Below are 72,089 nucleotides of genomic sequence, written 5' to 3'. Positions count from 1 at the left end.
GACAAACAGATGTGAGAACTTCTTATAGGAGTTGAAGCAACGATTGATTACAACTCTAGTACTAGTTTTCCATCAGATCAGGAAAAGTTCGTGGTTTACTGTGATGCTTCAAGGCAAGGTTTAGGCTATGTTCTTATGCTGGTAGAGAAGGTGATTGCTTATGCATCCCGACAGTTGAAAGAATATGAACAGCGGTACCCTACATATGATCTGGAGTTAGCATCAGTGGTCTTTACATTGAAGGTGTAGCGTCCCAAATTTGCTAATAAGGCTTAGGCCTTGATTAGCGTGCCTTGAGGGCAATAAGTGATTTATTATGTTAATATGTGAATTTGATGAGTATGTGATTTGAAATGCATGTTTAGGTGAATTAAATATGCATGTGGGCCCCATTTGGTTATTAGGGGCATGTTTGTAATTTTATCCCGTTGAGGGCATAAATGCAATATTTTTGTATATTGTGATCTTTACCATGTGTGAGTGGTGATATATTTGTGATGCACGATTCGAGACAGTCCTAAGGAGCGGTTTAGCTAGGAAGTCACAACGGGACCTGATACCTGACTCGGGGCGAGTCAAGGGGTATTCTGGGCAATAGACATTTTATTGGGTTATCGGGTTATGAAAATAAATAATTGGAGATATATTTGAAGTTAGAGAGTCTAGAAGGGAATGTTCAGAAAATTTACCATTTTTCCCTCGTGGACGTTTTTGGTACCCCGAGCCTTGGGATTATCTTAAGGGACTTAAGTTAGATAAGATAAAATATAGAAACACTTAGAACCCTACCCAAAATTGACCCTATCTTCTTTCTCTCTCACTCTTGTTTTCTCTAGACCTTTCCAAGGGAACTGTTGAGGCTAAAAAAAGGAATTGGAGTTGTAGACTTGAAGATTAGCTCAATATTAGCTTGTGGATTCAAACAGAGATTGAGGTTTTCAGCGAGGCTCGGACTAGGGGACTGTGCTCAGGATATCGATGCTTGGGACACACGTAAGAAAACTATTGTACCCGTAGAGCAAGACGTGGCCCTATAATTTGTATTGCAGGGCACGACCCTATGTGATTGTATTGCAGGGCGTAGCTCTATTATTTATGTTTTGTATTTATGTAAGTATTTCTTGATTATATGCTATGAATTGCATACTTGTGAATGCACGACGAAGGCCGAGAATGGCAGAAAGCTGAGTACTACAAGGGGCCGGGAATGACGTTAAGCACGTGGAGTGCAAGGCCGAGCACGGCAAAGGGCCGGAAGCGGATTTGAGCACGCGGAGTGCAAGCTGTTAGGGTGAGACCCTTCTTGGATGCTTGAGTCATCCTCACGGTGTAGACTGCGAACCCAGGGCCTGGTAAAGTGCCTGGGACGACATGGCCGCTAAGTGTTTAGCTTGTTGGCTACTTTATTATATGCTGACTGATAGATATGCATATGTTGATTATTTGTGTTGACTTTTCTTGTTGGGCTTCGGCTCACGGGTGCTCTATGGTGCAGGTAAAGGCAAGGGAAATGTCGACCAACCATGAGTACGGAGAGCGTGAAAAGATGTGTACATGTTCGGCCTGCCTGGCTGCCACAGCCAGGGGTATTTTTGGGAGATGTTATGTATTAATCTAAATTTTGTCATTTAGTCGACCTTAATCGTATTTTTGAGTTGTAAATATTTCTAAACAGTATTTTGGGATCCCAAATGTATAACGCTTTATAATTCCAATGAATGACTACATTTTAAAATTTATATGACTTTTATTACAGTTTAGCCACACTTTTAACCTAAAACCTTGATTAGCGAGTTAATTGCATGTTTTAAACTCACTTAGTAACAACTTTAAGGAAGTAGGGCGTTACAACTTGGTGTCAGAGTGAGCCAAGGTTTATGGTTCCTGGAGATTGACCGAACATGTACGCTTGCTGAAAGTGACAAGCTCGACTTAGGGTTGATTGGTAATGATTGAATTATATGCTTGATTATGTGCTTAAGTGCCCTGTTTGCCTGATTATTTTATATAGATCATGATGAATGTCTTAACATATGCATAATGCTAGGGCATGGCCCCCTTGAGTGTTGTATGTTATTTGTGTATTATGGACTGCTGTTTATGATTTGTTGATGTGATTTGGGAGGTGGTTTTGGATGTTGTTATCATGCCTAATGAGCGACGTCGTTGATTGCAGACATATTGTTGAGATGCCTCGACGATCAATCAGACTCCGTGGCAATAGGGTCGAGGATGACAACCAGGGTCAGGACCCTCCACCTGAACCACAGAATTGGCAACAGTTGTTTGCCAAAATGGAAGCTAGACTGCACCGAACAAAAGAAGAGCTTCGACAGCTGAGGCAACAGGCCTCTCCTTAGGGCATTGGGTTCGCAGGTTCAGCAGGTTGTGGTGTCAGTGCCAATTCAGCCTGTTATGGAGAATAGGTGGGAACCTTTGTATGAGAGGTTCAGGAAGTAGCATCCTCCCACCTTTGAGGGTGGACTAGACCCCCTGCGGGTAGAGCAGTGGATGAATATGATTACTTCCATTCTGGACTTCATGAGGGTGGAAGGGAACAAGAGGGTAGCTTGTGCCAGCTACATGTTCAAAGAGGATGCCCACATCAGGTGGGATGTGGTAACTCAGAGAAAAAATGTTGCAGCTATGACCTGGGAAGAATTCAGAAACATTTTCAATGAAAAGTATTATAGTGTTGCAATTCTAGCTGCGAAGGTTGACGAGTTTACCAACCTGAATCAGAACCGGATGACAGTTACTGAGTATGCCTTGAGATTTGACCGGTTGGTGAAGTTTACACCGGATTTGGTGCCGACTGATGTGGCACGAAGGGATAGATTTGTGCAGGGACTGAATGTTATGATCGCCCGTGATGTTAAGATAACCTTGGATTCGAGGACTACTACGTATGCTCAGGAAGTGGATAAGGCCCTTACAACTGAGGGGGTCGAGGATCAGATATGGAGAGTAGGAGCTGCTAGGCGCAATACGATGAGGATGGCGCCTCCTTTTACTAGAGCTAGTCGGGGTAGTGGCCCCAGAGAGAAGAAGAGAAAGGCCCTAGATTCTTTCGTCCCTCCTAGCTCGGATAGGAGGGCACGAGGTGTTTTTAGTGGCTGTCAGGGCGGGGGTGACAACTGGAGGAGTTTCCCAATGTGTCCTTGATGCAGACGATGACATCAGGGAGAGTGCAGGATCATGCCCTGTTTTATTTGTGGGAGTGCCAACCATTGGAAGAAGGACTACCCACAATCTAGGAAAGAGGAGCCGAAGCAGAGCGACAGCCTCGCTCCTACCAGAGTATTCACCTTGACCCAGACTGAGGCTAAGGCTAGCCCCTCAGTCGTGACAGATCAGATTTCTAGTGCTGGTTCTTCTTTTACTACATTGATTGATTCGGGGGCTACTCACTCATTTGTGTCTGCTAGAGTGATAAATCAGCTGTGTAGACCTAGTGATTTGTATGCTAGGGGATTTCAGACTTTATTGCTAACTGTGGAACTGGTAGTCTCTAGGAGATGGGTTAGAGTGTTGCCAGTAGAGATAGACAGTAGGGAGTTGTCTGTTGGTCTAATTGAGTTGGCGATGGATGACTTTGATATGATCTTGGGAATGGATTGGTTATCGAAGTATGGGGCGACGATTGACTGCAAGCTCAGGATGGTAACTTTTAAACTAGAAGGGGAGGTACCCTTTGTATTTGTGGGGACAGTTAGTTGACTGCAAGTACCTATGATCTCGACACTGAAGGCTAGAGACCTGATGCAGGAAGGTTGCATAGGATTCCTAGCGAACATTGTGGGTACCTCTAGAGTTGTGTCGGTTGGACCGAGTGAGACCAGATTGGTATGTGAGTTTTTAGATTTATTTCCAGCAGACTTGCCAGGGTTGCCACCACAGCGGGAGATCGAATTTGTAATAGAGTTGGCACTAAGGGCGGAGCCAGTATCTAGGACACCTTATAGAATGGCTCCAACAGAGTTGGAGGAATTGAAGATTAAGTTGCAGAAGTTACTAGATTTGAGGTTCATCAGACTGTGTTTCTCGCCATGGAGTGCTCCATTCTTGTTCGTCAAGAAGAAGGATGGATCTTTTAGGATGTGTATTGATTACAGGGAGCTGAACAAGTTGACCATTAAGAAAAAGTACCCACTACCTAGGATCGATGACTTGTTTGACCAGTTACAGGGGAAGACAGTGTTCTCTAAGATTGATCTTCAGTCAGGCTACCACCAGTTAAGGATTAAAGAGGAGGACATACCAAAGACCGCTTTTCGCACACGATATGTCATTTGGATTAACCAACGCCCCCTCAACTTTCATGGATTTGATGAATAGGGTCTTCAAGGACTATTTGGACAAGTTTGTGATAGTGTTCATTGATGACATATTGGTGTACTCAAAATCAGAGACAGAGCATGAGCAGCATTTACGCCTGGTATTACAGCAGTTGAGAGAGCATAGGTTATATGCTAAGTTCAGCAAGTGCGAGTTTTGGCTACTGCAAGTCATGTTTCTGGGAAATATTGTCAGTAAGGAGGGGATTCTCCCAAGTAAGATTAAGGCAGTGAGAGATTGTCCTACACCGAGCAGTGTACCAGAAGTTATGAGCTTTCTAGGATTGGTAGGGTATTATCGACGGTTCGTTGAGGGGTTCTCTAGAATAGCCACACCGTTGACTGAATTGACGCAAAAGAAGACTAAGTATGTGTGGACAGACAGGTGTGAGAACAGTTTCAAGGAATTGAAGTGGCGACTGATCACCGCTCCAATATTGAGTCTGTCATCAGACAATGAGAAGTTTGTGGTTTATTGTGATGCTTCCAGACAGGGTTTAAGGTGTGTGTTAATGCAAGTCGGAAAGGTGATAGCCTATGCATCGAGACAACTAAAGGAGTATGAGCAGAGATACCCACACATGATCTAGAGTTGACAGCGGTGATATTTGCACTTAAGGTTTGGAGACATTATCTATATGGTGAGAAGTGCGAAATATACACCGAGCATAAGAGTTTGAAGTACTTCTTTACCCAGAGGGATCTGAATATGGGCCAGAGATGATGGCTGGAACTGGTAAAGGATTATGATTGTGATATCCTATACCATCCTGGGAAGGACAACGTAGTGGCCGATGCATTGAGTCGGAAGGGCCCATGACAATTGTTCAGTTCGAGGCAGATATCTGATAAGTTAGTTGAGGAGATGACTAGAGCAGGTATAGAGTTGGTGGCTGGTCGGTTAGCCAACATCACTTTTCTGTATAAACTCCGTGAGAGGATCAAGGAAGTGCAGGGGGAGGATCCCCAGTTGAGAGGGCACAGTGAGAGTGTCTTAGTCGGAGCGGCTAGGGACTTCTCTATTTTATAGTTGGGGTTACTGAAGTACAAGGGTCGGATTTGTGTTCCGATGGATTCTGATATCCGGTGAGAGATCATAGATGAATCTCATACCAATCCCTATTATTTACATCCAGGTACGATGAAGATGTACCAAGATTTGAGAACCTTATATTGGTGGTCGGGAATGAAGAGGAAGGTGGTGGACTATGTGGCCAAGTGCTTAACTTGTCAGCACGAAAAGGTTGAACATCAGAGGCCAGCAGGGTTATTGCAGCCTCTAGGGATTCCAGAGTGGAAGTGGGAGGATATCACCATGGAATTTGTGGTTGGTTTGCCGAAGACCGTGGGGAAACATGATTCAGTGTGGGTGATTGTGGATAGGTATACTAAGTCCGCCCACTTTTTGCCTGTTAGGACGACTTATATTGTGGAGCAGTATGATGAGTTGTATGTGAAGGAAATTGTTCGACTCCATGGGGCTCTAAGGTCGATAGTATCTGACAGGGAGCCCGCCTTCACCTCCAAGTTTTGGGAGAGCCTGCAGAAGGCTATGGGCACACAGTTGCGGTTTAGTACTACTTATCTTCCTCAGACGGATGGACAGTCTGAGAGGACGATTCAGATATTGGAAGATATGCTACGAGCCTGTGTGCTGGATTTTGGGAGATCTTGGAGTAAGTATCTCCCTTTGATTGAGTTTTTCGTACAACAACAGTTATCAGGCGACTATCGGAGTGGATTCGTATGAGATGTTATATGGGAGGAAGTGCAGATCACCTATCCATTGGGATGAGACGGGTGAGAGGAGATACTTGGGTCCTGAGAAGGTTCAGAGGACCAATGAGGCGATTGAAAAGATTAGAGCTCGAATGCTCGCCTCCCAGAGTTTCCAGAAGAGTTACTCGGACTTGAAACACAGAAGCGTAGAGTTTCAAGTCGGTGATCATATGTTTCTCAGGTTTCTCCTTTGAGAGTTGTGAAATGGTTTGGTGTTTGGGGCAAGCTGAGCCCTAGGTTTGTTGGCCCCTTTGAGATTCTGGAACGGGTTAGAGAAGAAGCTTACAGATTGGCGATGCCTCCAACTCAATCAGGGGTTCATGATGTACGTATCAGAAGTACGTATCAGATTCTACGCATGTACTGAGTTATGAGAACTTGGAACTGGACCAGGATTTATCTTATGAGGAGAAGCCGGTTCATATTCTCAACTGGAAGGATAAAGTCTTGTGGAGCAAGACCATCGCCTTGGTGAAAATGCTGTGGAGGAACAACAAGGTTGAGGAGGCGACGTGGGAACTTGAGTCATATATGCGGGAGCGGTATCTTGAGTTATTCAGGTAATTTCAAGGACATAATTTCTGTAAGGAGGGGATAGTTGTAGCGTCCCAAATTTGCTAATAAGGCTTAGGCCTTGATTAGCGTGCCTGGAGGGCAATAAGTGATTTATTATGTTAATATGTGAATTTGATGAGTATGTGTTGACGGTGAGAACTCGTCAACTAAGTTAAGTTATCAAAATAGTAACGTAGAGATTATCAAAAGAAATGCTTTAGAAATCGAAGTTGAAACTCCAAGAATAATTGCAGAAGAAAAATGGTGAACTCAGTTTGTATTGATTATGGTGCATTGCTACAGTAATTTTTCCAACCCCTTTCAATGTTGAAGAGAGGTTCCCTTTATAGGGGGCTCTAATGGCCCCAGATACATGGTGGTCCAGGGGACCAGATGGTACATGAGTACCCCAGCAGGTGAGTAGCTTCAGATGCAGTGGTGTCGACCCCCGTACATGATCAGGGTTGGTGGGAGAACTTCCACTTTGGTACCTGATCGTACCTCCACTACTTGCCCAGTACGGGTGTCAGAAGAAGTGGCACCAGACGTAGTAGTGCAGGTGGTTGTGGTGTTGACCCTGACACATGGCTACCAATGTGCATGCAGTACCTTTGCCATTGTTACGAACTTGTACCACCAACACCTGTCTAGTACGGTCCTTAGAATCACGTCCTTGCACTCCCCCTGTCGTACGACCCGCTCCCATACACATGCTTCGTATTTGAAAGTCTCTCTTGTGTGTTCAAGATATGCCCTTTCTCCAACCTCTTTTCACTTCCCGAAATATAAGTGCACTTGTAGCCTTGAGTATGCTAAGTAGAGGGGTGTTGTACCCAGCTGGTGACACCTTCCTAAGAAAGTAAAGAAGGGGCTCATCAGCGGGGCCTATGCTTGTGTTGGAGCGGGGACACAGCTAAGGCGAGGCGAGGCATCACGGACGACCTCGCAGAGGGGCCTCACTGAAGGCCTCGTGGGCGCGAGGTGCACGAGGCGCGAGGCCGCCTAGGCGCACGGGCGCGAGGTGTGGGGCGCGCACAGGTACGAGCCCGCAAAAGGCGCGTGGGCGCGAGGGCGCACGGGCGCGAGGCACGGGGCTACATGGACGCGCGGGCGCGAGGAGCGGGGCCGCATGGGCGCGCGGGCGCGGGCTTGATGTGCGGGGCGCGCGGGGTCTGGACTCGTGAAGGACCGTTAACGCGAGGTGCCTTGGGGCGTCGAGGGGGTCCACGAGGTGCTTGCCTCTTTTTGGCACAGACCCATGCATGCGAGGTGATGGTGTAGTGGCCTCGCGAGGAGGAGGTGACCCGAGGGCCTCGTGGAGGCATACGCATATGAGGGCCTCGCATGGTACATGTATGTACTTAGGCATCTCTGGGACCTTAGCATGTATTTCGGGCCTGCCACAAGCGTGGACATTTGAGCATCCACAGTATGTGTTTAGGTGAATTAAATATGCATGTGGGTCCCATTTTGTTATTAGGGGCATGTTTGTAATTTTAGCCCGATGAGGGCATAAATGCAATATTTGTGTATATTGTGATCTTTATCACGTGTGAGTGGTGATATATTTGTGATGCACGATCTGAGACAGTCCTAGGGAGTGGTTTAGCTAGGAAGTCACAACGGGACCCGATACCCGACTCGGGGCGAGTCAAGGGGTATTTTGGGAAATAGACATTTAATTGGGTTATCAGGTTATGAAAATAAATAATTGGAGATATATTTGAAGTTCGAGAGTCTAGGAGGGAATGTTCGGAAGATTTACCATTTTTCCCTCGAGGACGTTTTTGGTACCCCGAGCCTTGGGATTAACTTAAGTGACTTAAGTTGGATAAGATAAAATATAGAAACACTTAGAACTCTGCCCAAAACTGAACCTATCTTCCTTCTCTCTCACTCTTATTTTCTCTAGACCTTTCCAAGGGAACCGTTGAGGCTAAAACAAGGAATTGGAGTTGTAGACTTGAAAATTAGCTCAATATTAGCTTGTGGATTCAAACAGATATTGAGGTTTTCAGCGAGGCTCAGACTAAGGGACTGTGTTTAGGATATCGGTTCTTGGGAAGCTTAGGACACAGGTAAGAAAACTGTTGTACTTGTAGAGCAGGGTGTGGTCCTATAATTTGTATTGCAGGGCACGACCCTATGTGATTGTTTTGCAGGGCGTAGCTTTATTATTTATGTTTTGTATTTCTTTAAGTATTTCTTGATTATATGCTATGAATTGCATACTTATGAATGAATGGCGAAGGCCGGGAACGGCGAAGGCTGAGAACGGTGAAGGCCAAGAACGGCAGAAAGTCGAGTACGGCAAGGGGCCGGGAACGGCGTTAAGCATGTGGAGTGCAAGGCCGAGTACGGTAAAGGGCCGGAAGTGGTGTTGAGCACGCGGAGTGCAAACCATTAGGGTTAGACCCTTCTTGGATGCTTGAGTCATCCTCATGGTGTAGACCGCGAACCCAGGGCCTGATAAAGTGCTTGAGACGGCATGGCCTCTAAGTATTTAGCCTGTTGGCTGCTTTATTATATGCTGACTGATAGATATGCATATGTTGATTATTTGTCTCGAGTTTTCTTGCTTGGCTTCGGCTCACGGGTGCGCTATGGTGTAGGTAAGGGCAAGGGAAAGGTTGACCAACCATGAGTACGGAGAGCGTGAAGTGACATGTACATGTTCGGCCTGCCTGGCTGCCACGACCAGGGGTATTGTTGGGAGGTTTTGTGTATTAATCTAAATTTTGTCCTTTAGTCGACGTTAATCGTATTTTTGAGTTGTAAATATTTCTAAATATTATTTGGGGATCCCAAATGTATAACGCTTTATAATTCCAATGAATGACTACATTTTCAAATTTATGTGACTTTTATTACAGTTTGGCCACACTTAGCGAGTTCATTGCACGTTTTAAACTCAGTTAGTAACGACTCTAAAGAAGTAGGGTGTTACAGAAGGTATGGAAATACCTATATGGAGAGAAATGTTAGAAATACACTCACCACAAGAGCTTAAAGTATTTCTTTACCCAAAAGGATCTAAACATGAGACAGAGGCGTTGGTTGGAGTTGGTGAAAGATTATGACTGTGAGATTCTTTACCACCAAGGGAAAGCCAACGTGGTGGCAGATGCCTTGAGTCGGGGAGGCCCTCGACAATTATTCAGTTTGAAGCAGATATCGAAGGAGTTGGAAGAGGATATGACTAGAGCAGGGATAGAGTTGGTGGTGGATCAACTTGTCAACATTGGCTTGTAATATACTATTTTGGAGAGGATAAAGGAAGGTCAATTGAATGATCTTCAGTTGATGAGGCATAGAGGGGACGTCCTAGCTGGAGTGGCTAAGGACTATACTATTTCGGTGATGGGCCGAGGTACAAGGAATTGATTTGTGTTATGATGGATTCTACTATTAGACGAGAGATTCTAGATGAATCTCACACTACACAATATTCATTGCATCCAGGCACCATGAAGATGTACCAAGATCTGAAAACCCTATATTGGTGGCCTGAGATAAAGAAAGATGTGATTTAATACATGGCGAAGTGCCTCACATGTCAACAAGTCAAGGCTGAACACCAGAGACCAGCATGGTTACTACAGCCTCTAGGTATCCCATAATGGAAATGGGAGGTCGTCACTATGGACTTTGTGGTTGGGTTTCCCAGGACTGTGGGTCAGCATGATTCAGTGTGAGTGATTGTGGATTGGTATACCAAATCATCCCACTTCTTGCCAATAAGGACAAACTGTACAGTGGATCAGTATGCTGATTTTTTTGTGAAATAGATAGTACGCCTCCATGGGGCTCCTAGGTCTATTGTGTCAAATCAGGACCCCATCTTCACTTCCAAGTTTTGGGGAAGTCTATAGAAAGCTATGGGTACATAGTTGAAATTTAGTACAACTTTCCATCCTCAGACAGACGATCAGTGTGAGAGGACGATTCAAACACTGGAAGACATGCTTCGGGCATGTGTTTTGGACTTTGAAGGGTCATGGAGTATATATTTTCCTCTGATAGAGTTTTCCTACAACAACATCTATCAGGCGACCACTGGGTATATTTAAAGGTATAGTTATAAGAGTTACTCTTATAACATCCCAAATTTGCTAATAAGACTTAGTGCCTTGATTACTGTGTCAGGAGGGCATAATTGGATGTTTATGTGTTAATATGATTTAATTGTGATTATATATGTGAACTAAATGAGTTATATTATGATATGACTGTTTATGCATGTTTAAGTGTATTAAATGTGCTTATATGTCTGTTTATGTTAAAAAGGGCATTTTTGTCATTTTGACCCACTAAGGGTACATTTGTAATTATATATGCTTTATGAGTGGGACCACATTATCATGTGGATATATTTGAGATATTTGACACGAGACGATCCTAGGGAGCAATTTGACGTAAAAGTCACAACGGGGATAAATACTCGGCTTGGGGTAAGCCTAGGGGTATTTTAATAATTTGGTGAATCATAAAGGATTATTGGAGTATGAGTTGTAGTGGGGGAAAATAAATGTATTTGGAGGATTAGTGGATTCAATTGGGATTTTAAGTGTAGGCAAGGGTATTATAGTCTTTTACCAGGGGCATAGTTCTAGACTTAGTCAATCAGAAGAATCCTCACTCTCACGTTTCTCTCATACTCTGCCTCTCCTCTAGTTCCCTCAAGTTTGAGCTTGCCCAAAGCTAGAGAAGTGAGGATTTAAATGAGAATTGAACGACAAGGAGAAGGATTAGGAGGCAGTTAAGGCTAGCAACTCAGTTGGGGATTCGAATTCAAGAAGGTAAGTCCCAATTCTTGAATTTCTTTTAGGTATTTTTAAGGTGTTTTGAAAATTTCTGGCTGTTGGAGTTTTGTTAGGTTTTGGTGTATTTTATTGTCATTTTTATAGTGTTTATAGGTGGCAAGACTGATTGTGGTTGGATTTAGGAATGAACAGGTTGAAATTGGGTTTTGGGGGTTAGTTTGGGTTGGTTTGCGATTTCTAAAATTGCAGAATTTTTGAGTTCGCGGGGCCGCGCCACGACCTGCATGAACTTAGCGAGGCAAGAGGTACCTCAAACCGACTTAGCGCCACAACGCTTGGCGGGTTGTGTTGCGGCGCGTGTGCATTGATTTTTAGGCGTGTGGCTCTCTACCTAGTTGGGCATCGCGACCCTTTGTTGGGGCGCTAAGGCTTGAAATGCAAGTTTTTCCTAGGGCCCGCTCGGTCCATTGTGGAGCCGTGGCGCTACTAGGGGGTGTTGCGGTGCTAAAGCGACTTTTAGGGTATCTCGGTTTCGTGCTTTAGGAATCCATAGTAGAGGGCTTGGGAGTGGTTCCACTACTTGATTTAGTGGGTTTGAAGTCTCGATGGCTAGGGTTTCTTGGAACCCTTTTATTGGTTTAGTTCTTAATGGATATTCCTTAATATGTTGTGACTAAGTGTACCGCAAGGCTCAGGAGGAAAGAATCGTGCTCGCCGTTGTTTTACCTTATCGCTCAAGACTTGAGGTAAGAAAACTGACACTTGCACCGAGTATAGGGCGTGCACCCTAATTGTAGGACACGGGGATGACCGTGCCATGAATCTATTTAAGTTAATGTCTACTTTGCATGAACCTATGTTGTTATAATTGTTTATATTGAGTAATTGTGATCATGGTCGCTCAGTCGTGAGACTGTTATTGGCATTACATGCATAATGTATGCCGTAGTGGCGGGGCCATAACTAGAATGTGATATCTGCCATAGTGGCGGGGCATTGTGAGGATGTGATATCCATCTACTTAGTATGAGTCATTTACTGATCTGAAAATCTATGTGAACCTGAGTGGTTATAGAGTATGTCGTATATGTTAATGTCTATTTTATTTGTTTGGGTTTTGTTGCTGAGCCTTGGCTCACGGGTGCTTCATGGTGGAGGTAAAGGCAAAGGAAATATGGACCAACCATGTATTGGAGAGCTTTAGGTGCTTCATGGTGGCGTGTACGTACTCAGCCTACTAGGCTGCCATGGTTGAGATATTTTGAGGAGTAGGGGTCATTAGGTGAAATTTTTCGCTTAGTTCAGCTAAGTTTGTAATTATGATAAACTTGTATTTTATTGAGAAACTGTTGGTATCCCTTGTAATTATTCAACCCTTTTTAATGAAAAGTTCAACTTATTGACCAAACATTTAATACTTAAACTATCGTTTAACCTAAATCTTACTTTTTAAGTCCAAATGACTCGCTTAATGAGTTAAGCACTATTTTTAACACATGGTGTAACAATCCTATATTAGTAGGGCATTACAAAGCATATACTACACCTTACTCATTACATCGAGTGAATACAAAAATGTATCAAGATTTGAAAATGTTATATTTGTTGACTTGTGAAATTGGCCAACAATCCTATGTACAATACACGACACCTTTTGAACGAGATAAATATAAACATATGACAGTGCTCAAATATCTAAACAAAACACACAGAAATTTATAGTGGTTTAGCCCTGTTCTGATGAACAACGATAACCTAATCCACTCAGTCTTTAGTATTGAATAACTCAATTGACAATTACAAAGATGAACTAAAGAGTTCACTCGTCATAGATTTGCCCAAAAGTTAATTAAATGATTGATCTCTAAGTCTTTCCAAAAATATCCACCCCCCTTAAATGAAGCCCAAGGTCCTTTATTTATAGTACCCAGGGGCTGTTACATGATCAACAAGACTGGGGATCATGGTTTGCTACACAATCATTGTGAGTGGAGATACGTGTCCACCTCTCCATGATTATGAGATTGTGGGTCTTCTCGTCGTTTCTCTAGATCATGGTTGACGATGCACAATTGAAACCTTTGGAAAAACGCTAAGTCTTGGTTGGTCTATGAGACTTAAGGGCTAGGCATAATGACCCTTTAGAGCTTGGGTGCTAGGCTTGTTGATTTTAGCTTGAACGAGTGTGAACTTTATCCAGCAAAGTGTATTTGGGAGTTTAGGCCAACCACCCTATGAACAGTAGGGTGGGCTGACCACCTCATGTAGCTTTTAAGCATGCTAGGCCGACCACCCCTAGGGGGTTAGGGCCAGGCTGACCACCCCTAGGGAATTTAGGCCTGGTCGACTTCCCTATAGGTCTTGGACCTCTCTATCTTTGTTCATCGGTCTTTTTCAATACTTTGTGATGACACGTGTCGCTTTCTCATTCACCACGTCATCTCTTGATTTTTGAGGGATAACATTTGCCCCCCAAGTTTATCGTATTGTGTTCAACATTACTGTAAACTTGATCTGGCCCAAGAAACATATCATAGCAGTACTCTAATAGCAAAATCCCTTGGGACATTATGTAGTACTTCTATCAACTATCGATAGTTTTCTCAACACATATTTTTCAAGGAATGTGATCCTAAAAATAGCTACATTTTTCAAAGAATTCGACTTCTAAAAACATAATCCGTTTTTCAAGAAATTTTTTTAATTCTTAAAAATGATAGTATTTTTCAAGGAAAATTGTAATTCCTAAAAATAATTTTATTTTTCAAAGAAAATTAATTTCATAAAAATATAACATATTTTTCAAGGAATTTTGAATTCCTAAAAATATAATATATTTTTCAAGGATATCAATCCCTAAAAATATAAGATATTTTTTTCAAGGAATTTGAATTCCTAAAAATACAAGATATTTTTCAAGGAATTTGGATTCCTAAAAATATGGTTACCCTGAGAGGCTATAAGTAGGGACTCACTCATCAGATCCCTGACCCATGTGCTTCCTTCAGGGGAATTCTGAGTTGTGAAATTCTTTAATTCTTCACCAACTCTGCATATCTTCTCTTGGGTAAGTATTCACTCCCAAAGAGAATGGTGCATGGCTTGTTGCTGTTCGAGCCGTTGTTTGATGTGACCATAGGACCTCCGGAAGTATTTCTGGCCAGACTCCTTTGGCTTGTTCAAGGCATTTCTTCAGAGTGTCTTTGATTGTCTTGTTCACTGCTTCTACTTGACCATTGGCTTGGGGGTGTGCCACTGGGGAAAAGCTCTTTGTGATTCCATGCCTCGTACAAAAGTGGGTGAACATATCACTGTCGAATTGAGTCCCATTGTCCAAGACTATCTTCTTTAGTAGACCAAATCTACATATGATATTCTTCACCATAAAGTCAAAGAATTTATTCGAGGTGATGGCGGCAAGCGGTTCTGCTTCAGTCCATTTGGTGAAGTAGTCTACAGCTACAACAACAAATTGGACTCCTCCCCTTCCCGTGGGTATCTTCCCGATCAGGTCGATTCCCCATACATCGAAGGGCCAATGGCTTTGCATTTGTGTTAATTCATTAGGTTCCACCAATGGTATCTTGGAGAACATCTGACACTTGTGGTATCTTCTGACATACTCCATCGAGTCTTCGTTCATCGTCGGCCAGAAGTATCCTTGCCTTAGGATTTTATTTTATAGGCTTTGCTCCCAGCGTGATCTCCATGAAACCCCTCGTGTACCTCGATCATTAACAACTTTAACTGGTCTGGTGTAACACACCTTAGCAGTGGTAGGGAGTACCCTCATCGGTATAGGACCCCTTTGACTATCATATATCGTGTAGCTTGCCTCACCAATTTCCTTGCTTTGTTATGATAACTGGGTATTACTTCTTAATTGAGATAGTTAATAATAAGGGCCATCCATGTATATCCTAACTCAACAGGTAGTGCCTCTTGCTCGGTTATGCTTCTTTCTGCCAAGTATTCGACTGGAACGACATTCAGGATGTATGCGTCTTTGGCACTGGCAAGATTAGCTAAGGCATCAACATTCGAATTCTACTCCCTCAAGACTTGTGTAGTCGAGTATCTCTTGAACTGTACCAACAAGTCCTTCACCTTGTTTAGGTATTGCACCATCCTAAGTCCCTTGGCTTGATATTCCCTCGGTATCTGGTACACTACTAGTTAGAATCACTAAATATCTCTAGGGATTGTGCGTGAACATACCGAGATAAGCGTAATCTTGCTAGCAATGCCTTGTGAGAGCGCAGTGGATTTGATGATTCTCTAGAGTGATCAGTATGATTCCTGCACCTGAGTTATGCTCATTGGATGCTCCATCAACATATAGCTTCCATAAGGGAGTATCTTCTTCTTTCTTGGTATCTCCATTCTCCGATTGGTAGGAAGGGTCTTCAAGGTTGGTGCCTTCGGCTATGAAGTTCGCCAATGCTTGTCCTTTTATCACCATCATCGAAAGATAAGTGATATCAAACTGTCCTAACTCCACTGCCCATTTGAGTAACTGTCCCGAGGCCTCTGGCTTCTGAAGAACTTATCATAGTGGTTGATCGGTTAAGACTCGGATTGAGTGGGCTTGGAAGCATGGACGCAGCTTCCAAGAGGTGATTACAAAACAATAGGCTAGATTTTCAAGAGGGGATACCTAGACTCCGCACCTACTAGCCTTTGACTGATATAGTACACTGGGTGTTGTACCCTGTTCTCTTCGCTAGGATGGGAGGTTGAGCGAGATGTTCCTTCAAGTCTTCGAAAGATTTCTCACATTCCTCGATCCATTGGATCTTCTTTTTGCCCCTTAGTAAGTTAAAGAAGGGGACACACTTGTCCGTAGACTTTGATATGAACCTATTGAGGGCAGCTACTCTCCCTATTAAGCTTTGCACTTCTTTGATTGTGGTAGGTGACTTCATGTCGATCAATGCTTTGATCTTCTTGGGGTTAGCATCGATTCCATGCAAATTGACTATGTATCTACGAAACTTACCAGAATCAACTCCAAACGAGCACTTGAGAGGATTTAACTCCACACAATACTTTCTAAGTATTGCAAAGCATTCCACTAAGTCTTGAACATGCCCTCCAGCTTTTTTGGACTTGACCAACATGTCATTGACATATACCTCCATATTTTTGCCGATCAAGTCTCAGAACATGCCATTCACTAAACACTGGTAGGGGGCTCCTGTGTTCTTCAAGCCGAATGGAATTACCTTATAATAGTACAATCCCTTGTCTGTCTGGAAGCTAGTATGTTCCTCGTCGGGAGGGAGCATACTTATATTATTATACTCAGAATATGCATCCATGAATGAGAGTATTTCACCACTTGTAGTTGCATTGACCAATTGGTCTATTATGGGTAGTGGGAAGCAGTCTTTGGGACAGGCCTTGTTCAGATTTGTGAATTCCACGCATGTCCTCCACTTACTGTTTGATTTTGGGGCTAACACGGGGTTTGATACCCAGTCTGGGTAGTATGCCTCCCTTATAAAATCATTTTCCTTGAGCTGCTCAACCTCCTCCTTCACGTCTTGAGATTGGTCTTTTTCAAGCAGTCTCCTCTTTTGTTTCACGGTGGGTAGTTTTTGTCCACATTGAGGACATGGCTTATCACAGATGGAGAAATTCAAACCATGTCCTTATGTGACTAGGCAAAGACATTCTGGTTCTTCTTCAAATATTCTACTAACTATGCCTTAATTTCCACCTTTAGTTCCTTCCCGACTTTGATTACTCTAGTCGGATCCTCCTCGCCTAGTAGGATTTCATCAAGATCTTTGACTGGTCCTACCCCCATGACGTCATCCCCAAACCGAGGATCGAACAAATCTTCGTTAAAAGGAGTCCCCGACTCCAGTAGAGTGTTTCCTTCAATGCAACTTCCAAGTTGAAAACCTCATCGATTCCTTCATTCCCTTCGCAACAGGTCACCACCATGTTGTTTACGCATGCTCCTTTCTTTGCTTTGAATACTGACCCATTACAGCATTCCAGTGCCTCCCTTTGGTTATCCTATATGCATCCTTGCCCTATGCATGTGGGGAACTTAAAAGACAAATGCCATATAAAAATTGCTGCATTTAATGCCATTAGGAAGGGTCTCCTGATCCCTATGTTATAAGCCGATGAGCATTCTACCCCCAGGAACTTTGTCATCACAGTCTCGTGCCTAGGGGCATCCCCCACAATGACTGGTAGTTTGATAGTTTGTGTTGGTGCTAGGCATTCTCATGTGAACCCTTACATCACTTGGGAACAAGGTGTCAGGTCCTTGACCGTGAGCTTCATCTTCTCGAGGGATGATTTATGGATGATATCTACTGAGCTTCCCATATCCACCAAGCATCTCTTCACTCGGGCATTGGCGATTTGAATTGTAAGGATCAGAGGGTCATCGTGGGGGTACCTCACATGCTTGGCGTCTTCCTCTGTAAAAGTGAGTTTCACTTTCATACTTCAGATTTTTTGGAGACCGTTCCTCGACTGCCATGCACTAGGAAGACTCCCGTACCTCATGTCTTAGGGTTCTTGCATATTGTTCACGAGCGTTGTTACTATTTCTTGCTATGTGGAGCCCCCCATATATGGTGTCGAATGTGAAGTCCACGGCCGCTGGCTCCAGTGGCAGACTCCTTTGCCTTCGAAACTCTGGATTCTTGCTTGGGGTTTTAGTCTTGACTCGACACCTCAAGAGTTTTCCTGATTGGAGGAAAAACTATATCTCATCCTTCATCTATTTTCACTTGTTTGTAATGTTCCCATAATCATTATGGAACAGAAAAAACTTGTTCTTGTCCCTCTTTCCTTCTGAGCGCAAGGTTAGTGGCTTTCTATATGTTACCTCCTGGTATGTTGCCAAGTAAATATCAGCCCTTGTTACAGTTAGGATAGTATAGTTGGTGAACCTGGGATGGTAGGGCTGGTGCTTAGGCTGTTTGTCGGTTGGTGATGACTTAGCCTTCTTTTCTCCATCTGTTCGGCCCCTGAGGTACTCCTCTTCTTATTGTTGCCCCCATTGCTGCCCTGAGGGTTTGCACCGTTCTTGCTTGCCTTGATAGTGGTCGGATGGTTTATGCATTTTTCTTCCTTCATGATAGCGTCATCTAGCTTCATGTATTTTTCTGCTCGGTCCAGGAACTCCTGCAAGGGGTTGATGGGTTTCCTGTGGATGTTATCCCACAAGGGACTATGATAAATGATTCCTGCCAAGATGGAAACGAACTTCCCTTCATCTTCTACCATGGACGCTCGATTTTCTTCTCTAAAGAATCTTTGAATGTAGACCTTCAGGGATTCATCCTTCCCTTGCTTGATATCAGCTTGCTGATTGGCATAAACTGGTTGAATCTATTCGGCACTAAAGAGCTTACAAAATTCCTTCCCGAATTGCTCCCAGGAAGTGATGGATCCAGGTTTGAATTTCCAATACCATTCCCGACCTGAGTCAGAGAGAGTGGTAGGGAATACCCTGCACCTATAATCACGCCCCACACCCAGTAACTCCATCTGATCCTCGAACTTTCCAATGTGTCGCACTGGGTCCTCCTTCCCGTGTATGTTGGAAGTTTCGAGGTTTTGTACTTACTCTCACTTCTATGAGCCATCTCGATATCAGAAGGTTTCTTTGTCAGTCCCTGAACAGCTGTGGTGAGTGCATCTATCTAAGCCTGTACTGCTGGTGGGATCGCTGCTCTAGGTGGGGTAGACAGTCTCGGTACCCCCTCCTGAGCTATGGTTCTCCTGTTGATGACTTCCCTCAGATCTTGAGGTTGTGCATCTTTCTCAAGCCTATCGAACACGGTATTGGTGTGGTTCATCGGTTTCTTTCCCTTGCGAGATTGAGGGTGTAAGGGTGGTAGGTCTGTCTTTCTCTTGCCGGTGTGATCTTGCCCCTGAGCCTCCCCTTCTACATGACATTAAACTTTGAGCAACCATTTCTGTTCCTGTCACACCTCTTAGATGTCTGACCTTCCTCTCCTGTGCCATTTCGTCTGTCCCCCTGGGAGGGGGCCTTCGGGTTGGTAGCACTCTTACTCCAAGAGGAAATGTTATTCTTCTTAGTCATGGAGGAGGCAGTCTTAGACTGCACCTCTTCATCCTGTCTCAAGGAAATTGGCTATGAGAGTGTCCTTGGGGTTCAACTCCTCCCCTGGAACTCCCTGTTACTGCTGTCATGCATCCCTGCTGCTTTGGCCTTAGCCTCCCTCATCGCTTGAGCAACAGCTTCAGCGTTAGCTCGGGCTAACTGAGTAGCCGCTTCAAGGGCCACAACAGCCTCCTATTACCTCTGGTCTACTTCCTGCTCCCTCTGGATCATCCTATGGACCTGCTTCTATCTCCCATCGTTGTCGTTCCATAGTCGCCCTCTGGAGGGCAATTTTTGTAGCAAAGGCCTCCTGGCTCAACAGAAATTGCCATCTCCTTCTGTTGAGCGTCTTGTGGAGCCTCCGCATCAGGTTGATCTCCAACCTCCACCTGAGGTTCGTTAATGGGATCGATGGGATTCTGAGTGGTAGGATCTCTGGGAGCCATCTTCTTTGTCTGACTGGGTTTCAGAGGCATCGTAAAACTGATGAAAATGTGTTTTTCTGATTTCGTACTCTCAACGAAAGCACCAAAATGTTGACCTGTGAAATTGGCCAACAATCGTATGTACGATATATGATACCTTTTGAATGAGATAAATATACATATACGACAGAGTACACATATCTAAACAAAACACACAGAAAGTTATAGTGGTTCATCCCTGTTCTGGTGAACAGTAATAACCTAATCTGCGTAGTCTTTAGTGTTGAATCACTCAATCAACAATTAGAAAGATGAACTGAAGAGTTCACTCGTCACAGATTTGCCCAAAATTTAATCAAATGATTGATCTCTAAGTCTCTCCAAAAAGATCTGTCCCCCTTAAATGAAGCCCTGGGTCCTTTATTTACAGTACCCAGGGGCTGTTACATGATCAACAAGACTGGGGATCATGGCTTGGTACATGATCATTGGGAGTGGAGATACATGTCCACCTCCCCAATATTATGAGATCGTGGGTCTTCTCGTTGTTTCTCTAGATCATTGTTGACGATGCATGATTGAAACCTTCAGGAAAATGCTAAGTCTTGGTTGGTCTATGAGGCTTAAGTGCTAGGCCCAATGACCCTTTAAAGCTTGGGTGCTAGGCCTGCTGATCTTCTAGATGCTAGGCCTGTTGATCTTCTGGGTGCTAGGTGTTAGGATTAATGCCCTAAAAGCATGTAAAGACATTTTATTGGGTTTAAATAAAAGTTCAATTTTATTATATTTGAATGTTATAATTATTGTTTGAATTAATTATATAATAATATCAAGAAAATTCTCTCTTCATTCATGAGAATATGTTCTTGTATTAGTACAAGAGAATTAAGATCACATATAATGAATAAAATAGTCAGTAACATATTAAAGTAACGAATCTTTAATGAATGGTTACTAGTACGATTTTCTAAGCATACGAGATGCAAGTAATCTAGATTTGGATTACTGAAGTGGATAGACATCTTAGTGAAGGTGCTGTATATAATAGAGATTATATATGACAAGAATGATGATAATTAAATTTCTTTATAAACTTGTCGTTTGACGTAAAGATTTGATTCTTATCATAATGGATGATCAATCGTAGATCAGTCTAAATCCTGAGTATTCATGAACTCCTATTTATGTTTATTGGATCTTTTGATTCACTTGTTAAGGTCTCTTAGAATAATGAGGCTAATGACTTTTGTTCTGGAGATTAATATCATGGACGACTGGGAACATGAATTACAATATTGGAATCCATGCTTTCCGAATAGATCAAATATTGGTTCCCTGAAGGGTTGATTCTGGAACTGAATAGTTATTGAGCTCAAATCTATAATTAGATTATAGATTAATTATTCACTAGTGAATTAATGGAACTTAAGGATCAAGAGGTAATTAGAAGTGTAAAATGGTAATTTTGATCATCTCTAATTAATGAACCAATAATGGAGGATAGAACTACATATATTGATTATATCAATGGAATACTAGAGAAAACTCTATAAATATAATTCTATAAATACTTAGAGAGCAATTCCATATTTATAGTGGAGTAATCATGAAATTAATAAATAAGATTATTAGATTAAAGAGTTTAATTAATAATCTAGTTTATTGGAGCCTCGTATTATAGGTTCATGGTCTCCAGATCACCTTTGTCCTACACTGTCAAGGGTAAGGATATCAAAAGAAAGATTTGTAAAGAGAAAAGACTAAATTGCAAAGGAATTAATTTTCCAGGGCAAGGAAATAATTATGTGATAATTATGGGTAATCGATTAATTGTGATTTAATTAATTATTTAACTATATAGTTTTTATTTTGAAAAACTATAGGTTAAAATTAATATTAATCTTGTTTGATTTAATATAAAGAGATAGAATAATAAATATCTCATTTATAATATGATATTTATTTATTTAATTTAAAATTGATATTTTAAGATAAAGTTAATTTTGAATTAACTGATATTTATGTTGGGATAAATATCTTTGTCTTAAAAGTTGATTAAATAAACAAATGAGAAAATTAGGGAAACCCTAATAGGGTTGGACGATACACACTGTACAATATAGTGTGTGGCGCCTAGCATCAGAGATTTTTATTTCTGGGATTTAAATTTTGAATTTCAAATAATTTGGTTTAATCAGTTATTTAATTATTCATCTTAAATATGATTTAAATAAAAAATTAAATGAAAATATCTAATCAATTTTAATTTGAATTAAATAAAGATGATTTAATTAGATTAAATATCTTTATAAATCTGATATACCTGATTTTTTTTAAATGAATGAAAAAAAAATGATCAAACTCTCTCTCTAAGGTGATAGTTTTCTCTAAACCTGAAAACTATTCTAAACTTTCTCTTTGCCAAAAAATCTCTAGATCTCATGTGTTGAGTACATCTAGGGAGTCACATAAATCAACATTTTGAATCCTACATGCCCACACACGTCCTTGTGTGTTTGAGGATTGGTCTGGAAGATCAGGGTGTGAGATCTCAGAACACTGGATAGGAAGATCGTTGATTTATACAAAAAAACTCAAGGACACTTGATAGGCTACAAGTGGTATTTCCTAATCTATTTGTATGTGATTTAATATTTACATATGTGTATGATCCTGGCTGGTATTAATATTTATTAAAATGGGTCCATATATTCCATTGCGTACCTTTGATTTGATCATTTAATACCAACACTAGGCCAGTTGATTTTATCTTGAACGAGCGTTAACTTTATCTAGCGAAGTGTATTTGGGAGTTTAGGCCGACCACCCTATGAAGAATAGGGTGGGCCGACCACCCCATGTAGCTCTTAAGCATGCTAGGCCGACCACCTCTAGGGGGTTTAGGACTGGTTGACTTCCCTATAGGTTCTGGATCTATCTATCTTTATTCATTGGTCTTTTTCAATACTTTGTGATGCCACGTTCTTCTTTCTCATTCGTCATGTCATCTTTTGAATTTTGAGGGGTAACAATATTGATGTCCTGGAATGAAGAGGGACGTAGTGGAGTATGCATCTAAGTGCCTTATGTGCTAGCACGTAAAAGCAGAATGCCAAAGACCGTTTGGTTTGTTATAAGCGTTAAACATCCCAGAATAGAAATGAGAAGAAATTGCCATGAATTTGTGGTGGGATTACATAAAACGACTAAGAAACATGATTAAGTTTGGGTGATCATAGATAGATTCATGATGTCGGCACATATTATACCAGCCAGAACAATGTACTTAGCAGAACGATATGCAGAGCTTTTTATTTAGGAAATAGTTTGACTTCATGGAGTGCCGAAATCGGTAGTTTCAGATAGGGATCTGAAACTTACATTAAAGTTTTGGGAAGGTTTAAAGAAAACAATGGGTACTAGATTGAAGTTTAGTATTGCTTTTCATCTGCATACTGATGAACAAACATAAAGGATAATTAAAATTCTGGAAGACATGCTTTGGCTCCGTGTGTTGGATTTCAGTGGATCATGGAGAAAGTACCTTCCATTGATTGAGTTCTCATATAACAATAGTTATCAATCGACTATTGGGATAGCACCCTACAAAATTCTTTATGGAAGGAAGTGTAGATAACCAATACATTGGGATGAAATGGGTGAAAGCAAATATTTAGGCACAGAGATGGTTTGTGAAGAAAATGAAGCTATTGCAAATATTAGAGCTCGCATGGTTGCGTCTTAGGATTGACAAAAGATCTATGATGATCCTAAATGTAGGTATGTTGAGTATCATGTGTGAAATTATGTATTTCTTTGTGTTTTACCAATGAAGGGGATTAGAAGGTTTGGTAGGAAAGGAAAATTAAGTTCACGATACGTTGGACCATTTTGAGATTTTTAAAAGAATTGGAAATGTGGCATATAGATTAGCCATGCCTCTAGCTCTAGCAGGAGTGTACAACATTTTCCATGTGTCCATGTTACGGAAGTATATCTCAAACTCGTCTCACATTCTAAGCTATGAGACGTTGGATATTCAATGTAACGCCCTGGATAGCCAAGACCGTTACACTGTGTGTTTATAAAGTGCCAGACTTGCTAATCAAGTCATTTTATTGAAAGCGTGTCATCGAAACTGTAAAGGAACTAGGGTTAAAAATGTTTTGGTCTCAAAAGCCACATTTTCATTAAGAAGAATTTCTTGTTTACACGGGATCCCCAAAAGTATCAAGTTTAAAGACTGTTTACAAAAGTCATAAAGTTTAGATACAATAACAAGCCATATTAAGGAAAAACGCATAGTTAGGCAATCCCTGTCCTGATCCACTCCTCGACCATGGTGATCGAACAGCTGGCTATGTACATTCAACCTCGCAGCTCTCCACCTCAGGATTGGTCCAACTTGCCCTTGCCTTTACCTGCACCACGTAGCACCCGTGAGCCAAGGCCCAGCAAGAAAACATAACAACAGAGCATAAGCAATCAATAGAAAAATAATTATCTCATGTTGCATCACGAGTTCTCAATCATATAATCATTCAGTATAATCAAGTATTCAACATACTAAACACATCTACTCATATCATATATCACTGCACAAATGATAACTAGGGCTAGCGCTCTTAGGCTGCTCCCTCCGTTATCCCACTGACTCCGACCCGCTTAAACCGAGCTCAGTGAATATTAAGTTGTCCTCAGCTACCAGTGGCCAAGCCGCGCCCTATGCGCAAATATTATGTACGGCACTCTTAGGCCGCTTTTACATGTCCACTACAACAAATTTGACTAAATATTACATTAGAATATAACACAATTTTAAAAGCGTTATTATTGATTAGCCAAAAAAGTAAATAAATTTTGATACTGGCGCCAAATGTTTTTTTTTTGTTAAAACATCCCGCTTTAATTTTTCCCCCACTATTAACTCACATTTTCATTCTCTAAAATCATAAAACAAAAGAAAACCCTCTCCTAAAATGGGTTCTCTCTCTACCCTAACGCCTTACGCCTCACGCCTCTCCCCTTCACTCGGTCTCTCTCTCTCTCTCTATCCCTTCTCTCTCTCGCGCAGGGCCGAAGGATGAATGGAAGGGTACAGGGGCTTCTATGTCTCAGCGATGGGCTTCGGGCAGGGACTGTTTGCCTTCCCTTCATGTTCTTTCTCAGTCTCAGTGATGGAACGGTATCTCACTCTCTCTCTACTTGCAATTACAGAGACGATGTGTGGGATTTGAGCACGCGATGGGGCTTAAAAAAAAGTCCACTGCTAAACTTCAGGTTCTCTTTCTCTTTCCAAACTAAGTTTTATTTTGGTATTTTCTCGTTTTTTTTAATTTGAGTGGAGTGAGATTTTGAACTTGAACTAGGGTTTTATGTTTAGATGTTTGTAAAGTCTGATGAGGCCGAAACAGTTTGCCTTTTATGGGGGTTTGGGTTGATCTAGTTTTTGTGAAATTATGATTTTAGGGGTTTTATTTGGAGTAAGAAAGAAAGGAAATGTAGTGTTTTTTTTTTAAATGTACTTTTGCTGGAAATTGAAATTCATTGGGTTTGATTTGATCTTGGAATTGGCTCTTTTTTGCATAATCTTACTGAACTTTGATACTCAATTAAGCCCAATAGGTGTATGAATTTATGTTTAGCTTTTGGGGATAGAGGAAATAGAGAGAGATTTAGCTATATCCCTTACCCCATGAGGCATGAGCCTTGAAATTTGGATTATTTTAGATTGTGTAGTATTATAAGAAATGGAGATTGAACTAGTTAAAGTCTATGTTAAATAAGAACTGGGAGTTGGCAATGCTCATGTGTTGGAATCATTTTATGTTGATGAACAAAAGATTATCTTCTATTATTGGTTGTTTTTGTGTAGAACGGTGAGGAAGATTGTGAATTTGGATGATCACATTGCATTGGCCTGTGCTGGGCTCAAAGTTGATGCTCGTGCCTTGATAAACAAGGTGAGAATTGAATGTCAAAGCCACCAACTTACGGTTGAGGATCCAGTAACTGTTGAGTATATTACTCGCTACATTGCTGGTCTTCAACAGAAGTATACACAAAGTGGTGGTGTTAGACCGTTTGGGCTTTCAACTTTGATTATTGGCTTTGACCCATACACAGGTGCACCGAAACTATATCAGACAGATCCTTTTGGGACATTTTCAGCCTGGAAAGCAAATGCCACTGGAAGAAACTCTAACTCATTACGTGAGTTTCTTGAGAAAAACTACAAGGAGACAGCTGGGCGAGAAACCGTCAAGCTCGCCATTCGTGTTTTGCTTGAGGTAAGTAATAGCAGACGCATATTTAATCTAGTTTCTTAAAATAAATGAATCATTAGAAATGATGATTATGTAACTCACCTTTAAGTTTTAAAAATTACAAGAACTTCATCTTAAAACTAAATCCACCTCTAAGTTAAAATATGTTAAGAAATTAGAGTAAGCTAATCTCAACAGTACAACTATCTTCACCTTTCTGTGTCCTCATTGTAAGGTTGTCCCAAAGCTTCCCTCATCCATTATGTGGAAAAGTACTTTAATTTTCATATATAAGGCAATCAGTTTATGCGAGTATGTGATTTAGTAAAAGCATTGTAGTATCTGCATTTTTTCATGTGGGTGGGTAGGATATGTTTTTATCAAGGTAAATAATTTATTTTTATCACATGGAATCTAATGTGAACATATTGCTTTCAGGGGAATCAACAACGAAGAGAAAGTACATCTGAGGCAAAAACTGGTATCCCATTTAAGAGAAGAAAACTATCAGGTGTTTGTTGCCTTTACTTCTTTTTTTTACAAATGGAACATGGTCTCTTTCTCTCTCTCTAAATATATGTATATAAATATATCTATCTCATCATATATCGTTCAAGATTCATCATCCTAGCCCTAGTCCTAACTCTTCATATGAGATTTTCTTTTATATATTTATTTTAGAGGTGACATTATTTTAGTGAAAGAATCCACTTTTACTATGCTCTTTATATGTCTGATGCAGACAACTCTCATGTTGGCTATGCTCATCTAAAAAATTGCTCGAATTGATTATCCAGTAGAATGGTGAGTTTTTTTTTTTTTCCCTTCTAGGTCTGTTATTGGTTTTCTTCTTGTAACTGTGATGTTTGTTGAAAATATGCTGTTTCAATAAAAATGTTTGCTTTCATAAAGACTAAGATATATAATTTTATGATATGTATTTGTAGTTTTCTCTCCTATTCCCATTTAATAGGGTAGACTGGTTGGGTCACACAATGTCGCGTAGAGTTTGCAGCTTTCTGTATAAGAAAATTTAATTTACTTCTCTGCAATTTCGTTCTGAGTTTGTGATGCCCAAGATTTGTTAGGAGTTTTATGGTTAATTGAATGGACATGATTTGTCTAAGAATTTTGAGCTGATGAGAAATCACTACAACAATTTTGACTATATGTAATAGTAAAAAAATTACATAAATGAAGAAGAGGTGCTCTCCAAATTTGATGATGGTGATCCACTAATAAATTAGAATTTCACCCTTTATGCAAACGACATCAATTGGATGTTTTTTAGCTTGACCATATTATTATGATATGCTCAATTCTGTTGTTCCAATATATTTCCATACTAAACAGGCTTCAGGATTTTGGATTGGCTGAAGGCTTTAGGATTTTACTCATCTTCAATTTATTTATGCTATAATTTCTTACTGTATTGTATATGCTCTGTTTTCACTTTACTGTTTTTCTTGATTATATTGTATCATATATACTTGATTGATCTATACATCTCCTTTTTTATTTTGATGGTTTCTAGAGCTTATTGACTAATAACTCATAGCTTCAATTGTTTCAATTTTGTTTTTCTTTTCTATAATAAATTGTTGCTTAGACTTTGTGAGTCAGTTAGAGAGTGAGATGGCTGATGTGTTGTAAATCATTAAGTACTTTCTGACTATCTCGTTAGTTATGAGAAAGTGAGAGTTAATAATCTTTATTATCATTCGTTGTTGTGTTGTGCCTTATGTTCTTTATTTACAGGTCATTCTTCTAATGATCGATCTGTTGTACCAAATTAATTATGAAGTTTCTTGATGATCACTGTCTATGTCTATATATATTAATATTGCATAAATTGTTTTTATAAAAACATAGCTTTTTTATAGTTCTAACTAAGTATTTATATTGCTGATTTCCTCTGAGATTTTGTCTTATTACTTTTATAAGTTTCCATAGTCTTTTTTTGATCAAATGTTTTTACAGATTTGTTACAACACAATGTAGGAATACACTGAAGATGACCAAGAATTTGACATTATGATCCTTGTTTCTTATTACTATTTACTTAGGAATACATAAACCAATCTTTTTTGTCTTTTGATTATTGCCTTTGATCCTTGTTTTGGTACCCTTCTTTTAAAACATTTTTCATGTCAATCACCTTATTGTATTTAGCAAATGATAAAGTTTGACATTGTTTAGAGAATGAAAAAGAGATATCTAAAATTTTGAGAAGTAATTGTTATATATATACATTCACATTTCTTTTGAGTATCTTGTTGACTTTGTTGTTTACTACATATTTACTATTTTGTTTATCCTCTCCTAACTATTTTTGGCCATCAATTAGTTTCCCTAAATTTTTTTAAACCTTGGAACTTCTATTTAGTTTTTTGTGTTGTGGGATTTGGTTTCTTGTGTTTCATGTGTAAGTGTAATACATATAAATATATATGTCATGCTCCAACAGCTTCTGTTAAGCAGAGAGAGTCGGGAGCCTAAGCGTGAAAGGGAGTGAGTGAAGGAGAGATAGATTCGAGACTGAGTATGAGGAGAGAGAGGCAAAGAGGCGGCAGTGGTTTAGGGAGTTGGTTTGGGTATATTAGGATTTATGGATTTAAGGAGAGCTAAGAGGAATCAATCTATTGAGAATTACATTTTATGATTAATTTTGATTTTTTTTTTATCAAAATACAATAATAAAAATATTTTAATTAAAAAAAAAATCTTGTAAGTATACTTATCAAAATAAAATTTAAAATATATTATCCACACTAAAGTAACAAAATTTTATTACTAGACTTTTAATATGTTATGATTTAGAAACATATTATAAGCGTAACAAATCGTTATGATTTATATAATATAACAAACTAAAAACGTTATCAAAATAATCAAATGTAACAGTTGAAAAGTGTTATGCAAAAAGTATAAGATTCAACATCAAATTTATAATCAAATACTCTAACTAAATGTTATTATTTGAATATTATAGCAACTAAAAATGTGTTATTGAATAGTTTAAGATAACATCGAACATAACATTCAAATACTGTTATAGAAAAGATAGGACTTTTAATAACAGGGGCTATGTTAGCATTTTTAGAAGCATTATCAATACTCCCGGTTAGCAGTTTTTAAGTGTTATGAATACTGTTTTTTCTTGTAGTGGTCCCATGGCGTAATACCATCATTGACACGATACAAATATCGGGAGCACTTAGTCCCATCACAAACATATAACCAGGTGCAGTTTTCTTACCTTTCAATTCACTAGCTTTGATCCCCCGACTCCTTGAGCACGATCCCCCTCGAGCCCTAGCACTCACCTAAACACAACCATAGGCCAAAGTCATCATCAATCCTCAAGTCCAAAACCTAGCCTCGGGGCCAATCCCGAGCCCCCAGGAAGTCCTAGTTCCACCAAACAAGTTGGTGGAATCAAACCCCAAACCCTTGGTCAAAAACCATTGCAAACAACCCTAAAATCCCCTTCAGAAGACAGGGTAGCGCTACAACGCACATGGGAGGGCGCTACAGCACTACAAACAGAAGCAAAATCCCCTCAGCAAGCTTGGCCTAGCGGTACAGCGCCCAAAGGCTAGCGCTGTAGCGCTAGTCACAGACAGGGAAATACCAGTTTTCCCTTCCTGCGATTTCCTCGAACCAACCTCAACCAAAACTCCTCCAAATCTTTCCCAAACTCAAAAACAACCTTATGATCATACTCCACTCATCCCAAGCACCCCAAATACCTAGAACTCAAGCACATGCATCCCCAAACTCAAAATTCACCATAGCCACTTCTAGACATTAAAACTCAGCAGAAACCAGTTGAACATCAAAGTTAGAGCTTAGAATTTATACCTTTGATGGAACTTCGACCCCAAGTTGTCTCTAGACCTCCTTGACTTGCTTCCCCTCAACCCTTGGCACCAACTTCCCTAGAATTCCCCATCAACACAACTTAGATATCTTTGCTAAACACCAAAACCAGAACTGAAGGAACTTACAGAATTTTACCTCAAGTGTTGGTGAGTTCTTGCTAATCCTCTGCCAATTCCTCAGACCTAGCTTAGGATCCTTGATACTCAGCCTAACCCTGCTCTCCTCTGTACTTTGCTCCAAAAATCCTCAAGAAACTGATGAAGGGAGTGTAAACCGACCTTAGAAAACTCCCTCTGTTTTCTCCCTTTCTTTTTTTTCCTCTTTTCTTTTCCTTCCTTTCTTTCAGACTTCTATAACTTTCTACAATTCCCACTAACATAAAGCTTCAGTAATTTCCCCTCTTTAGAAAGCCAAATGACCTCAATGCCCTCCCTTTTATTTCTAACCCTTTAATCCACTTAAGGGCATTCTAGTCATTTTACCCAATTCCCGCTAACTCCTTGAGTGTCTCTAATATTTCCCGCTTAACTCCTGATACCTAATTAATCACAAATAATATTCCTCAATGTCAAGATAGACTCCAGTATATTCACTAAATTCCCATTTATACCCCTAAGCTCACCCCAAGCCGGGTATAAATCCCTGCCATGACTTTTCTGCTACTTTGCTCACTAGGAACGTCTCGAGTCACAGATCACAGATACATCCACATAATAATGTGGTCTCGACAATTATCACATATGTCAAAGAAGCTACGCCCATAATGGCCAAAATTATGATTATGCCCTTCTAACCTAATCAGGGCCTACATGCATACTAATACACATAGTCATGCATCTCAAATATTCAAATAGTCATATAACATGCTTTAAATAATAATCATGCATCTTAATCATTAAAGTCACACATAATTCCCATTATGCCCTCCAGGCACACTAATCAAGGCCCTTAAGCCTTATTAGCGAATTTGGGTCGTTACATTCAACATCTTTCTTACAAGGAAAACTAGTAAGGATTTGGACAAGAAAGAAAAAGTGTTACGAAATAAGATGACCGAGTTAGTCAAAGTTCTATGGAAGAATGATTCTTTTGAAGAAGCTATGTAGGAGTTGGAATCGGATATGCTAGAGCAGTATCCAGAATTATTCACGTAAATTTTGAGGATGAAATTTCTTTTTAGGGGGATAGTTGTAATATCTGCTTTCGTGAGTTTGGAAATACCTAAATTTTGTGTTTACTAATAGCTAAATACCAAAACTTTAGTTTTTTGGTAGTAAAAGTACTAAAACGTGAAACAATCGTTAGCTGACACGTGACCATTAATTGGTCAAAATGCAAACTTAACGGTTGACACTGAAATGCAAGAAAAAAAATAATATTTTGGTACTTACACCACAAAAAAAAAAAAACAATTTTTTTTTTTATATTTAAGTGTAAAAAAAGTAAAATTTTTAGTACTTTAGTTGCAAATCTTCCTAAATGTTTTATAATTTAGCTTTTCATATGTTTAAATGCATGTGAATTTTTATTAAAAGTTCTTATGAAACTTTAATATTGGTTTAGAGATTTCTCCTAAAACATATAAGTTTTTATTATAATAAGGGAATTCACTCATTTGGTACCTTATGTTTTTGCAAAGTATCATTTTGGTACCCTCTGTTTTCAATAATGCTCATATGGTACCCTGTATTTTAAAATTATATATATTTGATACTCTAGACTCAGATTTGATAGATAAAATTTTGTCAATATGATCAAACTGTCATCAGTTATATGTAATTAAGTGATTAAATTTAAATTTGGAACTTACATAATTGACAACAGTTTGAATAAATCGGTAAAATTTTATTAATGAAATTTGAGTTTAAGGTACCAAATATGTACGATTTTAAAATACAGGGTACCATATGAGCATTATTGAAAACAGATGGTACCAAAATGATACTTTGTAAAAACACAGGGTACCAAATGGTTATCTACCTTTATAATAATGCTTAAATGATAGGAAAGTATCATATTTTAAAAATAAAAAACTTATTATTTAGTAATTATTATAAATAAAAATAAAAATATAACAATGTTTAATGGAGTTCTGATAAAATTATAATGACATATCTATATTACTTATGATTTAATTTTAAAAAACGTTTGAAATTAATATGACCTTTGGTCTCTTACTTTTCAAAAATACATAAATAAAGTGTTATTTAAAATACCAAATATATTCTGTTGATCATGATTTTCACCAAAGACATAAAGAAGAATAAATGACAAAAATAATGAATAAACAATGATTTTTAAATGGTTCCGACAAACAATTGATACCATGTCTTCTTGTGAATTGTATATCTCTATAGTGCACCAAAAAATGGTCGTCCTTTGAGCATATAGCTGCATCTTATTTACAGGCAGTCAAATACAAATCACGATCCCCTTAAATAGGTTTCATCCCTCAATTTTAGGTGATTGACTCAATACATTTGATTCGACTTCATACATAATATTCTTGTGGTCTAAATAAGGAAGAAAATTGAGTTCACCTTTCCCTTGTAAAGTTTCCCCAAGGGAAATTTCACTCCATGCATAATAATGTATTGAAATTTTTTAATATGTAATCATAAAAATTCTTCGTACTAATGTGCCGCATACTATATTTTAGACAAAAATACTCATTTTTAGTTGAAAATCTTAGATTTAACACTTCACACATTTCTCTCTCTCCTCCATCACTCACGACCATTTTTAAAGCAACCCAACTTGAAATAGTCAAATATACTAAAGCGAGCTGCAATATTTGGACTGCTTAGATTTGGAAGTTTCATTTCATATGAAGAAATTGTCATTCTTGGTGTTTTTGAAGAGAAAAAAATCATGGGTAAGTATACTCTCATTCTATCTACTTGTGAATATGAAATGTCATTGTTAGATATTAGTTTCGAACTGTTCTGGTGTTGATTGTGGTATTTTTTTTCTACATTTTTTGATTTGTTATTCGGATATGGAGAATTTGGAAATCGGTGGAATGCCAATCAAAATCGATGGTAAATCAACACTAAATCGATGGCATTTCGATGGTATATTGATGCCCTACTGATATCCCATCAATGTTATTTCGATGATGAGGCGAACATATAATTTAGATGTTATTTTCGATATAACATTGATAGTATATCGATGTTGAATCGATGCCATCTATGTTGATGTGATTCAGCATTGATATGTCATCGATATATCATCGAAATGAAATCGCGTACAGATGCCGACCATCAGCATTGATGATGCATCGAAATGTCATCGATGTTTTATTGCAATATATATATTGTTATATAAGCATCGATTTTTCATCGATGTTGCACCGATTCATCATCAATTTTACTTTATTTTTATAATTTTCTTATGTTTTTTTGTTTGTAAATTTGCAGGTTCCAGAGTTAATATAATTGTTTCTTACAACGGTGTTTGGAAACAGAAAGAAGAGAAATGGAATTTCAAAGGTGGTCTGAACACTATTATACACATACCAATTGATGTTGGTTACATAGAATTATTGGAGAAGTTGTATTTGAAGCTGAAAGTGGATAAGTCATTGTTTGACTTAAAGTTGGAAGTGTCGTTTACATGCAATGATTTTATCATAGATCCCATTGAAATCACAGATGATGATTGAGTGGGTGCTCCTAATGTTGACAATTCAAAGTCCTTAAAACACCAGGTTCCTTTTCGTTAGTTCGATTGCAAAGAACATTGTTCTTCTTATTCCATCTCCTAGAGCGAGTGTTAATAAGGAAAATCATTATCAATCTTGCACAGTTGTTCCACAAACAGCTCCTGGGCCAAGTGTATGCATGGGAGGTCTTAGTCAAAATGAAACTTTTTTCCCCCAACAAATCTCCTGCATGATGATGGGTATGAGTACGCGTCTTATGTCAATGACGATCGAGTTTCCCATTTGAGTGATGATGATGAAAGAGTTGAGGGGTGCAATAATTCTGATGAAAACTTTGAGGATCGATTCTCAATGCTTCATGTGGAGCAAGTGTGTAATTTGAATGTACGATTCTTGCCAAGACGTCAAGAAAGCCAAGGATGCAAGACTCCTGGCTCAGAGAGCAGTCATCAAACTACACAAGACGATATAAATAGATGGAGTTTTATGGCATATACTGCTGAAGATATCCCATGCCCCTCTTATGTTATCCCTAAGTTATCTGGAGTGAGTTGTGGAGTAATAAAAGTTGGGAAGGTTTTTGAGAACAAGTTAGAGTTGAAGACGAAGGCACACTTGTATGCAATGAAGAAGAACTTCAAGTTTGTGGTGAAGAAGTCAGGTACTGAGGTTTGGTATATCACTTGCAACGATCCTCATTGTGGGTGGAGAATTAAGGGGAAGAGAATGCCTAAATCTGATATGTTCGAGATTATTCATTTCACCAATAAATACACTTGCTCACTTGACCTCCGACATAAAGGCCATTGCCAAGCTGCACCTTGGACTATTGGTCATTGCATAAAGAAAAAATATCAGACTGGATCGAATACGTACATGGTAAACAACATAAGAGAAGACATCAAGAATGATTATGACATTGAGTTGTCATATGGAAAAACTTGGAGATGTCGAGAGAAGGCTCTTTCTTATGTCAGAGGGATACTGGAAGCATCCTACTATAAGTTACCATCGTACCTATTCATGCTTCAATAGAAAAATCCTAAGACGTTGACAAATTTCTCATTAAAGAGGATTGGTTCAAATATTTCTTTTTCTCACTTGGAGTTAGAAAAAGAGAGTTTCCTACATGTCGTCCCGTGTTATGCGTGGATGATACTTTTTTAAAGACAAATTACGGTGGGCAGATGTTATGTGCAGTCGCACAGGATGCAAATAAACATCTATATCCAGTTGCATTTGGTATTGTGGATAGGGAGAATCATGATTCATGGAAGTATTTCTTCTCAAAGCTAAACGATGTGATTGGGGAGTTGAGGACTTGGCATTTGTATCTGACAAGCGTGCAAGAATTACATATTCCTTGGAAACTATTTTCCCCAATGCCCATCGCAATGCTTGCTACCACCACATTAGTATGAATGTGATTGCTAAATTCAAGACTGATCATTGTTGTGTGTTGATGTATACTGTGACACGTGCTTTTAGGAAATTCGAGTTCCATGCTCACTTCAAAAATATTAAATCAAAAGATCCAGCTATCGCTCAGTATGTAGAAGGCAAGGGTTTTGATAAATGGTCCCATTCTTACTTTCCTGGAAATAGGTATGTCATTGTGAATTGTAAGTTAATTTATGAAATCTTATAAATGTACATTACTATTAAATGTTAGTTTTCCGGGATACTATGTATAATACAATGACAAGTAATTACGCTGAAAGTTTCAAAAATAAGACCCGAGACGCTAGGAGCTTTCCGATAACTACATTTGTCGAATTTATTCGCTTCATACTGCAGTCTCGGTTCTGTGATAGGAGAGAAACTAGTGAGAAGACTACTACAACTCTTGCACCGACCTATGAGAAAGATTCGATGGATATGGTTAAGAAATCTCGATTCTTGATCCCTTATGCAATAGGGAGGCATGAGTTCCATGTGTTAGATGGTAATCTGAATGGTGAAGTCGACCTCCTAAATAAGACATGCACATGTGGCATGTTTCAGCGTATTGGCATTCCATGTATTCATGCAATATCTAGATCCCTTAAGAGGGGGGTAAACTTTTATTCTCTGTGTACAGATTACAATAAAATGGAGACATGGAGGTCCTTTTGCATATAATCTATATATCCTACTGATGACAAGGAAGAATGGATTGTTCCACATGTATTATGACATTGAAAGTGAGAACATCTGCGCAAAAAAATCTAGTTGGTCATCCAAAGAAGAAAAAAGGTAGGCCTAAGAAGTATCACCATTCTTCCAATGGAGAAAAAGTGGTTATAGAACGCAAGTGCAGCGTATGTGGAGGTCTAGGCCATAGTAGGGCAATTTGTAAAGTTCGATTTTGAAATTTATGGCATTGATGTTAGAGTTTATATTTTTGTACTGATGGACTTTGTTAATCTTTTTATTTGTCTACTAATAGACCTTGATTAACTTCTAATTTGTGTAGTAATGGACTTTGATTTCCTTTTAATTTGACATATAAAAATGCCTTCAACACTTAGATTTTTTTAAAATATTAAGCTGCAATTTGTTTCGATATACCATCGATATGGCATCGAAATTGTGATGGTTTGTGCTATGTTATTGTTTTACCATCGATATGCCATCGAAACGACATTGATGTGGCATCGACATGTCTACACGAATTGTTCTTTAATCATTTACCATAAGCATCGATGTCCCATCGAAATTGAAATATGCAATTTTTAATGGAGGTCCACCATTGATATGCCATCGAAATGGCATCGATATTGCAACGAAATATCATATAGCAGTTTTAATTAAAAAAATATACCATCGAATTACCATCAAAATGACATTGATGTGACATTGTTTATTTACAAAACTAAGACAAAATCAAGATAAATGAATAGATAGAAAAAATAAAGGCTACACATTCTTGTGAAAAATGTTTATGCATATTTTATCCATGAACTACTGAATGTGGTCCTTGATGGCATATGATAAGGGAACGTCTCCAAGAATAAACTCCAAGTGCTTGATGGCGAATACGATGCAACCTCCGCTAAAATCATGAAATAGCATTTGTTAGTTTATTAAAAATTAAAGGAGAACAGGGTTATGACAAATTGAAGTTAGTACATCTAAATACATGGTTCTAGACTGTGGGAAAAATATCAGTGGACATGTGCTGCCAATCAAAGTTTTGAAAGATGATCTTCGGTCTAGCTATTTTCAACTTGGGGTGTCCTTTAAACATACCAGAAGCACTGAGTAAAGATGAAAGCATCCTAGTCCAAGGCTCCATCAACTCATTCAAATTATCATGGCTAAATTTGTAATGATCTAAGCCAAATATAGCGGTCATCTAATCGGTCAAATTTATCTCGCAAAGGATCCAATGAAGATTTTCCAAGCACCAGTGGAATTAGATCTCGTTGCAATCACCCCAAGGCTTCTTGTATATTTTAGCATGTCCTTTCATGAAATTTAGAATGTCCTCATCCCATTGGTAAGTCATGCTCTTATTCTTGAAGTCATCATATCTAGCAGGAATATACTGTGCAAATGATGAATCAAGTACGGTGGCTTTTACGGGGTACGTATTCGGCAACTCAAAAAGACGTCTCTGTATAAGAATATTCACAGCGTCGAGATGATGCAAATAAACAAAGTATCAGTAAAATAGAGTATTGTTAAAATGAGATGAATGTGCTAACAATGAATATAAAAAGACTTATAGTATCTTCCATCCAATCTTTTGCCACATTCAACTTTAGGAACAAAACAGGGGTGCCATCACAACCTTCCAACTTCCTCTGTCTGTTGTTTTCAATCTCACTAAGTACCCATCGATTAAAAGTTGTCAACATATCTTGATCGAACACCTTTGAAGGATGGATCGTAAGTGGGTCCTTGAACTTTGGGTGCTAGGCTGCTGGAGTATAGTCCCCGTACCTTACTAGTCTCTGTCTAGTGCGCTTACCTTTAACGGGAACAATTAATATACAAACTATTTCATTTAAAAAAATGTATTGACTCATTGATTAGTAGTGCCTAAGGCTGTTTGTACTAGCTGAGGAGGTGTGGCTTCTCCAATAGAAGGCTTGTAACATGTGGGGAGGACATCATACTGTACGTCCTCTGCTAGAGTTGGTGCGGGAGTTGGAATGGAGAGGATACCACCAAGTGCTGCCAGCTTCTCCAATATAGCTTCTTGAATCTTAAGGAGGACACCTAGAGTGGCCTTAACCTTTTCCACTGCACCTGATAGTCTGGCACTCTCACCCAACAGCCTCATAAGCCCCAGGATCATGAGCAAAAGTAGGTTCTGCACTAGTATCTAAAGCAGTCTCCGTCAGGGCATCCTCCACAAATATGCCAACATCCACGACTATCTCAGCCACCGCAGCAGCCTCTGCCTAAAGATCGTAAGGTCTTCCATTCTCTGGCGCAGGCAGGATCATATCCTACAGTATCACATACCTAAGAGGACCCCGTCGGTCCTCTGATATATGGTGTCAAAGAAGTCTCACTCATGTGGTCGAGACCTTAGGATAGAAATGCATGATAGTTGTAATGGAAACAAAACAAGAAAATTAGAAACGACAAAAGTTGATTGGTATAAGGCAAAAGTTTTTGGATTTTTTAAATTTAAAATAACTTGCATGTCTCCTCGCAAGTATATCCTTCACATGCTAGTGCTTCAGCTGGCATGTGCTCTCCCATTGTAGCATCCTAGGGAAATTGAACCCACAAATCAAGAATCGTCTCGTATGCCCAATATTGCAAGGCTGGTGGATAACCCTTGCAGGTGTACTTTGCCTCCACCTTAACACCCTTAGAAGACTCCACCTCAGTGGTCTTCTTCGCCTTCTTACCAGGAATTGTAGCACCAATCGCTTTCATATCTCTACTGAATTGTTTCAAAATTGTATCGAATGAAAGGGATCCCTAGGGATACTTTTCAAAATAATCTAAATCCTCGACCATTGATAATGAATCTCGCCAAATAGCATTGTCATTCTCAGCGACCAGTAGTATCCCTTCCACAAAGGAAACCAAACTAAGCACAAATCATCAGGCACCTCGCCCATACTAAAAGCTCATTCAAACATACATAACTTAATGTCTTTCTTGAACTCCACATTGAAATATGTAACGAGTAGGCGAGAGCATGTAAGGTGAGGATGAATGTCAGTGGTAAGTGGTCGATAGGAGCAGCTCAGGCCAGCATAATAGCAAACTCGTGCACCCCAAACTTACATAAGTTTGGGTCCATCAAGAAGTGAACATCATCGTCACGTGGTGACTTCACTTTCCATAAAATCAAAGTGTTCACCAATGCCCTAGAGAACAAAAAGGAAGGGGCTGTGAAGAATGGCCCAAAAATAACTCATTCACCCTCCCCAACAATCCATGATCCTCAAACATTTTCTTTAATTTATTTAACCTCCTAGAACCCTTATAGGTCATACGACCGACATAATGATCCTTTATGTGGATCTCAAGTGGTGGGATACGTTTGGGTGGCATCTGCAAAATATCCAAGAAAAAAGAGAGAATTAGAAAAATTTACAAAAAAAGAAAAACTCAGTCCGCTGTTGTCATCGAAATGTAGTTGAAATACCATCGATTTGGAATCAAAGAAAAAAGAAAAAATCAACATGTACAAGTATGCATCGAAACAACATCGAAATACCATCGAAACAGGTTTTAAAAATCAACAAACAAACTATCGATATGCCATTGAAATTGCATTGATATACATTTAACAAATAACAACTGAACTAAGGCAACCTCGAATCAACATCACAATAACATCGAAATTGCATCAATTATATACAAAATAAAATCAAGAAACAATGTATCAATATGCCATCGAAATAGAATTGAATTTGCATCAAATATGCATCGAATATATTTCAAACAGATAACATATAATAGCCATCGACACCGCATCGACATAACATTGATTTAGCATCGATGCATCGCCATTTAAATGAATGTGATCAAACAACCATCGAAATGGCATTAAAATAGCATCAAAATTATTATATTTATCAAAAGAACACTAAAACCAAGAAAGCATCGAAATACCATCGAACTAGAATCGAAATTGCATCGATGGATATTTAAGAAATAACAACTAATACTAAAAAACCTTCAAATCAGCATCAAAATTTCATTGATTTTATACAAAATGAAAACTAAAAACTATGCAAGCATCAAAATGGCATCAATATTTCATCGATATAGCATTAATTTACTATCACCTTTAATTAATGATCTATCAAAAATTAATTGATTGAGCATCGATGACACAACATCGATTATTCAAAAAAATATACACATGTACTGGATGCCATCAAATTACCATCGATTAAGCATCAAGATGGCATCGAATGAACATCTACTAAACAAAATTTTGAAGAATTTAAAGCCAATTTTCCAAAACATTGCACATAGAATCGAACCCATTTCAAGCTATAGTTTTGCAAAATAGAGATTCAAATCCTACATCAGTATTAAAATCAAACCCATTTCATCAATTTTATACATTTTGATTCAAATTTAAAAACAAAAAACGAGCTTACCGTTGTCGTTGACTGAGAAGATTGTGGCGATGACGGCGTGCTGGCTGTGATGAGGAGAGAGAGGGAGAGTTTCACCTGAGAGAGAGAGAGAGTTCGGACTGAGAGAGAGGGGGAGTATTTGAATGCCAGGGGTGTTTTTGTCCACAAAATTAAAGATGTCATATATTTGGGATAGTAACTTATGTTGGCATTTAAAAAAAAACTATGTTATACGGCATATACCCTGAAATTTCCCTTCCCCAATTTTTCATGATGTCTGCGAGTTGGGGAAATTAAGGCACTTTAATGTCCTTCCTTAAATATTACTTTCTCCAAGAAGAAACATTTTATGTTTTCTCTGAGTTTTGTGGCCATCATTACTCGAGCTGGTTTTCACGTAATTGACTCGTGTTCCTTACTTTATTGAACATGACCGACATCTCTTGCAATCCACGTGTTCACTTTAGGCAGTTCAAAAAATGGGTACAACAATATCCTTTTATTACATACAAAATTAAATATATTTTATTGATTTAAGAGGGTTGTTTGTAAATTTCATTCACATTAAGAGATTTCGGTATTAAAATGCGAGCAAATTATTTTTGATAAAAGATAAAATAGAAATTGAAATAAAAACTAAACAATATATATGAATTTATATCAAATTATTATTAAAAACTTTTTAAAAAAAAAAAAAAACTCCCCGGAGCCTTTTCTTCATCCTCCTTTCATCTTCTCCTTATTCTCCCTAGTTTTGAGATTTCGGTTAGGGGATTGAAGTTGATAAGCCACTTCATAATTTTTCAAAATCAATTTTTCGAAAGGAAAAACAAGTTGGATTTTTATTTGGGTCATGGAATGAATTAACTTAATAAAAATAGTGCTCGTCCCTTATATTATTGTTAAGAGGCACCTTAAAGTGTCCAATACCACTTGATGTGACATACTATTTGTTGACACGATTTTTCAACAATAAAGGATTAAGAAATCTGATTAGAGAGATTAAGTTTGTTAATAAACCGGAACTGTAAACTCACAAGATTTTAACGTGGTTCAGTGGTTAAAATCTACCTAGTCCATGAGTCACTCTTATTCTTGCTTAGGAACTCTTGAAGAGATTGTTTATGACAATTTCAGTAGAGTCTTGACATACAATATGTTAGTCCCTTTTACTGCCAATTCCCATATACTTATAGGGAGTTGTGATGGATAATATTGGGTAACCCTACTATAAGTAGTAACATACAGGATTGGGTAACTTCCCAAATAAATGGATACATAAATACCTTAATTAAGCCTATTGTCATTTACATAAATCAATAAATGTATATAATGAATGTGTGCATTTATTGCGCATATTGGGCATCCATTTGTGTAGGGATTCTTCCATATGCGTATCTTTGAACCACTTCGAGCTAGAAGCCATTCTCGAATTGGATATGACTGGAACAAGATAACTTGACTTAGATAATGCTCGGACCTAATGAGGCCGATCTGGACATTGGACACCTCGATCTTTGTCATTGGCATCTCCAAAGATCTAAAAGATCCTGAATTGTCCAAAACTCAGTGATACAGCCCCGAGTCATTTGGTTTGGAGCTATTGAAACATCTTTGAAGTCTTGCAACCTTTATTTAATACGTGCCAATTGTAGCACGAGCAAGATAGTTGAGCTCGTTTTCATTCACCACCTTTAAATTCAAATTATCATTTCTTCCTTCTCTCCAAAAATTCTCAGAAACCCTTTAACTTTCCTCCCTCTATGAAATCCCTCCAACGGTTAGCTCCTAGATTTTTTGCAATCTTCGTCCTTTTGCAATCTCGATCAAGAACCCATCCACAAGTACATCTTTACTCTAGTTTAAATTTATTTTTCCTAATTTTTTCATAAGTTTATGAAATTTTTGAGTGTGTTTTTGCCTTATTTTGGTTCTGCACGGGTTCAGTTTAGGTTATACTAGGCCAAAAAAAATTGGACTAGAAATGGTTAAGTTAAGTGCATAAAAAGAGGTAATTTTATGGGTTTTTCTTGGTTTAGAGTTAAAATTTACGAGTCTTTTATTTTGGAAGTTCAAGGATTTTAGCTCAAATCTAGGTAGCTTAAGGGACACAATACGAGGGTGGTTTGGCATTAAACCGCTTTTCGAAACCACTGTGTATGACACATGAATCTCAATGTTTCAGTACCTTCCCAAGATTAGGGCATGTGAATTAAGGATGCACGTGAGGTCATGCATCAGGGTATTAAGCCTGAACTTAAACCGTAGATACTTTAGGTCAAGTAGTAAAGCCTTAGAATTTTAGGTCGTTGTTTCTTTAGTAATTTATAACAAGGTTACATTCCTAGGTTGCCTCTAATGATTCATTTTGTAATCAGGCGAACTATAAAAATTGTCATGGCCTTTCAAAAGAAAAAGACTATGGTAGGCCCCTCTTCTCGAGGAAATGACCTAACAGTTTCTTCGAGACTAAGAGAATCGTGTCTCGAATTACTTATTAATGCAAGGTGAATAAAATAATGCTAAGTCATGGGATCGAGATGAACCCCAACTTCTACGGTCAGCCTCCATTCGAGGGTGAGCAGAGTTGTGCCCTATTGGATGATGATTTCGAGGCCTAGTGTAATGAACACCTGAAGGTAGATTCTTTCCTCCAACTAGATCAATACTTTTTAGACTTATGGAATTACGTGAAGCTCTCCCCATTTCAGCTCTTCCTAAATTCTTATCGCCTCCTCGCGAGGTTCAAGTATCTATTCCTCAAGAACAAGTAGGAGGTCCCCACCCCAGAGGATATTTTTTATTTTTTCTGTCTGAAGGCCAATCTAGATATTTATAAATCGAGGTGACAGTTTTTACAACCTCTCATGGTTTCCCAAATCTGGCAACATCATTGAGCTCCCCAGCCATCCGAGTGATTTCAAAGACCATTTTTTTATGTCAATTGGATTCTAGAACTGCGACCATCGCTACTTCAACCGACCTCGTAAGTATCTTAGCTTTTAAACTCTTCATCTGAATTCCTTACTTTTTCCTCTTGTGTAGCTATTTACAAGAGAACGACGCGGTTTGAGACCCTTGGGGTTCAATACAACATTCTTACCAGCGCTCCTACCAAGGAGAAAGAGTTTAAGGTGGTGGTGAATAATGCCACTATGATTGCCTGCAAGCTGATCAGGGAAGATCAAATGCTGGCCATCAGGCCTCGAAGTCTTCCCTAGATTCTAATTCTAGTGGTTGAGGAGGTTAAGGAAGAGGATGAGGTCGCACTGTTGGTGCGTAAAAGAAAGATTATTGAAGGCGAGCAGGATACTGACCAAGGTTGTGCTGAATCGGGGCTAGCAGCTGGCATCTCCGACCAAGGAGATAAAGATGGGGAAATAAATCGAGCTAATGTCAATTTTGTACTAACCCGATTCAATCCGAGGGAACTCGTGAGCAGACATCTCGAAAACCTGAACTTGGATGTAACCTTGCATCAATGCGTCGACTGATTGGTTGTTTGCCATGACTTTGCCTACGCTAAGTACACTGTAGTAGTAGATAACACTTTACACTCCAAGTCCACCATTTTTGAGCAATATGGTACAAACCTCCAGTCATGGCATTCCTTGTGTCATGGTTCATTTACCTAGGTTTTAGGAAGGAAGAATATGAGCCTAGTCCAGATGTGCAACCCGGACCTAGTAAATCCAACGAAGTAGTAATTTTAGAATCTCTCCTCCCCCAATAATCCAAGAATTAGAGGTTGTGTCTGTTGGTAAACTTATTTATTTTCATGTAGATCTAATATTAAACAAGTTGATATAAGACACCTAGAACATGTTTCTAAAATTGAATTCGAAATGAAATAATGATAAGAATACTTACATTATACACAACAGAATAATAGAGTCTTTCCTTCAGTTTCTCTAACCCTTGTATCCTTTCTTTCGCAGAGCATTACCAGGAAACTGAAACAATCTTCAATTTTCTTCACAGTCTTCCAAAGTATCCTTAGAATCTCCTAGACTAGAGTGGGCAATTCTCAACACATGAGATAGATACAGAGAGAAGAAGAGAAAGAATAATGAGGCTTAGAAAATGACTTATGTTTAGAGAGAATCTAAAACCTATTAGAAAACCAGTGTCTGTCATCTGAAATCTGACTTGTGATTTCAACTCTCACTTAACATTCCTTTTATAGACACAATTAGGTCATTTATTTAATTAAAAAGTTAATAGAATAATAGTCAGTTAATAGCCCTAGGTCGAAATTATCATGGGCTTTAGGCCTGTGAAATTTTCCATTTAATTATAAGCCCATTGGACTTAAAATCAATGTCTGTATTATTTCCTATTGATTTAATTAATTAAATAATTATTTAATTTCTTTATCAAATTAATTAATTATAATTTGAACCTTGATTTAAACTTATTTATTAATTTAGATACCAATTTATCTTAATTAATAAATCTTCCCTAATTTTTCTTTTCTTCTCAAAATTACATAACTCTGTGAAACTATCCAAAATTGACCTCGTCAACTTTGATAATTCTAATTGATAATTAAATCATTTAATTGAGACTATCTAGATGATTTTATCCAAGGTACAGTGAGGATCATGGGCCTATGAAATCAAGCTCCAATAAGTTATCATAAATCTAACAAATAAATTTACTAACTTATTAATTCCTTGTGACTCCACTAAAGACTCGAAATTGTACTCTTGCATTCATAGAATGCTCTATAACAAATATAGATACGTTATTAATTATCCATTGTTACAACCATAATTGTCACTCCATCCTCTATAGATGGTCTACACTGAGATGAGACTAAAATATCGTTTTACCCTCATTGTATTTTATCCTTAAAACACTTAGGTCATTGTAAATGATATTTCAGTATACTAATAATAATTATTGAAATGAGATCTCTATCATTTAGCACCTTGAACCAAACTAAAAGGAAACCATCATTTCACTTCATCAAAAGCTATAGATGTTCACATCTATGATTGACACCCCCACTCAATTATACTACCGAATTCCCAAGATGCAAGTATGGCTAGTTCGTAGGGTAAGCAGGTAATGAACAAGTCAAAGAACTCAAATAATACAATCAGTTAAAATATTAACCACTCATAATTGAGATTGAATTGACCTATGGTAAACTATATGATATGACTAGAATAGATGATAACAATATGTTTACTTATCCTATCATCTGTCAATATCGGTCCAGTCTGATGTAACAAATACATCCAATCTTATCAACTTTTCTAATGTTTTGGAAAGAACATAACACTACAATGTGTAAGTAGATCATATCGTAGATTGGCAAGTCAGTGTAAATTCTATGCACTGACTAATCTTAGGACTAACTTATTTTGAAAATATAATCATATTTATATTCAACTGTGACTACGTCACTATAAATACGATTAGCTATATGCTCAGAATTTAATAGAAGTTTATATTAAACAAATAATCATGAAAATAAACATGTGAGAAAAGTGATTGACCAAGTCAAAAAATGATTTCTATTATTTTATTGATAATAAATGAGATTACAAAGAAATTGAGTTTTAATTAGGGCATAAAACCCCAACTGTTTCTAGCCCGGTCCATAATCTGGAATTGATCGTAATAATTTCCTCATCTAGTTCAGAGGGTAGGGTTCTTGTTCTGTTACTTCTGGTTGTTTAAATAGTTAGAGGAGTAAGTATTTTTTCTAAATTTTTTGTCTGTTATTGTAGAAGAAGATATGAGCCTCCAAGACATCTTCAACTCGGACCCTATAGTCAAGAGACAGATGGCTTTGAAGAAGGCTGGAACTGTAGCTACTGCTGGATCTCTAGCAAAAACCAAGGGAACTAGCTCTGGCCAGAAGCAACCCCATTCCTCCATGTTCATGACCAAAGAGGCTCCTCCCCAACTCCTAGTGATCTTGCGAATGTCCCCTAGGTCATCCAAGTAGGAGCCCCAATTGTCACGATCCTAGGTCTTCACATCAAGGGGGGGGGGGGGGGGGGGACATCCAAAGCCCCTACACGACTCATTCCATGAGATCGTGAACCACATGAGGGAGCATGAAAATATGGTAAGAACTAGAGAGTTCGTAGTCATAGAAGCGAAACCCTCAATGACTATTCTCGACTCGGCGCTGGGGATGTCTCTAACCATAAGTCCTATACTTATCCTCCTTCTTTAGTTCCATGTTTTCACGAACTAACCCCCCATTAATCGTTGGTTGCAGTCTTGCATGGCTCAAATCTGGGGTATTGCATGAATCTGTGCTGAGGTGGAAGAGGCCAAGGCAGCTCTGGAAACCTCCCAAAATAATGAAAAAATTGCTAGAGCGCAAGCTTTGGAGGTGATCCATGGTCGTGATCAGCTTCTGAAGGATATCAAGGACCTTAAGATAAAGGTTTCTAGGGTTGAAGATAAGTTCCCATCCAAGGTCACGGAGGATGCTGCCCGGATCGAGGAGCTTGATCTTCAAGTGAAGGGCCACGGAGCTCGGATAGAGAGCTTCTTGGAGGAAATTTTCTATCGGTTTAGGGAGTACAATCAGGATGGGGGGTTTCTCATTCCTCGATGCTGATGTTTGGGGACACTATATCACCAAGTTTCAAGACTTGTTGGCAAATGATCCTGCCGAGACAGTGGAGACAGCTTCAAGGGCCGAAGCTGATGGAGGAGAGGAAGAGGTGTCATCCCAGGAGCAAACGGTCGGAGCTTAGGGATGAAAGGACTCTTCCATATATATTTATTCATTATTTTTTATTGTTAGGGGCATTGCAAGCCCTTTTAAGGTGGCCTTTTAGGCCAAGAAAATTGTCTTAGGGAAGTGCTTTGAAGTTAGTTATCCTCGTTCAAGTTACACATATTTTCCTTATATATGTTAATTTTCTTATGTTCGATCTTTCTGCTCCCCCTTTCCATTGATTACTATCGTGTTGATCAAATTTTGAAGATTTTATACACTTTCATAGTGGTAGGGAATGATTTTTAGATTGAGACATGTGCCTGATGGCTTGACCAGTTAGTTTCTAGTCGTTGACTTGGTTATATCCAGGAGTTTTGACCTCCAATTTGCGCATATTCAGGCCTCGGATTTGGATTGGATCTAGGATTTTCTAACCTAGTTAAATTCTAGGATTTTAATTTTTGCTGTAAGCTTCCTTAACTTAGTTCACATTTGGAATTTCTTTGAAAACTCGAGTTTTAAAAAGCCGCAGATTTTCCAAATTTCCAAATTCTAAGTTGCCGAATTCCTAAAGACTATGTGTTATATGCCTCCCAAGAGATCAGAATTTAAAAATGCTCTAGATCGCTTTCGCATAATCAAATCATGCTAAATAACAGGAATAAATTGAAAAATTATGTCACTGTGTTTAAATTACACAGCAAATTGAAACAACAAGAAATATGGCTATTATACTTAAGCCTTACTAGAGACCGAAAAAATGAAGTCTAACAAAGATTTATTATCATTGGTAATACTTCTTGAGATGCAAGGCATTCCAAGTTTGAGGAACCATCTCTCCTTTTAACAGAATTAATTTAAAGCCCATAAGATCTCCATGATCTGATAAGGTCCTTCCATGTTCGATCCCAACACACCATCTTTAGGGTCTTTGTTAGCTAGGAACACCCTCCGGAGCACCGAATCTCATAGTTCAAGTCTTGGCTCTTTGACCTTTGAGTTGAAGTAATGCATCACCCTTTGCTGGTAATGGGCGAACTGTCGTTGAAATTCTTCTCGTCGATCTTCAATTATATCCAGGAATGCTTTAAGCAGGATGTGATTCCAATCCTGGTCAATGGTCTTTTGCCTGTGTGTCGTTACACGGGCTTCGACTGAGAGCATAGCTTGTAATGCCCCGGATAGCCAGGACCGTTACACTGTGTGTTTATAAAGTGCCAGACTTGCTAACCAAGTCATTTAAGTAAAATCGTGTTGACAAAACTATAAAGGAACTAGGGTTAAAAGCGTTTTGGTCTCAAAAGTTACGTTATCATTAAGAAACATTGTTTATTTACACGGGATCCCAAAAATATCAGTTTAACGACCATTTACAAAAGTTACAGGGTTCAAATACATTAACCAGCCATACTAAGGCAAAACGATCAGTTAGGTAATCCCTGTCCTAAAATTGGCCTAGCGCCGCGGCGCAGCCCTGTAGGGCCGCGGCGCCCAGCAAGTCAGAGAACTTACTCTGCCCAGAAACAGCCTCGCGCCGCGGCGCTCCTTTGCGAGCCCAGAAATCTGGGTTTTTCCCCTGCGTTTTTCCCGAACCCAAATCACTCCAAATCATCCCAACCTTATACCTAAGCCCCAAAACCAACTCAAAACCCCAAAAAGGCCATACCCTAACCTATAACCATCATAATCTAACTCAATTACACAATTATTCTCTGAATTCACACTTAAGTTTCAGACTTTAACACTTAAACTAAAACTTAAGAAAAGTACAAACCAGACCTCTAAATCCCTAAACCATAACAGCTACGAGATTGCAAACATGTTTAATACCCTTATCTCAATCAGAAATTCGACTTGAGCTTCCTCCAATCCAAGCTTTGAGCAGAATTCCACCTTAACAAACCAGTTGAATTCCATGCAAGACAAGCCATGGCTATCTTTTAATTCTTTCAAAAACCAAATTCAGAACTTAACAAAACAGGGACCAAGTCCTTACCTCAGTATAAACCTTGATATATGCTTGATTCCACACCCTTAAGTCCTTTACTAGCCTCAAAGATCACAGTTCAACTCCTCCTCCACTTTGCTTTCTAGGTTCTTGATTCTCCCTTTCCTTCTTGATCCTTCTAGCCTTCCAAGTCTTAACTTCAGTTATACTTAGCATAAAAGAATCGTATATATCCTTTTCCCTCAGCCAAAGACATCTATACCACTGCCAAAAGACCATTTTAGCCCTCCTCAAATATCCCTTTCTAACTAAACCTCAATGGCACACTAGTCCTTTTACTAACCTTACAATTCTACCACTTTCCAGCAAAACCTGTTACTCTCTATGGTTACCAACAGTTACACAAGTTACCAAATCACCAGTTACCATTATCTAGCTTTCTAGGACCGTCTCGGCACGTGCATCACATTGATACCACCACACCCACGCGATACAAATCACATAGCACAATTATCACGTAACATAATACACATAGTCATATAACATGCTTTAAATCATAACCATGCATCTAAATCATTAAAGTCACACATAATCTCCATTACGCCCTCCAGGCACACTAATCAAGGACCTTAAGCCTTATTAGTGAATTTGGGTCGTTACAACTATCCCCTCCTAATGATAATTTCGTCCTCGAATCTACCTGAACAATTCCGGATACTGATCCCGCATAGCTGTCTCAAGCTCCCAGGTCGCCTCCTCGACCTTACTATTCCTCCACAGCACTTTAACCAAAGGAATCGTCTTATTCCGCAACACCTTATCTTTTTGATCCAAGATCTGAATTGGTTGTTCTTCATAAGCCAAGTCTGCCTGTAACTCCAGATCTTTATGCCTCAACACATGTGTTGACTGTGAATTTAGCCAACGACGTGAGAACGTCAACTACGACAACCTTCAAGAGAATTATAAACGACAACAGACAGTTTTTTATGAACGAAAGTAAATAACACGAGGTTTTTATAGTGGTTCAGCCCCGATGATCGGTAATAGCCTAATCCACTTAGAGATTTTATTACTGTATTCGCACTCAAGATCAGATGAACCGTGTCAACTGAGTTTCTTCAGTGTGAGATATTCCAGAATACAAAAATGGGTTTTTCTCAAGAACAACACACTTTCTCTCTCTAGAATACAGATTCACTCTCGATTTTTCCAAAAGTCCTTTTACGATCCTCCCAAGTCCCTATTTATAGACCTGGGTTCTCAACTGATATCCCCTTTTTATAGGGATCTTCTATTATTTACCTAATATTTATATTACAAAATAAACATTCAAAATACAACTGATCCCTAATTTCGAGTGAGGATTGAGCGATTCCCGGATGCTTGGACCAATTCTCACTGAAGTAGTTTCGGGCAGTTTGACGTAGCTTCTCATGCATGTTGACTATTCTTCAAGCTTTACGTAGGTCAAAGGTGGCATACGCATGGCTATCCTTGGACCAAAGGCCAACTACACTTGAGGTATACTCCTCCATTGTGTCCGATCGGACACAATGGTTGCCTTCTTTGGCTTAAGGTGGTTCAAACCACCTTATTTGACTCCTTCAATCAAGGTCCAATATGACCTTACACTTTGCTCCTCGGACCAAGATGGTCCGAGCCATCTTCTTCCTAGCATATCCTCGGACCAACATGGTCCAAGCGCTCCTGCAGGCGTCTTGTGCGATCGGGGGAGGTCATGTGCGATCGGGGGAGGTCTTGTGCGATCGGGCTTAATGCCCCTTTACTTGGACCTAAATGGTCCAAGCTTCCTTTGCTTAACCAAGGTCCGATCGGACCTTGGTCCTCTCTCTTCGGATCTAGGTGGTCTGAGCCACCACCTCTCCTTGGATCAAAATGGTCCAAGGTACTCACAAGTACCACGTCCGATCGGGCACACATCCTTCTCCTTGGGCCAACAAGGTTCGAACCTCTTCGCTCAACCAAAAGCTCGATCGGGCATTAGGCTTTTCTCCTCGGACCAAGGTGGTCCGAGCCACCATCTACTTCTACTTGGATCTGAATGGTCCAAGGTACCTCCAATGTGTATGCTCGATCGGTCATAGTCATCCCTTTGGACCAAAATGGTCCAAAGTATCCACACGCATCATGTCCGATCGGACACCACCATTTCTACTCCTCACTTCATTCAAGCCCAAGTTCACTTCTTCCACGTCATACCCGATCGGCCACTATGTGGCTTTCCCCTTGAGTAAAACTTGAGCCTTATTCTTTTTGAACTTATTCGAGCCAAGCTTAACGAGAGGTCTCCTAAGCTTAGGTCCGATCGGACCTACTGTTTTTATATCTTGAACCAAAATTCATACCTCCCCTTCACTCTCTTGGTCTTGGCACCAATTTAATTATATGGGTCTTTAAACTGAGGTCTGAGCCAAGCAACCCCCAGTCTAAATACTCTCTTCGATTGGGCGTATTTGGCTTGACTCTCTGTCCCATTCCTTAACTAATGTATTAGGCCATTACTAAGCCAGATCACCCTACTAACTCATGCCACGTGTCCATTTCACTGCCACGTCATTCTTTTCAAATTTTTGGGATAACATTTGCCCCCCAAGTTTATTATATGATTTATTCACGTAATAAACTTTTTCTCCAGCTGACGCCATTATGAAAAATAATAACTGTTCATCTTCATGCAGTAGACCCACGATCACTGCAAAAATCCACCCATGATCGTGGAGAGAAAAATAGTCCCAAAATATCAAAGGTCCAAAAGTAAATGAAAAACCCACTTTTTTCCCTTCAAATATCCCCACTTTACATTCTCTTTTTCACACATACAAAAAAATTATTCTAAAAACCCTTCATCTTCTCCCTTGGCCGAAACCCTCTCAAGGACTCCCTCCTCTTGCCGACTTCACAATCTTCAAGGGGAGCTCTTCATCTTCAAGCATCCTCCAAGCAAAATCAAAGCTCTCCAACCTTGGGTAAGTCTTCTTCTCCATGCCTCTTAGATTGCTACATTTTCTTTTCTAAAAAAAAAAATGCCATGGCCGAATATGCTTGTGCCTTGGATGTTCTTGAAGTTCTTGAATATGTCTTGTTCAATGTGTTTGCTTGTTGTCTTGATGAGGTTTGTGGCATGGGTAACCCGAATTTTCCCTTAAGCTTTTAGGAATTTCAAGACATTTTTGGTATTTTGACATAAACATGAATATGGGTTTTGGGGGTTTTGATAGTGTAATGGGTTTTTAAGAACATGAAGAAAACCTTTCATTTATATGTTTTGATCTTGTTTTTTGTTTATGTAAATGATGGAATGTGTTTGAGACTAGGGATTTTTAGGGCTTTGTCTATTTGGTTCGGATTCGGGGTAGGCAAAATATGCCATTAGGGGCCATTTTTTACATAGTTTTTTGCCCAGAAATTCTGGGCATACGCGTCTCTTGAGGCGTGCAAGTTCCATCTGGTTCGATCGGACCTTATGTCCGACCGGAGCCCACGCCAAAACGCCTTAGCCAACGACGCCTCCTTAAGTTGTGGTTAAGTCATTAGGTTCGATCGGAGCTCTTGTCCAAGGCTGGAAGTGGTTGCCTTTCTCTTCATACCCGATCGGAGATTCGAAAAATTTCAGACAAATGTGTGGTCCGATCGGACCACACTTTCCTTCCTTGACTTTTAAGTGCCCGAACCTTTGACAGCAAATTTCGAACCTCCCTAGACACCCATGCCCGATCGGTCCTGAATTGTTGCAGCTGCTGGCTAGGAGGTTTTGGAGGCACGAGGCACACGTACGATCGGACCTCAACATCTTCTCCTCGGGCGTGCTATGTCCGATCGGACGTCTTGGGGACTTCGCGTGAGGCTCGAGCGGTGGCGAGGCAGGACGTCTCCTGGCTAGAATTTGTCCGATCGGACCAAGTGCACTTTGCTCTGGGCTCGCGTGGAGGCACAGTTCCTCGACCCATGGGCTCTGAACGCCTCTTTTGGTCATGAGTACCCATCCTATCTTGGCATTCGATCGAATGCTAAGTTGTCCCTTAGAATAATCATAAGGTCCTATCGGACCACACTCCTTAGACCTTGGCCTCTTTTCCTTCCAAGTGTATAACCAACCTTTGTATGTTAACTCCCCATTTTTTATTCATTTTTGTAGATGAATCGCTCTGACTATAGGGGAGGTGACAACCATACTGACTCTGAATCATCTGCCCCGCAAACAATCGAGACTCCCTTGAATAGCGCTTCCTCACCAGGCTCGTCTACCGGTTACACTCCAGAGGATCGTCTTCACCGCTTCAAACAGATCCTCCCTCGCTCAACCTTATATCTTCTCCACGAGGAACAGTTCCTTCGACAAGCCTCTGAGTCGACGATGAGGGTGAAGCAATCTAACAGGCTCCCTCAGGAACACGACCCGCAGGTTGCCCGCAGAGCAGTACAGAAGGTGGTACAGCGCAATCAAACCCGCACTACCACAACTTCAAGAAAGCCTTCTCTGAAATTTGCTACCGCGATTCAAGATTTGGCTGTCCAGAAGCCACGTGATGAGGGAGAAGAAGAACCCTCCTGGTTCGTTGCCGAAACCTCAAAACTTACTCCCGCGCTATTCCAGAAACACATTGAAGCTTTAGGCTTAAGCGGGGAAAACGTGACGTGTCCAGGCTTGCACCAAAGAGCCAATAGGCCCGGTGGAAGGTACTGTGCCTGGTCCAGGCACCATGTGCATGCTGGAGCAACACTCCCGCTGCACATCTATTTCCGGTCTGTAGCAGACTACTTCAACGTCTCCCCATTTCAGATCACACCGAACGGGATCCAGGCGCTCTCTGCGCTGTACATCCTTTACTTTCTGAATGGTTGGGACGAGCCTACCCCTCATGAGGTGCATTACCTGTTTGATCTTCGGACCAATCCTTCCCACAACAACTCAGGCTTCTTCCACTTCTATCACAGGCACAGGGGGATTACATATCTCAACGGCATCTCCCACAAATCGAACGCCGGGAAGTATCATAAGGAATACTTCCTCACATTGGATATTGAGGCCAACAACTTGGCTTTTACGCGCTCGGGTCCATTTGAGCATCCATTGCCTACTGAAGAGATGTTTAGGTGGGCCAAAAAGTTGGCTAACATGAGTCTTAAGGAGAAGGATGTGAAAAGGTTGGTCACGCTGGACCTTCTCCAGATGGTGGGTCTGGTGTCATGTGACCAGGATCTGGCAGTGGACAGTACCACCGGGGAGAACGACACTCCTGATCAGTCTACTGGGGGCCTGGAGCTAGTGACTGGTTGGCCCTCTCCTGGGCCTTCTCCGCTTTCTCACAGATCTGGTGACCTAGTCATTAGAGAGCCTGATCCTCAGCGTTGATCTACTATTCCCACTCAACCTGGGAAAGGAAAAGCTATCCAGGTTGAAGGGGAACTTAGCTCATCCTCGGACAACGAGGATGAGTTCCTTGATCAGATCTTCAACGCAGGTAACACATGCCTAGTGAAAATAGGAATATTTTTGACAATTGGTAATTAGAGAGTATCACAACTGTAGCATACACTTGTACACGTTTCATTATGTTTATTTCTCTAACAATCTTGTTTTTTCATCCTTGGCAGATTCAGACATGTTCAGAGATTGCGTTGCTTCAAAGAGGAAAACTGGTGATGGAAGTGGCTCTATGCCTCCACAGAAGATTCAGAAGGTAGTACCGCCAAGTCAAGGGAGGCAACCTGGGGGACCGACTACACTTCCGCCATTGACCCCCTCTTCCCTTCCTCCTTCTGCGAGCCTAACTCCTACTCACCAGGGTAGTTCGAGTGAGCTTTTTCGTGCTGTTAGCGACCTGGGCAAGGGGCTTCTTGAGGATATTGGCCGTGATGCATCGACGCTTCAAAGCCTAGACTCCTACCCTCGACTTAGTGTCGAAGTTGTCTTGAAGAGAGGACTCGCTCAATTGATGAAGGTAAGCATTTTTCCTTGAGATACTTTGTTATTAGTATTTTTACTTGTATTAACCTTTTGTCTTCCATGCAGTCACTTGTCACCATTGGTCATGCTCAGCTTCGAGCCGTAGACTACAAGGAGTTGATCAAGGTGCAGGACGATCAACTGGTGGAGGCCAGGTCCAAGCTGGAGCAAGCAGAGAGAACTATAGCTGAACGGGACGAGTCTCTCAAAAAGCAGGCTCAAAACAATGCTTCCTTGACAACTCAATTGGAGAAGCAATCCCTTGATATTAAAGAGTTAGTTCGAGACAATGAGAGGTTGATTAGCGAGAACGAAGAGCTGAAGCAAGAAAAAGAGCTTGACTTGATTCGCTTTGAGGAGGCAAGTTTTGACTGCTTTTATAAGGTCTGGAAGCTGAACAAGCCTCTTAATCTTGATTGTTTCCCCAAGGAGGCCTAGGCAGAGGATCTTGCCAGATGTGAAGCAAGAGCCGCTGAAGAAGCTGCCAATCCTCCTGCACTCACCCCAACCTGCTCTGCTATATCATTTCGAGCAAGAGGAGCAGCTAATGCAGAGGAGGGAGTCGATCAACCCTCTAGAGGAGCTCGCCTGTGACTCCCTCTCGTGGTTCATCACAGTCTACTTTACTTTGTATTTTGTTGCTCGAACTAGTGAGCTATTTTGACATTTAGCACTTTACTCTTTCCTTGTTGACAACTTCAAACTTTTAAGTTTTTATTGTGCATAGCAAAGTTTTTAGATGCCTTCAGTTTCACATGAGAATTTAGTTTTTTAACTTAGAAATTTTTACCATTCCATAAGTTCACACTAAATATACTTCCTCATGCTCTTATTGCTCTAACTTTTTATGAGCATAAATTTCTTATTACACGAATATCAGTTTCTAACTTAGAATTTGAACTTAAGCTTTGTAAAACAAGTTAGCTTAACGGCTATTTTAGACTTCTAAACTTACAAGTCAGCCCAAAAACAAACATATTTGCTCGCGCTCTTATTGCCTGTGTTGAAATACATACCAGTATACCCTATGTGCCCCCCAAGTGATTGAGGGTGGATAAATCCTTGATCACTTACTACTTGATCGAATTTGTTTGAGTAGTTACTACTCGTGAAACACATGAAATATACGAACATATATCAGTAGTTGACCACTACAAAATATTATTTAAACATTGGTCCTTCATGTTATGATACCGACCAGTTGAACACTGTCCAGTATATATTTACACCTAGTTTTTAGAAGACCTGTTTTGTTTAAATCATTATGACAGTTGAACACTGCCAAGCAAAAATAATCAACACATATGCAAAGTTTGTAGCAAGGTACGACCACAATGCGTGTGGTCTCTTTTATTACTCGTAATAACAAATGACAAAACGTGTCTAACAACGAGTTCCAAACAACATAACATTGTTCAAAATAATGCGACTGGGTAGCAAATAACCAGTTCACAAACAAAAAAAACTTAAATAACAAGTTAAGCACTTGATACAAAGCTACTACTCTGCAAGTAGTATTTATTGATAATATTTTCTCAAGTGCTCGCCATTCCAGTAGTTTCTGATCAGCTTCCCATTCAATCGAGCAAGCTTGTAAGTGCCGGGCGGTAAGACTTGTTCGATTTGATACGGTCCTTCCCAGTTCGGTCCTAGCACACCAGCTGCTGGGTCTCTAACAAACACCTTCCTTAGGACTAAATCTCCGACCTGGAACTTTCGATCTCGCACTCTGGAATTGAAGTAGCGTGCTACTTTTTGCTGATGAGCTGCTACTCTAAGGCTTGCCTCCTCTCTTCTCTCTTCGAGGAAGTCCAATGATTCTGCCAACAACTGATGGTTCTCCTCTTGGTTGTAAACGGTCCTTCTATGAGAGGGTGGATCTATCTCCACAGGTAACATGGCTTCATATCCATATGCTAAAGAGAATGGGGTATGGCCAGTTGCCGTCCAAGCGGTAGTCCTATATGACCAAAGGACCTCTGGTAACTCATCTGCCCAAGCACCCTTAGCTTGTTCCAGGCGCTTCTTCAAAGTGTCCTTCAATGTTTTGTTCACTGCTTCAACCTGCCCATTGGACTGAGGATGGGCCACCGAGGAGAAACTTTTGGTGATGCCATGCCGAGTGCAAAAATCGGTAAATATGTCGCTGTCAAACTGGGTGCCATTGTCAGACACTATCTTCTTAGGTAGACCATAGCGACATATTATATTTTTAACAACAAAGTCCAACACTTTCTTCGATGTAATCGTGGCTAATGGTTCGGCCTCAGTCCATTTAGTAAAATAATCCACCGCGACCACAGCGAATTGCACTCCTCCCTTTCCTTTGGGTAACTTCCCGATCAGATCAATGCCCCACACTGCAAAAGGCCACGGACTTTGCATTTGCTTCAAAAGATTTGGGGGTGCTCTGGGTACCTTAGAAAATCTTTGGCATTTGTCACACCTTTTCACATATTCCATAGAGTCTTCGTTCATAGTAGGCCAGAAAAATCCTTGCCTCAAGATCTTTTTAGATAGACTCTGCCCCCCATCATGATCTCCACAGAACCCCTCATGCACTTCAGCTAATAAGCTATTTGACTGGTCGGGGGTTATGCACCTGAGGAGAGGTAAGGAGTATCCTCTCCTATATAACACTCCATCCACCATGGTGTACCTAGCAGCTTGCCTCATAACTTTCCTTGCTTCATTGCGACCATCTGGGAGTGTCCCATGTTCAAGGTAAGCAATGATGGGAGTCATCCAGGTGTCGACTATCGTAATCGGCATGGCCTCTTCTCTATCAATACTTGGCTCTGCCAAGTACTCTACTGGAACTATATTCAGTGTTTCGGCATCTCTCGCACTTGCAAGCTTTGCTAGAGCATCAGCATTGGAATTCTGCTCCCTTGGTACTAGCTTGATGGTATACTCCTCGAACTGGGCTAGTAAATCTTTAGTTTTGTTTAAGTATGCCACCATGCGTAGGCCCCTCGCCTGGTACTCCCCTAATACTTGATAAACCACCAATTGGGAATCACTGTTTATCTCCACCGACCGGGCACGTACCTCTCTAGCCAGTCGCAAGCCTGCTAAGAGGGCCTCATACTCCGCTTCGTTATTAGAAGCATTGAATCCGAACCTCAGTGCACAATGAATTCGGTGCTTCTCTGGTGTGACTAGTATAATCCCAGCTCCTGAATGGTGCTCGTTCGACGATCCATCAACGAAAAGTTGCCAAGCAGGAACTTCTTCTTCTAACCAAGTAACACTCTCCTGTTGGTTAGGGACCTCAACAATTCCGGTACACTCAGCGATGAAATCAAATTGGCCTAGCTCGACCGCCCATTTAAGTAGCCGACCAAACGACTCCGGTTTTTGCAAAACTTGGCGAAGAGGCTGGTCAGTGAGGACCTTGATGGGGTGTGCTTGGAAATACGGCCTCAACTTTCGTGATGCAAGTACCAAGCAGTAAGCCAACTTCTCAATCATGGGGTATCGGGATTCCGCTCCTATCAAATGCTTGATAACGTAATACACTGGGTGCTGCACCTTATCCTCCTCACGTACTAAAGCAGCACTAATAGCGTGTTCCGTGACTGCTAGATATATAAGTAGGTCCTCTCCATCAACTAGTTTAGAAAGAACAGGAGGCTGAGCCAAATGTTCCTTTATCGCCTGGAAAGCTTGTTCACACTCTGCGGTCCATTCGAACTTCTTGCCTCCTTTAAGCAGGTTAAAAAATGGGACGTACTTGTCAGTTGATTTTGAGACGAACCTGCTTAGAGCCGCAATCCGCCCAGTCAAGCTTTGCACATCCTTTATTCTTGTGGGAGACTTCATCTCCATGAGAGCCTTGATCTTTTCAGGGTTTGCTTCTATTCCTCGGGAGTTGACAATAAACCCAAGGAATTTCCCAGAACCCACTCCAAATGAACACTTGAGGGGGTTTAATTTCATGTTATACTTCCTCAAGATTGCAAAGCACTCCTCTAAGTCTCCCACGTGCCCCCCGGCTTCCTTCGACTTCACCAACATATCATCTACGTATACCTCCATGCTTTTGCCGATTAAGTCACGAAACATGCCATTCACCAAGCGCTGGTAGGTAGCTCCTGCATTCTTTAACCCGAAGGGCATCACTCTGTAGCAATAGAGCCCTATATCCGTTCGGAAGCTGGTATGCTCTTCATCAGGAGGATGCATGCTGATTTGGTTGTATCCCGAATATGCGTCCATGAAGGACAAGGTCTCGTGACCAGAGTTTGCATCCACCAACTGGTCTATTCTCGGTAAAGGGAAACAATCCTTCGGGCATGCTTTGTTTAGATCAGTAAAATCTACACAAGTCCTCCACTTTCCATTGGGTTTAGGCACCAAGACTGGGTTTGAAACCCAAGCTGGGTAGTATGCTTCTCTAATAAACCCGTTCTCCTTCAACCGTTCTACTTCCTCCTTAAGAGCCTTTGCTCAATCCTTGTCAAGCAACCTCCTCTTCTGCTGTACCGCTGGATACCTTTCATCCACATTGAGCACGTGGCTGATCACAGTTGGTGAGATACCCACCATATCCTTGTGAGACCAGGCGAAGACATCTTGATTCCTTCGCAAGAACTCTATCACCTGTGCTCTCACCTCAGCTTTCAACTTCTTCCCAATCTTGACCCCTCTTGTCGGGTCATTCTCATCTATAGGGACCTCCTCTAACTCCTCGGATGGTCCCACATCACTCTCATAATCCCCAAAGCGAGGATCGATATCTCTTCCCTCGCTTTGGGCAACGCCCTATTTGGTGACTTCATCACCTGATGGGGTCTTCCGCTCTTTCAAACTAGGAGTGCTCTCCTGACCACACTCCTTCAACCCTTCTTCATCGTTCATTACTACAAGATTATGGTCTACATCCATCTCATCCACTTCCTCTCTTTCAACGCATACAATCATGTTGTTCTCCTTGGCACCTTTCTTTGCCTTAGCTATGGAGGCATTATAACACTCCCTAGCTTCCCTTTGGTCTCCTTGGACGCAGCCTGTGCCAGCGCTGGTCGGGAACTTCATAGAGAGGTGCCAAATTGAAACTACCGCATGCAAGTTGGTGAGTAGTGGTCGACCAATAACCACATTGTAGGCAGACGGGCAGTCAACAATAAAAAATTCAGTCATCACGGTTTCATGCTTGGGGGCTTCCCCCGTGGTGACTGGTAACTTTATTGTTCCAGCTGGTGATAGTCCCTCTCCAGTAAACCCGTAAATGACGTGAGAGCATGGCTTCAAGTCATTGATGGATAGCTTCATTTTTTCAAAAAAGGACTTATAAATAATGTTTACGGAGCTTCCCGTATCAACCAGACATCTTTTCACCTTCATGTTAGCTATTTGAACTGTCACTACAAGAGGGTCATTGTGAGGATACCTCACGTGTTTAGCATCCTCCTCAGTGAAAGTGAGGGACTCACTTTCATACCTTGGGTTCTTTGATGGTCTCTCCTCCACCGTCATAACCTCGGATGTGGACGCTGCCTCTAACTCATGACGAAGGGTGCGAGCATATCTTTCCCTCGCCTTGCTGCTATCACCTGCAAGATGTGGTCCTCCACATATTGTATCTAGTGTGAAGTCCACAGGTTCAGGTTGCAAAGGTGGGGACCGTTGTCGCTTGAACCCAGGATTATTGTTGCTTCCCTCCCCCTGGGTCTTCTCTGCCTTATATTTTTTGAGTTTCCCCAAACGGAGGAGAAACTCTATCTCATCCTTGAGGTGATTACACTCGTTCGTGTGATGACCATAGTCTCCATGGAAACGACAGAACTTGTTCTTATCCCTCTTACTCATTTCCTTCTTGATTGGAGGGGGTCTTCGGTAAGGGACCTCCTGATGGCTGGCCAGATAAATCTCCGCTCGGGTTGCCGAAAGAGTAGTGTAGTTGGTGAACCGAGGTTCATACTTCGTAGGTTTGTCATTCGACCCAGACTTAGCTTTTTTCTCACTGCGGCGGTCAGACCCGTTATTCCCACGTTTCTTACTACCGCCTTGATCATTTCCGCTATCCTTTGGAGTATCCCCCGATCCACTTGGGTTGTTCAACCCATTCTCTCCTTTCTCAATGGCATCGTCCAACTTCATGTACTTATCTGCACGGTCCAAGAACTGTTGTAAAGTTGAGATTGGATGGCGGTGAATGCTGTCCCACAAAGGGCTTCGATAAATAATACCCGAGGAGATTGCAACCATCTTCCCTTCATCTCCAACAGCGGTAGCTCGATTGGCTTCTCTCATAAACCTCTGTATGTAGTTCTTGAGAGATTCATCTTTGCCTTGCCTAATATCCACCAAGTGGTTGGCATAAACTGGAGGGGTTCGGGCAGTGCTGAACTGCCTGCAGAACTCCTTCCTAAAGCTCTCCCAAGAGGTGATGGAGTCGGGTTTGAACATCCAGTACCACTCTTGGGCAGTGTCTGACAAGGTGGTGGGGAAGACTCTACAGCGGTAATCGTCACTCACCCCAAGCAGCTCCATCTGATCTTCGAACTTTCCAACGTGTCTCACCGGGTCTGCCTTTTCTGTATAAACTGGCAATACCGGCGCTTTGTATTTCCTTGGTGGTTGGGCTGCTCTTATTCTAGCACAAAAAGGGCTACCACTTCTGTGGTCTACTGGATCAATAGCTGGTTGTTTAGATAAACTTTGTACTGCCACCGTCAAAGCATCAAGCTGGGCTTGGATGGCTGGGGCCACTGCTGGGGATGCACCTTCGGGACCGCTTGGTCGGGCACTCCTATCCGGCGTGTCCACGTCAAGTATTTCTACTCGACTAGTAGGACGGATTGGCTCCTGCCCTTCGACCGGAGCGGTCCTCCTTCTGTCATCAATGACGTCCCTTAGGTCCTTCTGAGCAGTGTTCTTTCCCAACCGGTCGAACACCGTACTCCGAGTCTTTTCGGAGGGTCTACTAGGTGGAGCGTGCTCTTTGCCATTACGCTGGTTGGGATGCCGTGGTGGCTTCCCCGTTTGAGCTGGTTGATTATCTCCTCCTCGTCGGTTATTATTCTTCTCCTTCGATTGGTTGGTGTGGTAACTGTCACCTTCATCACGCCCATGTCCATCTTTGAAGTGTGAAGTTTCCTTGCCACGAGGGGCTTTGTTGTGCCCCTGCTCAGAAGGTGTTTTCTTACTGCCAGACTTATGACTTCCTGACCTGGAAGTCTCTGATCTGTGGCTCCTTGAGGGGGTCTTAGAATTCCCCCTTTGGGTAGAGGCAGTGCGTGATCGTACTCCCTCCTCCTCATGACCAGGCGGGTTACCACCACCTCTTGCTGGTCTATCAGCTTTCTTTTGACCAGCCTCTGTGGTCCTTGCTTCTTGAGTGGGTATCACCCCAGGCGCAGCTTGAGCATTGGCTTGGTTCAACTGCGCAGCTGCCTCCAGAGCAAGTGCAGCTTCGCGGTGTCGCCTGTCGGCCTCCTCCTGCTGTCGACGGATCTCCTCGCTCCTTTCTAACTAAACCTCAATGGCACACTTGTCCTTTTACTAACCTTACAATTCTACCACTTTCCAGCAAAACCTGTTACTCTCTATGGTTACCAACAGTTACACAAGTTACCAAATCACCAGTTACCATTATCTAGCTTTCTAGGACCGTCTCGGCACGTGCATCACATTGATACCACCACACCCACGCGATACAAATCACATAGCACAATTATCACGTAACATAATACACATAGTCATATAACATGCTTTAAATCATAACCATGCATCTAAATCATTAAAGTCACACATAATCTCCATTACGCCCTCCAGGCACACTAATCAAGGACCTTAAGCCTTATTAGTGAATTTGGGTCGTTACAACTATCCCCTCCTAATGATAATTTCGTCCTCGAATCTACCTGAACAATTCTGGATACTGATCCCGCATAGCTGTCTCAAGCTCCCAGGTCGCCTCCTCGACCTTACTGTTCCTCCACAGCACTTTAACCAAAGGAATCGTCTTATTCCGCAACACCTTATCTTTTTGATCCAAGATCTGAATTGGTTGTTCTTCATAAGCCAAGTCTGCCTGTAACTCCAGATCTTTATGCCTCAACACATGTGTTGACTGTGAATTTAGCCAACGACGTGAGAACGTCAACTACGACAACCTTCAAGAGAATTATAAACGACAACAGACAGTTTTTTATGAACGAAAGTAAATAACACGAGGTTTTTATAGTGGTTCAGCCCCGATGATCGGTAATAGCCTAATCCACTTAGAGATTTTATTACTGTATTCGCACTCAAGATCAGATGAACCGTGTCAACTGAGTTTCTTCAGTGTGAGATATTCCAGAATACAAAAATGGGTTTTTCTCAAGAACAACACACTTTCTCTCTCTAGAATACAGATTCACTCTCGATTTTTCCAAAAGTCCTTTTACGATCCTCCCAAGTCCCTATTTATAGACCTGGGTTCTCAACTGATATCCCCTTTTTATAGGGATCTTCTATTATTTACCTAATATTTATATTACAAAATAAACATTCAAAATACAACTGATCCCTAATTTCGAGTGAGGATTGAGCGATTCCCGGATGCTTGGACCAATTCTCACTGAAGTAGTTTCGGGCAGTTTGACGTAGCTTCTCATGCATGTTGACTATTCTTCAAGCTTTACGTAGGTCAAAGGTGGCATACGCATGGCTATCCTTGGACCAAAGGCCAACTACACTTGAGGTATACTCCTCCATTGTGTCCGATCGGACACAATGGTTGCCTTCTTTGGTTTAAGGTGGTTCAAACCACCTTATTTGACTCCTTCAATCAAGGTCCAATATGACCTTACACTTTGCTCCTCGGACCAAGATGGTCCGAGCCATCTTCTTCCTAGCATATCCTCGGACCAACATGGTCCAAGCGCTCCTGCAGGCGTCTTGCGCGATCGGGGGAGGTCATGTGCGATCGGGGGAGGTCTTGTGCGATCGGGCTTAATGCCCCTTTACTTGGACCTAAATGGTCCAAGCTTCCTTTGCTTAACCAAGGTCCGATCGGACCTTGGTCCTCTCTCTTCGGATCTAGGTGGTCTGAGCCACCACCTCTCCTTGGATCAAAATGGTCCAAGGTACTCACAAGTACCACGTCCGATCGGGCACACATCCTTCTCCTTGGGCCAACAAGGTTCGAACCTCTTCGCTCAACCAAAAGCTCGATCGGGCATTAGGCTTTTCTCCTCGGACCAAGGTGGTCCGAGCCACCATCTACTTCTCCTTGGACCTGAATGGTCCAAGGTACCTCCTATGTGTATGCTAGATCGGTCATAGTCATTCCTTTGGACCAAAATGGTCCAAAGTATCCACACGCATCATGTCCGATCGGACACCACTATTTCTACTCCTCACTTCATTCAAGCCCAAGTTCACTTCTTCCACGTCATACCCGATCGGCCACTATGTGGCTTTCCCCTTAAGTAAAACTTGAGCCTTATTCTTTTTGAACTTATTCGAGCCAAGCTTAACGAGAGGTCTCCTAAGCTTAGGTCCGATCGGACCTACTGTTTTTATATCTTGAACCAAAATTCATACCTCCCCTTCACTCTCTTGGTCTTGGCACCAATTTAATTATATGGGTCTTTAAACTGAGGTCTGAGCCAAGCAACCCCCAGTCTAAATACTCTCTTCGATTGTGCGTATTTGGCTTGACTCTCTGTCCCATTCCTTAACTGATGTATTAGGCCATTACTAAGCCAGATCACCCTACTAACTCATGCCACGTGTCCATTTCACCGCCATGTCATTCTTTTCAAATTTTTGGGATAACAACATGAGTCACATTTGAGACATACTTCCGAAGCATGGAGACATGGAACACGTCATGAACTCCAGACAACGATGGCGGCAAAGCTAACCTGTAAGCCACCTGACCAATCCTTTCCAGGATCTCAAATGGTCCAATGAATCTAGGGCTTAGCTTGCCCTTCTTACCAAACCTCCTCACCCCTCGCAGAGGTGAAACTCGAAGAAATATGTGATCACCAACCTGAAACTCTACGTCTCTACGCTTAGGATCAGCGTAGCTCTTCTTCCTACTCTGAGATGCGAGCATCCTAGCCCAGATCTTCGCTATGGCCTCACTTGTCTTCTGAACCATATCTGGCCCCAAATACCTCCTCTCACCCATCTCATCCCAATGAATGGGTGATCTACACTTCTTCCCATATAACATCTCATAGGGAGCCACTCCAATTGTTGACTGATAACTATTGCTGTACGAGAATTCAATCAGCGGAAGGTACCTACTCCATGAACCCTCAAAATCAATCACACAAGCTCTGAGCATATCCTCCAACACCTGGATCGTCCTCTCAGACTGTCCATCAGTCTGAGGATGAAAAGTTGTACTGAACTTCAGCTGAGTTCCCAAAGCTTTCTGTAAACTACCCCAGAACTTGGAAGTGAAGATAGGATACCGGTCTGACACTATAGATTTAGGAACCCCATGGAGACGTACGATCTCCCTCACATACAGTTCAGCATACTGATCCACAGTATATGTCGACCTCACTGGAAGGAAATGGGCTGACTTGGTGTATCTATCCACTATCACCCACACCAAGTCATAAAGTCCTACTATCGTGGGTAAACCACCTACAAAATCCATAGTATTGTCCTCCCATTTCCATTCAGGAATACCCAATGGCTGAAGCAAACCTGGTGGCCGCTGATGTTCAGCCTTCACCTGCTGACAGGTCAAACATCTGGCAACGTACTCAACCACATCCCTCTTCATCCCGGGCCACCAATACAAAGTCCGTATATCCTGATACATCTTCGTGGTTCCCGGATGAAGTGAGTACGGCGTCGTATGAGACTTATCTAGTATCTCTCGTCTGATCCCCTCATCAGCTGGAACACAAATCCATCCCTGATACCAAAGCAAACCAACCTCATAAATAGAATAGTCCTTAGCTACTCTCGCTAAGACATCCTCTCTAACCCTCTGTAACAGAGTGTCTACTAACTGTCCCTCTCTGATCCGGTCTAGCAGGGTCGACTGTAGAGTAACATTAGCCAACCGGCCTACCACCAACTCTATTCCTGCTCTAACCATCTCATCAGCCAACTCCCTCGAGATCTGAACAGCACCATACAACTGACCTGGACCTCTGCGACTCAATGCATCAGCCACCACATTGGCTTTCCCTGGATGGTAAAGAATATCACAGTCATAATCCTTCACCAGCTCCAACCAACGCCTCTGTCTCATATTCAGGTCCTTCTGTGTAAAGAAATATTTCAGGCTCTTATGATCAGTATATACCTCGTACTTCTCCCCATATAGATAATGTCGCCAAATCTTCAAGGCAAAAACCACTGCTGCCAGCTTTAGGTCATGAGTAGGATACCGCTGCTCATACTCCTTCAGCTGTCGTGATGCATAGGCTATGACCTTCTCATTCTGCATCAACACACAGCCTAAACCCAACCTCGATGCATCACAATAAATAACAAACTTTCCTTCCCCCGAAGGCAGACTCAACACTGGCGTTGTAATAAGTCGTCGCTTCAACTCCTGAAAACTGTCTTCACACTTGTCTGACCAGATAAAATTCAGGTTCTTTCTTGTTAATTCTGTCATGGGTGCTGCTATCTTCGAGAAACCCTTTACGAACCGCCTGTAGTACCCTGCTAATCCTAGAAAACTCCGCACCTCCGCGGCGTTCCTTGGCCTCGGCCAATCTCTAACAGCCTCTATCTTAGACGGATCCACCTTAATCCCATCTGCGCCAACAATGTGTCCAAGGAATGTCACTTCAGGTAACCAGAACTCACACTTCTTAAACTTAGCATACAACTGATGCTCCCTCAACCTCTGAAGAACCTGCCGAAGATGAAACTCGTGCCCTGTCTCTGAACTAGAATACACCAGGATGTCATCGATGAAGACTATAGCAAACTGATCTAGAAAATATTTGAACACCCTGTTCATTAAGTCCATAAAGGCTGTTGGGGCATTGGTCAAACCAAAGGACATGACCAAGAACTCATAGAGCCCATACCGCGCTCGGAAGGCCATCTTAGGTATGTCCTCATCCTTGATCCTCAGCTGGTGATAACCAGATCGAAGATCAATCTTTGAGAACACTGTCTTACCCTGCAGCTGATCGAACAAGTCATCAATCCTTGGTAGGGGATACTTATTCTTAATAGTTAACTTGTTCAATTCTCGATAGTCAATACACATCCTCAAAGTCCCGTCCTTCTTCTTAACAAACAAAACTGGAGCACCCCATGGCGAGTAGCTAGGTTTGATGAACCCTATATCTAGAAGTTCCTACAGTTGTATCTTTAACTCTTTCAGTTCCGCCGGTGCCATCCTATATGGTGCCCTCGACACTGGTTCTGTCTCTGGTGCCAACTCAATAACAAACTCAATCTCCCTACGCGGCGGCAACCTAGGCAAATCCTCAGGGAACACATCTAAGAACTCACAAACCAATCTAGTCTCCTCCGGTCCAACTGGTGAAACTTTGGTGGTATCCACCACACTAGCCAAGAAGCCTACACATCCACCTGTAACAAATCTCTGGCTCTCAATGCAGATATCCTGGGTACGCGGGGTCCATGCACCGCTCCCACAAAAACAAAGGGATCCTCGCCCTCTGGCTCAAAGGTTACCATCTTCTTCCTACAGTCAATGGTAGCTCCATATCTAACCAGCCAATCCATACCTAGAATCATATCAAAGTCCCCCATACTCAACTCAATCAAGTCCACTGATAACTCCCTACCATCAACTAACACTGGCAATGCTCTAATCCACCTTCTAGATACTACCAACTCTCCTGTAGGAAATATAGTCCCAAACCCTGAAGTACTATACTCACTAGGCCTACACAGACTATCAATCACCCTATCAGATACAAATGAATGTGTAGCACTAGAATCAATCAAAACAGTAAAGGGAATGCCAGCACTAGAAAGCTGACCTGTCACTACCGAGGGACTAGCCTCGGCCTCCGCCTGCGTCAAAGTGAACACTCGAGCTGGAGTCAAGCTGTCCACCTTTCCTGTCTCTCCCTTCTTCACTGTCGGGCAATCCTTCTTGAGGTGTCCCACTACCCCACACACATAGCAGGCCTTAGCCCGACACTCACCCGGATGGCGTCTCCTGCACCTCGTGCACTCTGGATAAGTCCTCCATGAATCACCGCCTCCCTGACGGCCACCCTGAATACCCCGACCTCCCCTATCAAACCTAGGATTGATTGGAGCATCAGGAGCCTTTCTGTTCAAATCACTGGAGCCTCCAACCCTACTAGAACCAGAATATGGAGGCACCGGCCTACGACCCTCCCTTCTTGCTGCACTATCCCTCCATATCCTATTCTCCGCCTCCTCAGCGATAAGAGCCTTCTCCACAGCCTGGGCATAAGTAGTCACTCCAAAAACTTTGGTAATTCTTACATCTCGGGCTATCATAACATTCAGCCCTCTAATGAATCTGTCCAGCCTGGCTACATCAGTAGGCACAAGATCTAGTGCGAACCTCGCAAGTCTATCAAATTTCAAGGCATATTCTGTAACTGTCATACTGCCCTGAACCAGTCCAACGAACTCATTCACTTTTGCTGCCCTGATGGCAACGTTATAATACTTCTGATTGAACAAATCCTTAAACCCTTCCCAAGTCAATGTAGCAACCTCTCTAGTCTATGATGCCACCTCCCACCAGATTCGGGCATCATCCCTCAACATATAAGTGGCATAGTCCACCCTGTCATGTCCTTCCACTCTCATAAAATCTAGAATGGTAGTGATCAAAGTCATTCACTGCTCAGCCTTTAGTGGATCAGATCCACCCTCAAAGATCGGGGGTTGTTTCTTCCTGAACCGCTCATACAACGGTTCCATTTTGTTCCCAACATCAACTGGCTGTACCACAGGTACTATTGCCGGTGGCACAACAGGGGCAACATTCCCAGATGGAGCCTGCTGCAGAATTCTGATCTGTTCATCTTGGCTCTGAAGCCTAGCTTGCATTTCTGCCATTAACTGCTGCCAGTTCTCAGGGATTGGCGGAGGGGTCGAGCCCTGGTCATCATCTCTAGCCCCAGACCTGCCGGCTTGTCATGTGGATTTCCTTGAACGCATAACTATTCAAGTCAATCTGCAATCAACGACTCGAAAATTAGGCTATGATGACAGGGTAATAATTCTCTCATAGTCCATCACTGGAACTCCAAACATTCACAAGCAATCAAGTATAGCAATTTATCCAAATATTCATTCACATGCACAGCAATGCTAATAAGCACGCCTCAATAGCATCATGCAATAGTCAAGGGCCAGGCCCTATCAGTATCTCATGCTCCCTATCTATCAGACAGATATTAGCAATCATATCTCACTCAAATCATTTAAACACATAATCATGTATACACAACCACCAAACCCTGAGTTGAGCTTGTCTCCCGCAGCGAATGTACATACCCAGCCAGTCATCAGGACCCATAAACCTAGGACGCTCTGATACCAAGTTGTAACACCCTGCATAGCCAAGACCGTTACACTGTGTGTTTATAAAGTGCCAGACTTGCTAACAAAGTCATTTAAGTAAAATCGTGTTGACAAAACTATAAAGGAACTAGGGTTAAAAGCGTTTTGGTCTCAAAAGTTACGTTATCATTAAGAAACATTGTTTATTTACACGGGATCCCAAAAATACCAGTTTAACGACCATTTACAAAAGTTACAGGGTTCAAATACATTAACCAACCATACTAAGGAAAAATGAGCGATTAGGTAATCCCTGTCCTGAAATTGGCCTAGCGCCGCGGCGCAGCCCTATAGGGCCGCGGCGCCCACCAAGTTTGAGCTGCGGCGCCCAGCAAGTCAGAGAACTTACTTTGCCCAGAAACAGCCTCGCGCCGTAGCGCGCTAGAACAGCACCGCGGCACTCCTGCGCGAGCCCAGAAAGCTGGGTTTTTCCCCTGCGTTTTTCCTGAACCCAAATCACTCCAAATCATCCCAACCTTATACCTAAGCCCCAAAACCAACTCAAAACCCCAAATAGGCCATACCCCAACCTATAACCATCATAATCTAACTCAATTACACAATTATTCTCTGAATTCACACTTAAGTTTAAGCCTTTAACACTTAAACTAAAACTTAAGAAAAGTACAAACCAGACCTCTAAATCCCTAAACCATAACACGTACGAGATTGAAAACATGTTTAATACCCTTACCTCAATCAGAAATTCGACTTGAGCTTCCTCCAATCCAAGCTTTGAGCTGAATTCCACCTTAACAAACCAGCTGAATTCCATGCAAGACAAGCCATGGCTATCTTTTAATTCTTTCAAAAACCAAATTCAGAACTTAACAAAACAGGGACCAAGTCCTTACCTCAGTATAAACCTTGATATATGCTTGATTCCACACCCTTAAGTCCTTTACTAGCCTTAAAGATCACAATTCAACTCCTCCTCCACTTTGCTTTCTAGGTTCTTGATTCTCCCTTTCCTTCTTGATCCTTCTAGCCTTCCAAGTCTTAACTTCAGTTATACTTAGCATAAAAGAATCGTATGTATCCTTTTCCCTCAGCCAAAGACATCTATACCACTGCCAAAAGACCATTTTAGCCCTCCTCAAATATCCCTTTCTAACTAAACCTCAAGGGCACACTTGTCCTTTTACTAACCTTACAATTCTACCACTTTCCAGCAAAACCTGTTACTCTCTATGGTTACCAACAGTTACACAAGTTACCAAATCACCAGTTACCATCATCTAGCTTTCTAGGACTGTCTCGGCACGTGCATCACATTGATACCACCACACCCACGCGGTACAAATCACATAGCACAATTATCACGTAACATAATACACATAGTCATATAACATGCTTTAAATCATAACCATGCATCCAAATCATTAAAGTCACACATAATCTCCATTACGCCCTCCAGGCACACTAATCAAGGCCCTTAAGCCTTATTAGTGAATTTGGGTCGTTACATAGCTTCTCTTCCAAAAGTTAGAGAGAAAGAAGTATGCCATGTGCAAGTGCGATGTGAGGTCCTGTAAGCCCATAGTACTTGTGGGAGCTGCTCGGGTCATAGCCCTTTAGCATTCTCTAGTCATTTCTTTATATTCACCTTAGGGTTTTATTTACTGCCTCGACCAACCCATTGGCCTGAGGGTATGCCATTGAAGATAAACTCTTAATTATGTCGTATCTTTCGCAAAACGTTGTGAACAGGTTCTTTGGGAGTCCAAATTTGCATATTATGTTATTTACCACAAAGTCCAGTATTCTCTTCAAGATTATAGTTGTCAGCGGTTCAGCCTCAACTAATTTTTTGAAATAGTCGATTGCAACAACCCTGTAGCGAACTCTCCCTTTCTAGTTGGCAACGATTAAATTAGGTTGATCCTCATATAGCAAATGACCAGGGAGAGGATATCATGGTTAGCTCCATGGGTGCGACTCAGGCGATGGTGGCAAAGCGTTGGCATTTTTCACCCTTGAGGACATATGAGGCTGATTCCTTTTTCAGTGTGGGCCAAAGATTGCCCTGCCTTAACACCTTTAGGGCCAAGCTTTTCCCCCCAGCGTGGTCTCCACAAAACCCTTCTTGAATTTCTTTGAGGATAGATTACGCTTCCTTAGGCAAGACACAACTTAGAAGAGGCATAGAGTGACCCCGTCTCTAAAGAATCCCTTCAACCATAACATACCTCGGGACTTGGTATAGCAGTTTTTGTGCAACCTTGCAGTCTTTAGGCACTTTTCCAGATGTGAGATATTCAATGATTAGATCCATCTAGGTCGGTCCATCACAAATCATTCAATGTGTCTGCTTCTTTGGTAGTGGCGAGTCAGGCTAAAGCATCTACATTTGTGTTCTGCTCAAGTGGAACTTGTTTGATGGAATAGAATTCAAACTTTGAAATTCGCTTTTCACCTTAGCTAGATAAAGTTGTCATTGTGATTCCACGAGCGTGATATTCCCCCAATATTTGATTAACCACGAGTTGAGAATCACTGAAAAATTGAATTGCCTTTGTTTATATTCTTTTTCCACCCGAACTTCGACCAATAAAGCCTCGTACTCCGCTTCGTTGTTGGATGTGTCAAAATTGAATCTGAAAGTTGTATGGAAGCGATGTCCTTCAGGTGTAATTAGG

General features: G+C 41.0%; 1 protein-coding gene across 1 annotated transcript; it reads left to right on the top strand.

Moving 5' to 3' along the window:
* Positions 1–25,043: 25,043 nt before the first annotated feature.
* LOC133815152 (uncharacterized) lies at positions 25,044–33,778 on the top strand. Its single transcript, XM_062248023.1, has 4 exons — positions 25,044–25,240; positions 25,836–26,280; positions 26,665–26,739; positions 33,581–33,778. Exons 1-4 carry the CDS (start codon positions 25,044–25,046, stop codon positions 33,776–33,778), a joined length of 915 nt encoding a protein of 304 aa, XP_062104007.1.
* The last annotated feature ends 38,311 nt before the right edge of the window (positions 33,779–72,089 follow it).

Source organism: Humulus lupulus, chromosome 2 (genome assembly GCF_963169125.1).
Source record: "Humulus lupulus chromosome 2, drHumLupu1.1, whole genome shotgun sequence".
NCBI classification, from domain to species: domain Eukaryota; kingdom Viridiplantae; phylum Streptophyta; class Magnoliopsida; order Rosales; family Cannabaceae; genus Humulus; species Humulus lupulus.
Note: the sequence above shows the minus strand (reverse complement) of the source record. Positions and strands in the feature narration are given on the sequence as shown.

What these genes read in the sequence shown, in the direction of transcription:
- LOC133815152 (XM_062248023.1), top strand. Translation starts at nt 25,044, where the DNA reads ATGAATGGAAGGGTACAGGGGCTTCTATGTCTCAGCGATGGGCTTCGG. An exon ending in AGTCCACTGCTAAACTTCAG is followed by an intron (nt 25,241 to 25,835) that starts GTTCTCTTTCTC and finishes GTTTTTGTGTAG; the next exon opens with AACGGTGAGGAAGATTGTGA. An exon ending in GCAGACGCATATTTAATCTA is followed by an intron (nt 26,281 to 26,664) that starts GTTTCTTAAAAT and finishes TATTGCTTTCAG; the next exon opens with GGGAATCAACAACGAAGAGA.